General features: G+C 44.0%; 1 protein-coding gene across 1 annotated transcript; it reads left to right on the top strand.

The window, feature by feature from the left end:
• The first annotated feature begins 26199 nt into the window (after positions 1-26199).
• Positions 26200-26784, top strand: LOC121868948. The gene has a single exon (XM_042369980.1). The coding sequence runs from the start codon at positions 26200-26202 to the stop codon at positions 26782-26784; it is 585 nt and encodes a 194-aa protein (XP_042225914.1).
• The last annotated feature ends 45305 nt before the right edge of the window (positions 26785-72089 follow it).

Below are 72089 nucleotides of genomic sequence, written 5' to 3'. Positions count from 1 at the left end.
GCCTGATCCGGGGCTCCGCAGCAGATTCTTCGTTTGGGGTATACTCCCAAGGTTAATCCGCAAGGCAGCGGGGCAATGGTTGGTAAGCGCCAGGACGTGTCCACATGCCAGTGGGTCTATGCGCTGTTCCTCTGGGGCTCACTGCTAATCCGAGATCCCCTGCTGGTCTAGACTGGGCCCATGCGGCGCACACACACACACACACACACACACATCTATTGTTAAAATAATAAACAACTCCTGATTTATGTACTGTACAGCCCTGTAAATGTATTCAATGTATATTATATCATTATGTCTAAATCAAATGTAAGTCCGTATATTTTCAACCACCGGCTGCAACTCTATTAATAAACCGTTTATTATTATTATTATTATTATTATTATTATTATTATTATTATTATTATTATTATTATTATTATTATTATTATTACACACACACACAGTTGTTCAGAAGAATGTCACCTGGGGATAAACAAGTATTCACTACGAAAAAATATAGGTCAGGGTGCAGTAGGTAGTCGTGACCACAAGCATGGTAAATAAAGGTGAGGGTGAGAACTAGACCACTAACGATAACAAGTTGGGGGTTGGTGCCTCACTATCCTTCCTGGTATGTTATGGGTCACTGTCCTTCCTGGTGTGTTGTGTTCTCGGTCACTATACTTCCTGGTGTGTTATGGGCCAATAACCTTATTTGTGTGTTATGGGTCACTATCCTTCCTGGTGTGTTATGGTTCAATAATCTTCCTGGTGTGTTATGGGTAACTATTCATCCTGGTGTGATATGGGTCAATAACCGTCCTGGTGTGGTAAGGGTCACTCTACTACCTGGTGTGTTATGGGTCTCTATCCGTCTTGGTGTGTTATAGGTCACTATCCTTCCAAGTGGGTTATGGGTCACTATCCTTCCCGGTGTGTTGTGTTATGGGTCACTATCCTTCCTTGTCTGTTATGGGTCACTATCCTTCCTGGTGTGTTGTTTTATGGGTCACTATCCTTCCCGGTATGCTCTGGGTCACTAACCTTCCTGGTGCGTTTTGTTATGGGTCATTCTCCATCTTCGTGTGTTATGGGTCAATAACCTTCCAGGAGTGTTATGGGTCAATAACCTACCTGGTGTGTTATGGGTCACTATCACTCTTGTTGTGTTATGTTGTGGGCCACTATCCTTACTGATCTTTTATGGGTCACTATCCTCTCTGGTGTGTTATGGGTCACTATCCTCCCCGGTGTGTTGTGTTATGGGTCACTATCCAACCTGGCGTGTTATGCGTCAATAACCTTTAAGGTGTGTTATGGGTCACTATCCCTTCCTGGTGTGTTATGGGTCACTTTACTTCCTGGTGTGTTATGGGTCACTATCCTTCCTGGTGTGTTATGGGTCACTGTCCTTCCTGGTGTGTTATGGGTCACTTTACTTCCTGGTGTGTTATGGGTCACTATCCTTCCAGGTGTGTTATGGGTCACTATCCTCCCTGGTGTGTTATGGGTCACTGTCCTTCCTGGTGTGTTATGGGTCACTATCCTTCCTGGTGTGTTGTGGGTCACTGTCCTTCCTGGTGTGTTATGGGTCACTATCCTTCCAGGTGTGTTATGGGTCACTATAATTTCTGTTGTTTTGTGTTATGGGTCACTATCCTTCCTGGTGTGTTATGGGTCAAAACTTTCCTGGTGTGTTATGGGTTAATAACCTTCCTGGTGTGTTATGGGTCAGTATACTACCTGGTGTGTTTTGTTTCACTATACTTCATGGTGTGTTAAGTTGTGGTTCACTATCCTTCCTGGTGTTTTATGCGTCGCTAAGCTTTCTGGTGTTTTATGGGAAACTACCCTTCCTGGTATGCTATGGGTCACTGTCCTTACTGGTGTGCTAATGGTTACTATCCTATGGTGTGTAAAAGGTCACTGTCCTTCCTGGTGCGGTACGGGTCACTATCCTTCCTTGTGTGTTACAGATCACTATTCTTAGTGGTGTGTAATGTTGGGGGCCACCATCCGCCCTGGTGTATTGTGGATCACTATCCTTCCTGGTGTGTTATGGGCTATTATCCTTATTGATGTGTTTTGGGTCATTATCCTTCCTGGTGTGGTTGAAGTCATCCTCGTTGCTGGTGTGTTATGGATCACTATCATTGTCCTTTCTGGTTTGTTAAGTGTCACTATCCTTCCTGGTGTGCTATGGTTCACAATCCTTCCTGGTGTGCTATGGGCCACTATCCCTTCTGGTGTGTTAAGTGTCACTATCCTTTCTGGTGTATTATGGGTCACTATCCTTCCTGGTATGCTATGGGTCACTATCCTTCCTGGTGTGCTATGGGTCACTCTAATAGCCGGTGCGTTGTGGGTGATTCTACTACCTGGTGTGTTGTAGGACACTATCCTTTCAGGTGTGCTGTGGGTCACTATCCTCCCTGGTGTGTAATGGGTCACTCTACTACCTGGTGTGTTGTGGGTCAATAACATTCATTATGTGTTATGGGTCAATAAGCGTCCTGGTGTGTTATGGGTCACTATCCTTCCTGGTGTGTTATGGGTCACTATCCTTCCTGGTGTGTTATGGGTCACTCTACTACCTGGTGTGTTGTGGGTAACTATCCTTTCTGGTGTGTTGTGGGTCACTATCCTTCCTGGTGTGTTATGGGTCACTATCCTTCCTTGTCTGTTATGGGTCACTATCCTTTCTGGTGTTTTATGGGACACTATTCTTCCGGGTGTGTTGTTTTATGGGTCACTATCATTTCAGGTGTGTTATGGGTTACTATCCTTCCTGGTGCGTTAATGCTGTGGGTCACTATCCTTTCGGGTGTGTTGTGGGTCACTATCCTTCCTGGTGTGTTATGGGTCACTCAACTACCTAGTGTGTAGTGGGTAACTATCCTTTCTGGTGTGTTGTGGGTCACTATCCTTCCTTGTCTGTTATGGGTCACTATCCTTTCTGGTATTTTATGGGACACTTTCATTTCCTGTTTGTTATGGGCCACTATCTTTCCTGGTGCGTTATTTTGTGGGTCACTATCCTTCTTGGTGTGTTATGTTGTGGGCCAATAACCTTTCTGATGTGTTATGGGTCACTATCGTTTATGGTGTGTGATGAGTCATAATCCTTCCTGATGTGTTATGGGTCACTATCCTTCCTGGTTTGTCATGGGTCACTATCATTCCTGGGGTTTTATAGGTAAATATCCCTCCTGCTGTGGCCAATAATGGGTCACTATCCTTCCTGGTGTGCTATGGGTCATTATCCTTCCTGGTGAGTTATGGGTCACTATCGTTCCTGGTGTGTCGTGGGTGTCTATCATTCCTGGTGTGTTATAGGTGACCATCCTTCCTGCTGTGTTGCGTTATGGGTCACTATCCTTCTTGGTGTGTTCTAGGTCACTATATTTCCTGGTGTAGTATGGATCATTATCCTTCCGGGTGTGTTTTGTGGATCACTATCTATCCTGGTGCGTTATAGGTCACTCTCCATCCTTGTGTGTTATGGGTCACTATCCTAACTGGTGTGTGATTTTGTAGGTCACTATCAATCCTGGTGTGTTCTTTTATGGGTTCCTCTCCTCCCTGGTGTGTTATTTTGTTGTTCACTATACCACCTGGTGTGTTATGGGTCACTATCCTCCCTGGTGTATTGTGTTATGGGTCACTATCCATCCTGGAATGTTATGGGTTAATAACCTTGCAGGTGTGTTATGGGTCAATAACCTACCTGGTATGCTATGGGGCACTATCCCTCTTCCTGTTATTTTTATGGGTCACTATCCTCGCTGGTGTGTTTTGTTATGGGTCACTATCCATCCTGGTGTGTTATAGGTCAATAACCTTCCACATGTGTTATAGGTCAATAACCTTCCACGTGTGTTATGTGTCAATAACCTACCTGGCGTGTTGTGGGTTACTATCCCTCATGGAGTGTTATGTTGTGGGTCACTCTCCTTCCTGTTGTGTTTGGGTCAGATCCTTCCGGGTGTGTTATGTTGTGGGTCACTATACATCCTGGTGTGTTATTTTGTTGTTCACTATACCACCTGGTGTGTTATGGGTCACTATCCTCCCTGGTGTATTGTGTTATGGGTTAATAACCTTGCTGGTGTGTTATGGGTCACTATCCTTCTTGGTGTGTTATAGGTCACAATCCCTTCTAGTGTGATATGGGTCACTATCCTTCCTGGTGTGTTGTGTTATGGATCACTATCCTTCACGGTGTGTTATGTGTCACTATCCATCTTGGTGCGTTATGTTGTGGGTCACTATCCTTTCATGTACAGTATGTTATGTGTCACTATCCTATCCTGCCTGGTGTATTATTGGTCACTATCCTTTCTGGTGTGTTATATGTCCTATCCTTCCTGGTGTGTAATGGGTCACAATCCTTCCTGGTGCATTATGGGGCACTTTCCTTCCAGGTGCATTATGGGTCACTATTCTTCCTGGTGAGTTATGGGTCACTGTCCTTCCTTGTGTGTTATTTTATGGAAAAACTATCCATCCTGGTGTGTTATGGCTCACTATCCTCCTGGTGTGTTATGGCTCACTATCCTTCCTGGTGTGTTATGGGTAAATAACTTTCCTCGTGTGTTATTTTGTGGGTCACTATCCATCTTGGTATGTTATGGGAGACTATCCTATATATTGTGTTATGGGTCACTATCCTTCATGGTCTGTTATGAGTCACTATCCTTCCTGGTGTGTTATGAGTCAATAACCTTCAAGGTGTGTTATGGGTAAATAACTTTCCTGGTGTGTTATGGGTCACTATTATTCCTGGTGTTTGATGGGTCACTATCCTTGCTGGTGTGTTATGGGTTACTATCCTATATGTTGTGTTATGGGTCACTATCCTTCCTGGTCTATTATGAGTCACTTTTATTCTTGATGTGTTATGGGTCACTATCTATTCTGGTGTGTTAAGGGTCACTATTCATCCCGGTGTGGTGTGGTATGGGTCACTCTCCTTATTGGTGTGTTATGGGTCACTGTCCTTTGTGTTGTGTTGTGTTATGGATCACTATCCTCCCTGGTGTTTATGTGTCAGTATCCTTCCTGATGTATTTTGTGTCACTATCCTTCATAGTGTGATTTGGGTCACTATTCTTCCTGGTGTGTTATGTGTTACTATCCTTCCAAGTGTGTTTTGGTCACTATCCTTCCTAGTGTGTTTTGTGTCACTATCCTTCCTGGTGTGTTATGGGTCACTATCCTTCCTGGTGTGTTATGTGTCACTATCCTTCCTAGTGTGATTTGGGTCACTATTCTTCCCTTAGTGTTATGAGTCACTATCCTTCCTGGTGTGTTATGGGTCACTATCCTTTCTGGTGTGTTATGGGTCACTATCCTTCACGGTGTGATATGGGTCAAAAGCATTCCTAGGGTGTTATGGGTCACTATCCTTCCTAGTGTGTTATGGGTCACTATCCTTCCCGGTGTGATAAGTGTCATTATCCTTCCTGGTGTGTTAGAGGTCACTATCCTTCCTGGTGTGTTATGGGTCACTATCCTCTCACGGTGTGATATAACAAAAGCATTCCTAGGGTGTTATGGGTCATCCTTCCTAGTGTGTGTTATGGGTCACTATCCTTCCCGGTGTGATAAGTGTCATTATCTTCCGGTGTTAGAGGTCACATCCTTCCTGGTGTGTTAGAGCTCACTAGCCTTCCTGGTGTGATATATGGTTCACTGTCCTCCTGCTGTGTTATGGGTCATCATCCTTTCTTGGTGTGTTGGGGGTCACTATCCTCTTGCATGTTAGAGGTCACTATCATTCATGTTGTGTTGTGGGTCACAATCCTTCATTGTGTGCTGTGGGACACTATTTTTCCTTGTGTGTGGTGGATCACCAGCCTTCCTGGTGTGGAATGGGTCACTATCCTGCCTGGTGTGTTGTGGGTTACTATCCTTTTTGTTCCGGTGTGGGTCACTATCCTTCCTGGTGTGTTAGAGGTCACTATCCTTCTTGGTGTGTTGTGGGCCACTGTTCTTCCTTGTGTTATGGGTTACTATCCTTCTTGGTGTGATTTGTTATGGGTCACTATACTTCCTGGTGTGTTGTGGGTCACTATCTTTCCAGAGTTGTTATGGGTCACCATCCTTCCTTGTGTGTTACGGGTCACTATCCTTGAGTTTTATGTTGTAGGTCACTATCATTCCTGGTGTGTTATGGGTCAACTGTACTACCTGGTGTGCTATCGGTAACTATCCTTCCTTGTGTGTTATGGAGTCAATAACATTCCTGGTGTGTTATGGGTCAAAAATCTTCCTGGTGCGTTATGGGTGACAATCCTTCCTAGTGTGTCATGGGTCATAATACTACCTGGTGAGTTTTGTTTCACTATACGTCATGGTGTGTTATGCTGTGGTTCACTATCCTTCCTGGTGTTTTATGGGTCACTATTCTTCCTGTTGTCTTATGGGACACTAAGCTTCCTGGTGTGTTTTGGGTCACTATGCTTTCTGGTGTGTTGTCGTTTATTATCCTTCCAGGTGTGTTATTGGCCAATCTCCTTCCTGGTGTGTTGAGTCATGGATTACTATCCTTCCTGGTGTGTATTGCGTTAGTATCGTTCCTGGTCTGTTATGGGTCACTATACTTTCTGGTGTGTTGTGTAAAGGGTCCTTATCTTTCGGGTGTGTTATGGGTCACTATCCTTCTTGGTGTGATATGTTGTGCTCACTATCCTTTCAGGTGCGTTACGTGTCACTATTCTTCCTGTTGTGTTAGAGGTCACTATCCTTTCTGGTGTGTTATGGGTCACTATCCGTCCCGGTATGATATGGGTCAAAAGCATTCCTGGTGTGTTATGGGTCACTATCTTTCCTAGTGTGTTATGGGTCACTATCCTTCCCGGTGTGATATGGGTCCTTATCCTTCCCGGTGTGATAAGGGTAATTATCCTTCCTGGTGTGTTAGGGGTCACTATTCTTCCTCGAGTGTTACGGGTCACTGTTCTTCCTGAAGTGTTATGGGTAACTATCCTTCTTGGTGTGTTAGAGGTCACTATCCTTCCAGGTGTGTTAGAGGTCACAAGCCTTCCTGGTGTGTTATGGGTAACTATCCTTCTTGGTGAGTTAGAGGTCCCTATCCTTCCTGGTGTGTTAGAGGTCACTAGCCTTCCTGGTGTGATATGGTTCACTATCCTTCCTGGTGTGTTATGGGTCACTATCCTTCTTGGTGTGTTAGAGGTCACTATCCTTCCTGGTCTGTTAGAGGTCACTATCCTTCTTGGTGTGTTAGAGGTCTCTAGCCTTCATGTTGCTTAATGGATCAATATCATTCCTGGTGTGTTGTGGGTAACTATCCTTCTTGGTGAGTTAGAGGTCACTATTCTTCCTGGTGTGTTAGAGGTCACTAGCCTTCCTGGTGTGATATGGTTCACTATCCTTCCTGGTGTGATATGGGTCACTATCATTCTTGGTGTGTTAGAGGTCACTATCCTTCCTGGTGTGTTTGAGGTCACGAGCCGTCATTTTGTGGAATGGATCACTATCCTTCCTGGTGTGTTATGGGTCACTTTCCTTCTTGGTGTGTTAGAGATCACTATCCTTCTTGGTGTGTTAGAGGTCACTATCCTTCTTGGTGTGTTAGAGGTCACTATCCTTCTTGGTGTGTTAGAGGTCACTATCCTTCTTGGTGTGTTAGAGGTCACTAGCCTTCCTGGTGTGATATGGTTCACTATCCTTCCTGGTGTGTTATGGGTCACTATCATTCTTGGTGTGTTAGAGGTCACTATCCTTCCTGGTGTGTTTGAGGTCACTATGCTTCTTGGTGTTTTTATGTTACTATCCTCCCTGGTTTGTTATGGGTTACTATCCTTTTTGTTGTGTTGTGTTATGGGTCACTATCCTTCCTGATGTGTTATGTGTCAGTATCCTCCCTAGTGTATTATGGGTCACTATCCTTTTTGTTTTGTTGTGTTGTGTTATGGGTCACTATCCTTCCTGATGTGTTATGTGTCAGTATCCTCCCTAGTGTATTATGGGTCACTAACCTTTTTGTTTTGTTGTGTTGTGTTATGGGTCACTATCCTTCCTAGTGTATTAAGGTTAACTATCCTCCCTGGTGTGTTATGGATCAGTATCCTTAATAGTGTGTTTTTGGTCACTATCCTTCCTGTTGTGTTATAAGTCACTATCATTCCTGGTGTGGTATGGGATCATTAACCTTCCTGGTGTGTCGTATGTCACTATCATTCATGTTGTGTTGTGGGTCACAATCCTTCCGTGTGTGCTGTGGGTCACAATTTTTCCTTGTGTGTTGTGGGTCACCAGCCTTCCTGGTGTGGGATGGGTCACTATCCTTCCTGGTGTGTTGTGGGTTGCTATCCTTTTTGTTCCGGTGTGGGTCACTATCCTTCCTGGTGTGTTGTGGGCCACTGTTCTTCCTGGTGTGGTATGGGTCACTATCCTTCCTGGTGTGTTGTGGGTCACTATCATTCTTGGTGTGTTGTGGGCCACTGTTCTTCCTTGTGTTATGGGTCACTATCCTTCTTGGTGTGATTTGTTATGGGTCACTATACTTCCTGGTGTGTTGTGGGTCACTATCTTTCCTGAGTTGTTATGGGTCACCATCATTCCTTGTGTTTTATGTTGTAGGTCACTATCCTTCCTGGTGTGTTATGGGTCAACTGTACTACCTCTTGTGCTATGGGTAACTATCCTTCCTTGTGTGTTATGGAGTCAATAACATTCCTGGTGTGTTATGGGTCAATAATCTTCCTGGTGCGTTATGGGTAACTATCCTTCCTGGTGTGTTATGGGTAAGTATCCTTCCTGGTGTGTTTTGTTTCACTATACGTCATGGTGTGTCATGCTGTGGTTCACTATCCTTCCTGCTGTTTTATGGGTCACTGTACTTCCTGTTGTCTTATGGGACACTAAGCTTCCTGGTGTGTTATGGGTCACTATGCTTCCTGGTGTGTTGTCGTTTATTATCCTTCCAGGTGTGTTATTGGTCAATCTCCTTCCTGGTGTGATGAATCATGGATTACTATCCTTCCTGGTGTGTTATGCGTTAGTATCGTTCCTGGTCTGTTATGGGTCACTATTCTTTCTGGTGTGTTGTGTAAAGGGTCCTTATCTTTCAGGTGTGTTATGGGTCACTATCCTTCTTGGTGTGATATGTTGTGCTCACTATCCTTTCAGGTGCGTTACGTGTCACTTTTCTTCCTGTTGTGTTAGAGGTCACTATCCTTCCTGGTGTGCTATGGGTCACTATCCTTCCCGGTGTGATATGGGTCAAAAGCATTCCTGGTGTGTTATGGGTCATTATCCTTCCTGGTGTGTTATGGGTCACTATCCTTCCCGGTGTGATATGGGTCCTTATCCTTCCCGGTGTGATATGGGTCCTTATCTTTCCTGGTGTGTCATGGGTCACTATTCTTCCTCGTGTTTTATGGGTCACTATTCTTCCTGGTGTGTTATTGGTAATTATGCTTCTTGGTGTGTTAGAGGTCACTATCCTTCCTGGTGTGTTAGAGGTCACTGACCTTCCTGGTGTGTTATGGGTAACTCTCCTTCTTGGTTTAGTTAGAGGTCACTATCCTTCCTGGTGTTTTAGAGGTCACTAGCCTTCTTGGTGAGTTAGAGGTCACCATCCTTCCTGGTGTGTTAGAGGTCACTAGCCTTCCTGGTGTGATATGGTTCACTATCCTTTATGGTGTGTTATGGGTCACTATCCTTCTCGGTGTGTTAGAGGTCACTGTCCTTCATGGTGTGTTAGAGGTCACTAGCCTTCTTGTTGTGTAATGGATCACTATCATTCCTGTTGTATTGTGGGTCACTATCCTTCTTGGTGTTTTTGTGTTACTATCCTCCCTGGTGTGTTATGGGTCACTATCCTTCCTGGTGTGTTGTGGGTCACTATCTTTCCTGGTGTGTTGTGGGCCACTGTTCTTCCTTGTGTTATGGGTCACTATCCTTCTTGGTGTGATTTGTTATGGGTCACTATCCTTCCTTGTGTGTTATGGGTCACTATCCTTCCTGGTGTGTTGTGTTATGGGTCACTATCCTTCTTGGTGTATTGTGTTATTGGTCACTATCCTTCCTGGTGTGTTGTGTTATCGGTCACTATCCTCCAAGGTGTGTTTTTATGGGTCAATTTCCATCCTGGTGTGTTATGGGTTATTATCCTTCTGGTGTGTTGTGTTATGGGTCACCATCGTTCCTGGTGTGTTAGGGGTCACTGTCCTTCCTGGTGTGTTGTGGGTCACCCTCCTTTCTGGTGTGTTAGGGGTCATTATCCTTCCTGGCGTGTTAGGGGTCACTATCCTTCCTGGTGTTTTAGGAATCATTATCCTTCCAGGTGTGTTAGGGGTCACTATCCTTCCTGGTGTGTTAGGGGTCACTATCCTTCCTGGTGTGTTAGGGGTCATTATCCTTCCTGGTGTGTTAGGGGTCATTATCCTTCCTGGTGTGTTTGGGGTCACTATCCTTCCTGGTGTGTTGTTATGGGTCACTATCCTTCCTGGTGTGTTAGGGGTCATTATCCTTCCTGATGTGTTAGGAGTCATTTTCCTTCCTGGTGAGTTAGGGGTCATTATCCTTCCTGGTGTGTTAGGGGTCACTATGCTTCCTGGTGTGTTAGGGGTCATTATCCTTCCTGGTGTGTTAGGGGTCACTATGCTTCCTGGTGTGTTGTGTTATGGGTCACTATCCTTCCTGGTGTGTTAGGGGTCATTATCCTTCCTGGCGTGTTAGGGGTCATTATCTTTCCTGGTGTGTTCGGGGTCACTATACTTCCTGGTGTGTTGTGTTATGGGTCACTATCCTTCCTGGTGTGTTAGGGGTCATTATCTTTCCTGGTGTGTTCGGGGTCATTATCTGAATATAATCATTATATTCATGTATGATTATAAAGCTTCTGAACTAATATAACTGTACACTCTATTTTGCCACACAAGGAAGTGCTAAAACATATTTGATCGATTACAATATATTAAGACAAAACCCTTTACAAGACAGTAAAACTGATGACTTGGCCATCGCCCAACCCGACATAATACTTCAGTGTGACCAGCATCCACAGCACGTGAACACGTGCCTACATTGCGTCAAAATTCATCAACTCGTTTTTCAGATATCTCTCTCTCTCACACACACACACATATATATATATATATATATCTTCAGGGGTGAGTACAGACTGTACAGTCTGTACTCACCCCTGAAGATGTGAATTACACGAAAGCGCTTGGGAACTTCGTGTTTTCTTCTTTCCTTGTGGTTATCAGCATATATATATATATATATATATATATATATATATATATATATATATATATATATATATATATATATATATATATATATATATATATATATATATATATATATATATATATATATATATATATATATATATATATATATATATATATATATATATATATATATATATATATTTCATGTAGATCCACAATGAAAACGTGGATAAGATAAATCTTGATAAAATCACACGGGAAAAGGAAACAACGGAGCACCTTAGCTTTCGTCTTTATTCAAGACATCTTCAGAGGCAACTGGATTACATGGACAGAGAGAGGCTTAAATATACGGGGTGACCTTAAAAACATGAGGTCAGGTCATAATGATGTCATCCACTAATCCCCACACCAACACACACGTAGAGGAGCTTAAGAAAAGGGGGGTGACGTGACTAGTCAGGTCAGGTAAAAAATAAGGGACCCACAAAATAACTATCATACAACTATATCAAAGGTTTTCAAAACCTGAAATAAGGAACTGAATATCGCCAAACACCGTAGTTCATTAATTATTAATATTAATATCCTGCTTGAACTGTGGCAAGTGACAGCCCTCTAAGGTGTTGTCACCATTTGTCGTACATGAATGCATACTTTGTTATGTTAGAGTAGTTTAATACTAACATAATATGCACAACTATACTGTTACCAGATAGTCAGACACTATTAAAAGGCCACACATCTTCCCTAGCATGAGGAAGTAAAATGGACTACAACAGCTGCAGACATGGAAAAAAAATCATTCGGATACCGACGTTGAGATAATCGACTTCCTTAGCTTGGACATCCTGCCAGGTGTTGGGTGGGAGGGCTAGAAAAACAACTTACAAATCCTTAATGCATAACTTATGACAGCACTTCTTCATTGTCGTCAGGTAATTGCACTTGTTAGTCCAGTTAGCCATGATCCTCACCTCCAACCTTTTTAGGTCAGCCCACACCCACTCGTTCCCACATCTAAACTCGCTCAACAAACACAACCATTAATTCATTCCATATATCTAAGTGAATATAATTGGTTAACTATACAGGTGCTTGTTGTGAACGCATTCCTAACTCCACAGTTGTTTAGAGAGTGGACGAGGAGTGTTGACAGATGGTTGTTGTGACCGTGGTGATGCCCTTGGCAGCCTCCCTCCCTGTTTGCCTGTCTGCTCAGCCCCTGACCACACCCTCCTTGATCTCACTCCCCCTCTCTTTATCTGTCTCACACACATTCATTCGCATGCAAATGAACATTCGGCTGTACACGTATATTAAATTTTAATTTAAACAGTTTATTCCACATTACAGGAAACGGGATCCTAGTGCTGTCACTAGGTACCTCACAAAAGCACACACACACACACATTCCAAATACACATCTAGTTCATCCGTTTATGTCATTATATTTTAAGTTTATTTATCTATATATCTACAATTTATTATTATTATTATTATTATTATCATCTATTATTATCATCATATATGCATTGCATATTTTGATCCTGGGGTGCCATGAAGGAACCTGGGGTGACCCGAAGGTTCCTGGAGTGACCTGAAGGATCCTGGGAAGTTAGAGCAGCCTTGCTGTAGAAAAGATGGATTGTGAACGAAATATAAATCGCATCAGGGGCAGCACAGCCCTGGCCAAGGCCAAGAAGGCGGCGTCTGACCTTGTCGAGCCAAACAGTAACAAGCTCAAAGGTCATCAAAGGTCAAACGACATCGTCTACGCACCCAGCATCCCAAGGAGATCGTAATGTGGAGAAAAATGTCAGGATAATGTCATAATCACTAGGTATGTTTACTGGAGTACAGTTAAGAGAAACTTTCACTAAGAGGCTGGTATATATTACACAAGAATGAGAGCACTACCTGCACTATGTCCATACACCCTTCTGTTGAAACCAGTTCTAGGAGAGTTGTAAATGAGCCCCCAGCAAGCGAGGTCCCACTGACCTACACCCACCAGCAAAAGCCATTAGTTTTTTCCGAAAATAATGATCAAAGATATATCCAGGTAAGGGCAATTCTCAGTTAAATTTTTATGTAAATTTAACAAATACTTTTTGTGGGGCCGTGAGAGAATCTGGTAGTTAAGTTTTAACATTACCTTTTAGAGGGACGTCAACGTAGGCTTGGGAGGCTGGAGGTAAGCTCTCAGTCACACACAGATAACACGGTCACAATTTGCCAACTGTCTTGAGAGTAATTGACGAAGGTTTTTATTTCCCTTCGTATGTTTTTATTTGTCAACATGAGCAGGATATAATTTTTCTCTGGTCATTCCTGAAAAAAAATATATATATATTCAGCTGCAAATTATTATAGATGTGATATTATAACAAGAGCTTATAGTATGCAAATGTCGTGTGTGTGTGTGTGCAAGATTGATGGAAACGCTGTCTTTTTTATTACTCGTTTACATTTCAGTATAAGAATACGCAAATATGCACAATTATATACAAGTACTGTATACACATTTGTATGGAGAATAACCCATGCACACATACACACACACACACACACACACACACACACAACGAGCACACACAATGCACCGCAAACACACACAAACTAATGGTTGCCCCTCGTGTAACGAGGATGGCCGGCCCAGGGGCCACCTAAGTTTGAATTTGTTTAAAGTGTAGAAGCTGTCGCCGACACAATAACCACACCCTAAGTTAACAAGTTGCATGACCCACTGTCAAGGAAAAGTCCGAGAGGACCGGACAACTCACCAACTGCACTGGCTAACCATTACCCGGAACACGATCCGCAGATCAATTAACATCCAAGTTCTCAATTACTGCTGGGTAGACAGAGGCAAATGGCGTAAAGAAACTTGCCCATAATTCCACCCTGCCCGGGGATTGAACCTAGGTCCGCTCGCTTACTAGGCGAGCATGCTAACCATTACACCATAGGTCGCCAAACATACATACTACTATTACTACTACTTTGCAGTCACTCGGAATCGAGTATGACGATCATCCAGCGATGATACAATGATATGAGTTATTATGGATGTCACCTAGGTTGGTGAGTTTTAAAGTGACTAAAGAGGCCGATATGGGACCTGCAAAGTCGTTCACAGATGTTGAACATGTGGATGGCTCCATGTAGTACGGGAGGGGCGGCGGCAGCGTCTTTTCGGCGCTGGCGCTTGTCTGCCTCGGTTTGCAGTCGGGCTAATTCGAAAGTATTGACACCTTCTCGTGTGGTGCTCCTCCAAGTGTTAGGATGTGGAGTATTCGTCTCCCAGGTGAGGGGGTTGTTTTGGCACTTTTTCAGGTTTGTCTCAAGACAAACCTTATACCTTTTCAGTTGCCCACCAGCGTTACGTTTACTATTCATTAGGTGACTATAAAGTAGCTGCTTTGGCAGTCTACTGTCGTCCATGCGGTTAACATGGCCATATCAGTGCAGCTGTTCATGGATAATGGTAGCCTCGATGTTTCTACAGTTGGTGTCAGCAAGAATACTGGTATTTGTTCTCTTGTCTTCCCAGCGAACTCGGAGGATAGAACGTAGACTACGTTGGTGAAAGTTTTCAAGTGCCTTGAGGTGCCTCCTGTATATGACCCATGTCTTGATGCCATATAGCAGGGTGGGGAGGACCACTGCTCGATTTACGTGTAACTTTGTAGATAATTTCAGCTCCCTACAGCTGAAGACACGGTTTCGGAGTCTGCCAAAGGCTTGAGATGCAAATCTGATCCAATGCTGAATCTCTTTATCGATGTCCATGGTGGTGGACAAGTGGGAGCCGAGATACCGAAAGTGGGTAACATTAGAGAGGGTAGTACCGTTAAGCTGGATGGATTGTGGAGGTGTGGCTGAACCAGGGGCAGGGTGAAAGAGAATCTGAGTTTTACGTACCTTCACCTCAAGGCCAAAGTGTGCATATGCATCTGCGTAGGTGTTCAGGATCTCTTGCAGGTCGCATTCAGCAACATGGGTGAGGTCGTCTGCATACTGAAGCTTAGTAATGGAAGCTGCCGACACCTTTGTTCCTGCCTGGAGTCGTCTTGTGTTGAAAAGACCCTTCATCAGGTACTCAATGTCCACCCCGCCGGCTAAATTGGCACTGGCATGACGAAGGAAGACAGCCAAGAAAATGGGAAAGAGAGTTGGTGCTATTACACACCCTTATTTAACCAACATTTGGATGGGGAAGAACTCAGACTGGGTGCTATTGTGTAGGACACTAGCGTTCATGCCATCGTGGAGTTTCCTCACAATGGCGATGAATTTTGGTGGGTTGCCAAAACGGCTGAGGGTCCACCAGAGGGCTTCCCTGTAGACCGAGTCGAAGGCCATGGTTAGGTCCATGAAAGCCATGTACAGGTCACGACTCTGTTCTCTGCACTTTTTCTGTATCATGTCAGTGGTGACACGTGGTGGTCTAAAGTCACATGGAGATTCTGGGAGGAAGTCTTCCACCTCAGAAAAAAGTCTGTTTAGGAGGACTCGAGCGATAATCTTGCCAATTACGGACAGCAGCGAGATCCCAAGGTAGTTGCCACAGTTTGACCGGTCTCCCTTGTTCTTATAAATATTGACGATGGAGGCGTCTTTAAGAGCTTGGGGGATTTCCTCCTGTTCCCATATATTCTCCAGGAGAGAGTGGAGATGGCTGGTAAGCAGAGGTCCTTCTTTATACACCTCGGCTGGGATTCCATCAGGCAGTGAGGCTTTGTTATTTTTCATCTGTTTGATGGCAGTAACTACCTCATCCAGGGATGGAGGATAGGTGCGGTGGGTCAGCTCTGAATGCTGAGGGACCTGCTGGGTAGTCAGGACATCCATCATTTATCATCAGTGAGTAATTTGATTGCCGGGTCATTGTGATCAAACCAGTCCTGGTGTATTGTTTTGAACTGGCCGAGGGTTTCTCTGTAGGTTTTTGTCTTAACAGTGTTGAGAGTATCCCATTCGGCACTGGGATTCGCGTGTTTTGCTGTTGGGTTGTTATAAGCCCATGTTCGAGCTGCTCTCTGAAAGCATTAGCTACTGCTGGGTCCTCCAGACGCTTAGCATTAAAACATTTTCTGGAGGCTTGCTGCCTTCGCTGTTTTGGGACGTGAAGTGAGAGCTTGGTTCTGACAAGTCAATGATCAGTGTCACAGTGGTCTGAGCCACGTATGGCACAGGTGATGAGGACATCTCGGCGATCTCTTTCTCTGATGATGACGTAGTCAATGAGATGCCAGTATTTAGAACATGGGTGTTGCCACGAACCCTTGAACTTGTCGGCCTGCCAAAACAAAGTATTGGTGATAGTGAGGCTGTGAGCAGCACACTTGCTAAGGACGAGGAGGCCGTTGGCATTACACTTGCCTAGTCCATTTCTCCCTATGGTCCAATGCCAAATGCTAGCATCTCTGCCAACTCTGGCATTGAAGTTGCAAAGGAGCACAACTGGAGATAGAGGTTTGCACTCTGTCAAGGTCGGCATAAAAGGCCTCCTGGATGTCATCCTCTGCATCCAATTTTGGGGCGTATGCACTGATGAAAAAGGCATGACGTGAGTGATTCAGTGGGACTCGAAGCGTCATGAGGCGCTCGTTGATCCCAATAGGCATTTCAGTTAGCATATGTAGGATGCTTTGGCGGATGGCAAAGCCAACTCCATAAATGCTGTTTCTCTCGGCAACAGGCTTACCCTTCCAGAAGAAGGTACAGCCAGACCCCTGTTCTGTGATCTGGCCCTCATCTGGGAGCCGGGACTCACCGATGTTATACCTAGCCAGATTTTTAGCCACAAGGGCAGCTCTTCTTTCAGGATGCTCATTTGTGCCAGTATCCAGGAGGGTCCTGACATTCCATGCAGCGACCATAAGAGGTTGTATGGTTTGTTTTTGTTTGGATCTGTGATTTTGACTGTGTTTTCGACCACGTAAGGATGACCTTACTGGGTGCGGTTGCCCAGCCAGGTTTGGTTTTTAGGCAGGCTATGTTTAGGGCACATTTTCTAGCCCCCTCCCCGTGTGGGGTGAGCAGAGTGGCCCCTCGAAAGGGCAGCTCAGTCGCACAGATAGAACCGGATTGCACTGCTGCCTAGATCCCCGTGCATAAACGACGGTCTTATCTGTGCCGCCCATGTGCAGAGTTGTGACTAGAGACTCCCGGCAGTCATCTCTGCCTGTCCCCTTCGCCACTCATCCGTCGCCATGGGACTTTTGGAGGTATAGGGCTTTTGATAATGATGAGAAGTATAATGAACTGGATGACGGCTGCACGTGAGTTTTTTATGTGGTGAGGCAGAAGCGAAGGCTGCAACCACAATCATGGCTCTCCCTTTTCCTGATCTAGTGGTGCAAGTGTTGCAACGACTGGGGAGAGGGAGAGTTGTAATGGACTGCCGATAGCCCAGTTTGTTGGGGGTTCGCCTTAGTAGCCTGTCCATCAGGCATGGCCTTCGTCCGCCGGTGTAGTCATTGGGTTTCAACGGTGGTCACCTCTTCCACCTGTACAACAGTTGGAGCTTGTATACCTGTTGCAGGGCTCCACCGCTGACTTTTCGTTCGGGGTTTATTCCCGTAGCCTTATACGTACCAAGGTTAATCTGCAAGGCAACGGGGCAATGGTTGATAGGCGCCAGAACGTGTCCACATGCCAGTGGGCCTATGCGCCGTCCGTTTGGGGCCCACTGCTACTCCGAGAGCCCCTGCTGGTCTAGCCTGGGCCCACGAGACAACCAGTTACCGTGTGTTGCCACGAGGAGGCACAGCAGGAGTCTTGATGGTGAAGAGGCTGTGTACTGGCAGGGGAAGACTTATGCAAGTTGCTTCCCTGTTCGCCACTAGGGCCAGCCAACGGCGGCAGCTGAAAGCGAGAGGGAGCAAGCAGTGCTTGCATTTTAACATTTACATAGTGCTGCCACACTAGACGCATATCATCACCCTGTGCACACACACACACACACACACACACACACACACACACACACACACACACACACACACACTTTTTCAATAAACCGTTAATTATTATTATTATTATTATTATTATTATTATTATTACAGGATTGACGGTAAAGATGAGTCATGTGACACACTAACCTCACACTCAGTGCTTAATGTTATGGTTTGATGCTCTCACTATTGTTCCCACTCTCTCCATTGTTCCCACACCCACACTGTCTCCAATGTTCTCACACACACACTGTCTCCATTGTTCCCACACCCACACTCTCTCCAATGTTCCCACACCCACACTGTCTCCAATGTTCCCACACCCACACTGTCTACAATGTTCTCACACCCACACTCTCTCCAATGTTCTCACACCCAAAACTGTCTCCAATGTTCACACAGTCTGTTCCCACACCCACACTGTCTCCAATGTTCTCACACACACACTGTCTCCATTGTTCCCACACCCACACTGTCTCCAATGTTCCCACACCTACACTGTCTCCACTGTTCCTACACCTGCACTGTTTACAATGTTCCCACACCCACACTGTCTCCAATGTTCCCACACCTACACTGTCTAGAGTGTTCCCACACCCACACTGTCTCCAATGTTCCCACACCCACCTGTCACCATTGTTCCTACACCCACACTCCCTCCAATGTGGTTGTAGGTAGTGTGGGTGTTGGTAGTGTGGGTGTTAGTAGTGTGGGTGTTGGTAGGTAATCAGATGTTATTATAGGTGTTAGGAGTGTGGGGTAGTGTGGGTGTTAATAATGTGGGTGTTGGTAGTGTGGGTGTTCGTAGATGGGTGTAAGTAGTGTGGGGGTTGGTAGTGTTGGGTGTTAGTAGTGTGGGTGTTGGTAGTGGTGGGTGTTGGTGTTAGTGAATGTCAATGGGTGTTGAGGTAGAGATGTGGGTGTTGGTAGTGTGTGGGTGTTGGTAGTGGTGTTGGTATGGGTGTTGGTGTGGGTGTTGTGTAGTGTGTGATATAGATGTTGGTATTATGGGTGTTAGCGTATTGGTAATATAGATTGTTAGTAGTGTGGAATTAATGAGTGTAGGTGTTAGTAGGTGTAGATTATTTGGTATTATGGGTGTTAGTAGTGTGGGTGTGGGTGATGGCCGTTGTTATTAGTGTAGGTATGGTGTGGGTGTGAAGTGTGGGTCTTTGGTAGTGTGGGTAGTAGTGTAGATTGTTGGTATTATGGGTGTAGTGTGGGTGTTAGTTGTAGTGTGGGTGTTTGGTAGTGTGGGTGTTCGTGGTGTGGGTGTAAGTAGTGTGGGGGGGTTGGTGGTGTGGGTGTTGTAGTGTGGGTGTTGGTGAGTGTGGGTGTGGTAGTGGGTGATAGTAGTAGTGTGGGTGTTGGTAGTGTAAGGGTGTAGGTAGTGTGGTTGTTAGTAGTGGGTGTTAGTGTTGGTGTGTTGGTAGTGTGGGTGTTCATTATGGGTGTAGTGTGGGTGTTGGTAGTGTGTAGTAGTAGTAATTATTGGGTGTTGGTAGTGTGTGCGTGTAGGTAGTGTGGGTGTTAGTAGTATGGGTGTTGGTAGTGTGGGTGTTGGTGGTGTGGGTGTTGGTAGTGTGGGTGTTGGTAGTGTGGGTGTTGGTAGTGGGTGGTGGTGTGGGTGTTGGTGGTGTGGGTGTTGTTAGTGGGTGCAGGAGTGGGTGTTGGTAGTGTGGGTGTTGGTAGTGTGGGTGTTTGGTAGAGTGGGTGTTGGTAGTGTGGATGTTAGTACTGTGAATGTTGGTAGTGTGGGTGTTAGTAGTTTGGGTGTTGGTGAGTGTGGGTGTTGTTGTTGGTGGTGTGGGTGTTGGTAATTAATGGGTGTTAGAGTGTGGTGTTGGTATTGTATAGGTGTTGGTAGTGTGGGTGTTGGTGAGTGGGTAGGGTGTTGGTAGTGTGGGTGTTGGTATTATGGGTGTTGTGTGGGTGTTGGTGTGGGTGTTGGTTTGTGTGGGTAATGGTAGTGGTGTTGGTAGTGTTGTGTTGGTAGTGTTATAGGTGTTGGTAGTGTGGGTGTTGGGGTGTTGGTAGATTATTTGGTATTATGGGTGTTAGTAGTGTGGGTGTTGGTAGTGGGTGTTGATTGTGTGGGTATTGGTGCGGGTGTAGTGTAGATTGTTGGATTGTCGGTGTGTAGTGTGGGTTTTGGTAGTGTGGTGTTGGTTAGTGGTGGTGTGGGTGTGGGTGTTAGTGGTGTAATGGTGTTGGTAGTGTGGGTGTTGGTAGTGTGGGTGTTGGTAGTGTGGGTGTTGGTAGTGTGGGTGTGGTGTGGGTGTTGGTAGAGTGGGTGTTAGTAGTGTGGGTGCTGGTAGTGTGGGTGTTGGTAGTGGATGTTAGTAGCGTGAGTGTTGGTAGTGTGGGTGTTAGTAGTGTGGGTGTTGGTAGTGTGGGTGTTGGTATTATGGGTGTTAGTAGTGTGGGTGTTAGTAGTGTGGGTGTTGGTAGTGTTGGTGTTGGTATTATGGGTGTTAGTAGTGTGGGTGATGGAAGTGTGGGTGTTGGTATGGGGAGTTAGTAGTGGGTGTTGGTAGTGTGGGTGTTGGTAGTGTGGGTGTTGGTAGTGTGGATGTTAGTAGTGTGGGTATTGGTAGTGTGGGTGTTGGTAGTGTGGGTGTTAGTAGTGTGGGTGTTAGTAGTGTGGGTTGTTGGTAGTGTGGGTGTTGGTTGTGTGGGTGTGTGGTGGTGTGGGTGTTGGTAGCGTGGGTGTTGGTAGTGTGGTGTAGGTAGTGTGGGTGTTAGTAGTGTGTGGGTGTAGGTAGTGTAGATTGTTAGTAGTGTACGTGTTGGTGGTGTAGGTGTTGGTGGTGTGGGTGTTGGTGGTGTGTGGGTGTTGGTAGTGTGGGTGTTGGTAGTGTGGGTGTTTAGTGCAGAGTGGGTGTTGGTAGTGTGGGTGCTAGTAGTGTGGGTGTTGGTGGGTGTGGATGTTAGTAGTGTGAGTGTTGGTAATGTGTGGGTGTTAGTAGTGTGGGTGTTAGTAGTGTGGATGTTGGTAGTGTGGGTGTGTGGTATTATGGGTGTTAATAGTGTGGGTGTTGGTAGTGTGGATGTTTTGGTAGAGTGGGTGTTAGTGGTGTGGGTGTTAGTAGTGGGTGTTGGTTGTGTAGTTATTGGTAGTGGCGGGTGTTGGTAGTGTGGGTGTTGGTGAGTGTGGGTGTTAGTAGTGTGGGTGTTAGTAGTGTGGGTTTATTTGGTAGTGTGGGTGTTGGTTGTGTGGGTGTAGGTAGTGTGGGTGTTAGTAGTGTGGGTGTTGGTAGTGTAGGTGTTGGTAGTGTGGGTGTTGGTAGTGTGGGTGTTGGTAGTGTGGGTGTTGGTAGTGTGGGTGTTTGAGGTAGAGTGGGTGTTAGTAGTGTGGGTGCTAGTAGTGTGGGTGTTGGTGGTGTGGATGTTAGTAGTGTGAGTGTTGGTAATGTGGGTGTTAGTAGTGTGGGTGTTAGTAGATGTGGATGTTGGTAGAGTGGGTGTTAGTAGTGTGGGTGCTGGTAGTGTGGGTGTTGGTAGTGTGGATGTTTGGTAGAGTGGGTGTTAGTAGTGTGGGTGTTAGTAGTGTGGGTGTTAGTTTGTGTGGTTATTGGTAGTGTGGGTGTTAGTAGTGTAGGTGTTGGTGGTGTGGGTGTTAGTAGTGTGGGTGTTAGTAGTGTGGGTTGTTGTTGGTGAATTGTGGGTGTTGGTTGTGTGGGTGTGGTAGTGTGGGTGTTGGTAGCGTGGGTGTTGGTAGTGTGGGTGTAGGTATTGTAGATTGTTAGTAGTGTGGGTGTTGGTAGTGTGGGTGTTGGTGGTGTGGGTGTTGTTGGAAGTGTTGGTGTTGGTAGCATGGGTGTTTTGGTAGGAGTGGGTGTTAGTGGGTGTATGGGTGCTGGTGGTGTGGGTGTTGGTAGTGTGGGTGTTGGTAGTGTGGGTGTTATGTAGTGTGGGTGTTAGTAGTGTGGGTTGTTGGTAGTGTAGGTGTTGGTTGTGGGGGTATTGGTAGTTGGGTGTTGGTAGCGTGGGTGTTGGTGGTGTGGGTGTAGGTAGTGTGGGTGTTAGTGGTGTGGGTGTTGGTAGTGTGGGTGTTGATAGTGTGGGTGTTGGTAGTGTGGGTGTTGGTGAGTGTGGGTGTTGGTGTGTAGATTTTAGCAGTGTGGGTGTTGGTAGTGTGGGTGTTAGTAGTGTAGGTGTTGGTAGTGTGGGTGTTAGTAGTGTGGGGTTGGTAGTGTGGGTGTTGGTATTATAGGTGTTAGTAGTGTGGGTGTTTGTAGTGTGGGTGTTGTGAGTGTGGGTGTTGGTATTATAGGTGTTAGTAGTGTGGTGTAGGTACTGTGGGTGTTAGTATTATGGGTGTTAGTAGTGTGGGTGTTGGTAATGTGGGTATTAGTAGTGTGGGTGTTTTTAGTGTGTGGGTGCTTAGGTAATGTGGGAGTTAGTAGTGTCGGTGTTGGTAGTGTGGGTGTTGGTGGTGTGGGTGTTGGTGAGTGTGGGTGTTTGGTAGAGTGGGTGTTAGTAGTGTAGGTCCTGGTAGTGTGGGTGTTGGTAGTGTGGATGTTAATAGTGTGAGTGTTGGTGAGTGTGGGTGTTAGTAGTGTGGGTGTTAGTAGTGTGGATGTTGGTAGTGTGGGTGTGGTATTATGGGTGTTAGTAGTGTGGGTGTTGGTGGTGTGTGGGTGTTTGGTAGAGTGGGTGTTAGTTGTGTAGGTGCTGGTAGTGTGGGTGTTGGTAGTGTGGATGTTAGTAGTGTGGGTGTTGGTAGTGTGTGGGTGTTAGTAGTGTGGGTGTTGGTAGTGTGTGGGTGTTGGTGGTGTGGGTGTTTGGTAGAGTGGGTGTTAGTAGTGTGGGTGTTGGTATTATAGATTGTTAGTGTGAGTGTAGGTGTTGGTGAGTGTGGGTGTTAATAGTGTGGAGTGTTGGTAGTGTGGGTGTTTGGTGTTAGAGTAGGTGTTAGTAGTGTGGATGTTGGTATTATGGGTGTGTTAGTAGTGTGGGTGTTGTTAGTTTGTGTGTTTGGGAGGTGGGTATTAGTAGTGTGGGTGCTGGTAGAGTGGGTGTTGGCTGGTGTGGATGTTAGCAGTGTGGGTGTTGGTAGTGTAAGATTGTTAGTATTATGGGTGTTAGTAGTGTGTGGGGTTTTGGTAGTGTGGTGTAGGTACTGTGGGTGTTAGTAGTGTGGGTGTTGTTGGTGGGGGTTATGAGTAATTGGTGTGGGTGTGTAGGTAGTGTGGAAGGTTGTGAGTGTGGGTGTTGGTAGTGTATGCTGGGTGTTGGTTGTGTGGGTGTTGGTATTGTGGGTGTTGTTGGTAGTGGGGGTTATGGTGGTGTGGGTGTAGGTAGTGTGGGGGTTATTGGTGTGGGTATTGGTAGTGTGGGTGTTTATAGTGTGGGTGTTGGTGGTGTGGGTGCTGATAGAATGGGTGTTGGTTGTGTGGGTGTTGGTAGTGTGGGTGTTGGTAGTGTGGGTGTTGGTTGTGTGCGTGTAGGTAGTGTGGGTCTTGGTATTATGGGTGTTAGTAGTGTGGGTGTTGGTAGCGTAGGTATTAGTAGTGTGGGTGTTAGTATTATGGGTGTTAGTAGTGTGGGTGTTGGAATTATGGGTGTTAGTAGTGTGGGTGTTGGTACTGTGGGTATTAGTAGTGTGGGTGTTGGTGTTGTGGGTGTTAGTAATGTGAGTGTTAGTAGTGTTGGTGTGTTGGTAGTGTGGGTGTTTGTGGTGTGGGTCTTGGTGGTGTGGGTGTTAGTAATGTTAGTGTGTTGGTAGTGTGGAAGTTGGTGGTGTGGATTTTGGTAATGTGGGTGTAGGTAGTGTGGATGTTGGTAGTGTGGGTGTTAGTATTGTGGGTGTTAGTAGTGTGGGTGTTGGTAGTGTGGGTGTTGGTAGTGTGTGTGTTGGTAGTGTGGGTGTTGGTGGTGTGGGTGTTAGTATTATAGGTGTTAGTAGTGTGCTCGTTGGTAGTGTGGGTGTATGTAGTGTGGGTGTTGGTATTAGGGTGTTAGTAGTGTGGGTGTTGGTAGTGTGGGTATTAGTAGTGTGGGTGTTGTTAGTCTGGGTGTAGGTTGTGTGGGTTGTTGGTAGTGTGGGTGTAGGTAGTGTGGGTGTTGGTAGTGTGGGTGTTGGTAGTGTGGTGTTAGTAGTGTGGGTTTTGTAGTGTGGGTGCTTGTAGTATGGGTGTTGGTAGTGTGGGTGTTGGTAATGTGGGTGTTGGTAGTGTGTGTGTTGGTAGTGTGTGTGTTGGTAGTGTGGGTGTTGGTAGTGTGGGTGTTGGTAGTGTGTATAAAGGTTAGTGTGATGTTGGTAGTGTGGGTGTTTGTGTTGCGGGTGTAGGTAGTGTGGGTGTTGGTAGTGTGGGTGTTGGTAGTGTGGGTGTTGGTAGTGTGGGTGTTGGTAGTTTGGGCAAGGCCACCTTCACAACACAGGCATGGAGAGCGGAGGAGTATCACAAGTTCTCATTAATTACAAAGACTTTGGCGGTATTGTATGATGGTATGAAGACCCTGAGTTTTAACCAAACATGTTAACTCTGGCACCCGTTTTATGACTGACAGTGAATCTAAATTAAATGTAACCTTCCTTTCCTCTCAAATTAGAGGTAAATACTAAGTAGAATAATAGCTAAGTTAAGAATATCTGACCCGGGCAGTGAAATAACTACACTTACAGTTTAGGATAAATTGAGGACAGTTGGAGGAGAAAAATTCTTCTCAAAAGACATTCCACAAAATACTGTACTGTAGGTCACGAAAACGCATCTGCTTTTTGTTTTCGTGGTTTATTGAAAATTAGTCTTGTGTGTAAAATACTCGACATACCCGGGTGTGTGCACAACTTGGTTTTTTTTTTTTTTTGAGAGTTAGATGTACATGAAAACAGTGCTCTTGATCTTCATGTAACGCATAACATATTTCAAGAGAGTGTAGGTAAGGCACTGACAAACATATATTTTTATTTACTCATTTCAATTAATATTAAGTAAATTTGAAAGGATTTAATAATGCTATTGACATATGAAGCGTCAAATCTTCTATATAAAAAAAAATATATATTTCTCAATTTACATATTGATTTGCCTCTGACTAATATGATAGGCACTGCCTTGATCACTGTTACTGTGGCGTGTTTGCAGGCCATCACCTACCTGACCGTCCATAACCTTGTCACAATCTTGAAGTCGTAGAATTAATCGGTCAAATTTGTTGAAAATTTCTCTAAATGATCCTTTGATAGTTTTCTTTTAAACTGTGTTTAATTGCATGTGCCAATAGACATGGCTGCCATCTTTAAAACACAAAAGAATTTTAAGCATCTTTTTGGCTGATACTTCAGACTCAGTTTAGTTGAAACTTGTAGGAATATTTATTGTATAGTCTAAAATCTTCATTTAAAACTGATTTTGATGACAGCGTTGTTTTCATGATGGAAGTTAAAGTTCTATGGTTCATTCTGTTCGAAGACACGGAGTGTGAAGTCTGTACCTCAGTGAGTCGTTATGTTCCTCCTAATATCTGCTTTAGCGCTAGTACCATGATTAAAAATATAGAGTGCTTCATTTTTATCTCTATTTTATGAACAGTACATACAGGGTGATTCAGCAATGAGTACATAAAATTGGAGGATGAAATCCTTGGATAATTCGTAACCACAATGTCAGATTCTGCTATGCCCACGTGTTCGTTACAGGTGCGAGCAAATTAACCATACCTGTAGTCCAGGCATTCTGGAACGCGTCAGACAATCAATGGTACGACGTGTACAGGTCTGCATTGAGGCAGAAGGGGGCAACTTTGAACATTTCCTTTAGGTTGTAACAAAGAGAGGTCACACTGTAGAGACCTGTGAATAAATTATTTCAAAAACTTACGGTGGTTTCACTTCAAATTCACTCTCATTAATACAACATCTTAAATGTATTGTAACATGGAAACTATGCAGAATCTGATATTTTACCATAGAGACATTGTGGTTTAGAATTATCCAAGGATTTCATCCTCCAATTTAATGTACTCATTGCTGAATCACCCTGTATAAAGACACAACAAAACAGAGCCCCAGCTTTCCCCTTCAGCTGTTATGACAGCACTGGTGTGCCTCTGTATGACCCAGCTTTCTCCTGCAGCTGTTATGACAGCACAGGTGTGCCCCTGTATGATCCAGCTGCCTCCTGCAGCTGTTATGACAGCACTGATGTGCCCCTGTATGACCCAGCTATCTCCTGCATCTGTTATGACAGCACTGGTGAGCCCCTGCATGGCCCAGCTGTCTCCTGCAGCTGTTATGACAGCACTGGTGAGCCCCTGCATGGCCCAGCTGTCTCCTGCAGCTGTTATGACAGCACTGATGTGCCCCTGTATGACCCAGCTATCTCCTGCATCTGTTATGACAGCGCTGGTGAGCCCCTGTATGACCCAGCTGTCTCCTGCAGCTGTTATGACAGCACTGGTGAGCCCCTGCATGGCCCAGCTGTCTCCTGAAGCTGTTATGACAGCGCTGGTGAGCCCCTGTATGACCCAGCTGTCTCCTGCAGCTGTTATGACAGCACTGGTGAGCCCCTGTATGACCCAGCTGTCTCCTGCAGCTGTTATGACGGCTGGAAAAATGTATTGTGCAGCTGATGACAGCACTGGTGAGCCCCTGCATGGCCCAGCTGTCTCCTGAAGCTGTTATGACAGCGCTGGTGAGCCCCTGTATGACCCAGCTGTCTCCTGCAGCTGTTATGACAGCACTGGTGAGCCCCTGTATGACCCAGCTGTCTCCTGCAGCTGTTATGACGGCTGGAAAAATGTATTTGGGAAATACTATTTTAACTGAATCTTAGGTAAAATAAATTATTTTTTTTATTCAAATCCAAGAATTTTTTCTAGGGAAGCTGCGGTAAGTTTCACAATAATAACGAATTTTGGAAAATATTAAACCCTAATGAAAAAAGTGGCAATTAAAATGGAACAAACCTTTGCTTATCTACATACGCCGATAAGCATTTGTATTACAATGTAAAAGTTTATCTACGTATATGGTGTCATATTGTGTATCCGGGTCAGTAGAACGAGGTCACAGGTCACGTTGTAATATAAAAAAGATGAGGGTGTGAGGCCAGGCCAGTATATCACTGAATCCGGGGTCACTTATCCCTAACACTTGGTAGGTCAGAAGATCAGAAAGGCACTGTAGCAAGGTCAGGGGTGAGGGGTCACAGACAGGATGAAGGTGTTAGAGGTTAGAAATGAAATAGAATCAGGGATGTGTTGGTGGAGTCGGAGATCATACGTGTCAGGTCAGAGAAGGTCGTAGAGTGTCAGCATCAAACAAACACGAGGAACATGTTGTAGCTGACTGGCTGGTAGCTGTTGTGTGAATGGCCGCCGATAAATTCATCAAATCGTATCTCTCTCTCTTTCTCTCTCTCGTACACTCTCACTCTTTCTACTTTTTTGTGTATGTGAGACACGGGCCATCCATTACACCTGTCCACCATCAATGAGCAGTAGAACAGTGCGCCACTCACCATGATATTTTGGCCGAATTACGACAAAATGAGACTTGTGAGGAGAGGAAAGGTTCCCCTTCCTTTACCGCCCTCCTTCCCCCCTCCTACCGTCATTTCCCACCCCGTATTTCCCATAACCCCCGCCACATTGATTAAAAGGACAAAGCAATAAAACACAGGTACAGTTCACCAGGCTGACATGACAGAGGAGGGATGTAAAGTATACTATTTCAATATATGAGATTAGGCAAAACTGTACCTCAATCCAGTCATAAAGCTGTTAAACTACCTAGGGGATGAATGAGAGGTGGAGAATGGCTGGCAGTAAGGAGAAACAGTGTACAGTAAGGGTTCTTATGTTACAGCATGTTTGTCACTTACAAATTTATGGTTCATTTACAAACATTTTGTATTAATTTAGTATAATTTAGGTTAGATACATATGGCCCCAGGCAGGAGGAGGGTGGAGGTAAGGCACGGCTGGGTGGAGGTGATGACCGCTCAGGAAAGAGAGCGACGTTTTTCATTTGGGTGACAGACTGCTACTTCAATTGGGAGACAAGACACTGGTAAGTGAAAGGTCATCCTTCATTTGGGCGAAAACAGTATACAGTAGGTGGTCACAAATAGTATATTTAAGATGTTCATGAGTGTCTTGGTAAAATTTATGTAAAAACAAAGGTGGTTTTTTTTTTACTAGTGAATGATGAAAAAAAATCAGACTTTGTTGAGGTCATGCTGAAAGATATTTCAGACTACAGACTGCCTTTGCGGACTATATAGTTGAGAATTATGTGACAGACGACCATCTACATTAAAATCAGGGGAATGAATACTGCTGCAGCTGTAAGACGACTTGGGGAAGAACAGATGTAATTTTTACTGGAGCAGTACCGAAAGTATGAAAAGGAGGACATTACTCGGGTGCAGTATATTAGGCCAGTTGGCTGCAAATTTACATAACACTCCATATTTTAGATTTTTTTTTTATATAATTTTATGACATCAATTTATTGTATATGTTTTAAGTTTGCAATTTGTAAAATCGACAAAGACAATTTGCATAACGGTTCTAATTCTAAAATATGTAATAAATTGTTCAGGACCCATATTTTCTGAAAAAATCCCATGAGATATTTACGAATTAAGGAAAAAATGTATTGTATGTCTTGTGTACTCAAGTTCTGACAGCCTTTAACCTAATGTATTGAAGATTATATTATTAATGAGACTGCTACAAAATGTTAATAATGGGTAATGAACATGAAGTGCCTCGGGAAAGAGGGAAGTAACACTTACGATTGTGGACCTGCTCGAAGATTAGACGCGGTTGTGCCAGCCCCGACTCACACACACATACAGAGCCCATACCACCCAACACTACTGAAAGCCACCCCGAGACTGACTTTTCAAATTTCCACGTAAGTAGCTCATCCTGGTCCTGGAAATTGTCCCAGCCAATCATAGAGCACATAAGACGCAGCCTATGACGTTAAGCACTGTAGTTGGCCACCTTAGTGCGAGGGGAGGGGTTTAGGTTTGACGTTATAATGTTATTATTGCACTTCAGCAACTAAGATCTACAAGGGCGTAACAATGTTAGCAATTGCCATGCACTAGACCATCAACAATTAAGAGTTATGAGAGATAGAACTCTCTGTTGGGCAAGGTTAAAACACCGCCTTTACCTTCTACATCTATGTGATGACACTCTTGTTGTCAACAAGGTAGAATTCCCTTCAACCAAGCAGTAGCTGGCCCAGTCATGGATGGCTGTAATCTGCCTCAGACAGGTTCCATGAACTCACAGGTCGATGGATCAGGGGGTACGTGGCGGCATGAGTGGGCGTGCGTGCGCGTATGATTTCAGGTATTGTATGACAAGAGGGTGAAGGAGACGAGCGCTACCGTCTCCTCAGCTGGAAATACCTCCTGGAAATTTGGCCCATGGGAAGTGTGGTGGGCTGTACGATGGTGTTTTTGTAGGAGGAGAGGGAGGATCCTCTTGCCCTTCCCCTCCTCCACCAAGGTAACTCTGGCCTCGTGGTGGTTGGGTGTGAAGGATGACGAAGCCAGCTCATACAAACTCTGGGGTTGAAGGCTGTAGAGCCCCTTACAGAGTTTGTTTAAACTTGGTCAGTGACATCCCTTTGGCCGAACCAGTAGGGCTCAGGAGGAGAAGCAGTTGGGCCCCTGAGCACAAGCCCTTCCCCCCTTGACCCTGAGACGTGAGCAGTCATACTGATTACTGATAGTTTTTTGTTTCACTTTCTGCCTTACTGTATATGTATATATATATATATATATATATATATATATATATATATATATATATATATATATATATATATATATATATATATATATACATATATATATCATTTATTTATTTTTATTTATATATTACACTAAATGGGGATAATTGCCTAATAGCGATATCGTCTATGCATCCATCTTATCACTATACTAGTAGACGACTCCCAGAAAGCATATAAACAAGGTTTATTTATCTATTCCTTTTTTGTGTTGTTTATTGTATATCTATTTAGTCATTAGAGTATGAATTTTAACGTCTACTTTTCCTTCTTTGGATGAACACAATCTCTTACTATTTTTCTTTGCATATTTATTTAACTACAGCATATTTTTATCCAAGTAAATCTACTGTCGACACACCCCAGTTACCTGGGAGTTTTACAGTATAATGTACAGGTCAAGGTGTGGGTATCTCCAACACTCAAATGTTAAGAGTCACAACAAAATATCAACGTTACAATGGAGGCGAGAGAATAATGATATAATTAAGATTGTGTTTGGTAAAGGCTGGACTGTTGTCAGGCGAGCTGTGGGTGGAACACCAACCTCAACTTTACTGAGTGCGACCTTTGACTGTGGTATACGCCCGCTAACACCTCCTCCCTTTATAAGTATGACATTTGATATCTTCGACATCGTGTTTGTGGCGCACAGGAGTACAGCTCAGGAATAACAGCCCAAATCCCGATCACAGTCATTCTCATACTCCTGATATATCAATCTGACCTTGAAGTCTAGGTTTATAATTCTCTTTTATTTCCTGATGCGTGACAATCAACCATTGAAACTTACATTGGCAATACATCTTTAAAAGTGTTTACCGAATAGTCTTTAGTGGTGAATGAGAAATTATTATTAAACTCCATTAACTTATCTCCGGGTTATTTTCATCATGCTCTCTCAAAGGTTCCTAATAAATATGGTACACATGCACACACGCGCTGGGAAAGAGACAAGTGGCCGCTAAGAAAAATATAAGTAACTATAAATAAAAGTAACCTTGTTATTTGAAGATTAACGATATGTCCAGTATGTTTTTACTTTTTGTCCAGGTTTTTCTAATTTTCTATGAAATGAAGATCATGAATCAACTTCTTTTATTTTCTTATCACCCTAAAAGTTATTAATTTATCGGTGGCACTAAGCCGAGTAAAAGATTGTACCGTCCATGAAAAATGTTCCAAGGCGTCGGAAATATTACGCTTCCGTAAGACTACTGTAGGTTGTATCATAAGAGAATGTGATCAGCATGAAATATACCATTGCAAGCAGAACTCGCCCTTCAACCATCAGGTCAGCTCCACCCCACCTGAGTGACCGCCCGACCATCTGCCGTTGACGTCCACTTCTCTCTTATCCTCACATTTCACTACGTCCCTCCTCACCCACTGTAACGACGACCCATCTAAACCTTGTCTGAACCTAAACTTAACCCAACCTATCCAAAATGAACCTAAAGCGGATGCAAACTTAAACCTAACCTAAACTCCTAAATCTACTGTAAATCCAGTGCACACTGAAGGAATCTGAATGTAAACCGTATGGCTGCCTAATAGAAACTAAAGTTAAATTTCTCTCAGGGATCTCCAACTTAGCTTTTAAAGGTGCGCGACGTACAGTATAGTCAGCCAAGTAATATTCGCGTCCTTCTAACTCAAAATGTTCTGTATCTGGGCGAGGAGTTCCACGTCCTTCTACCTACTAGGAGCCAGGGGCATAGGGAGCCCTGGTGAGGTTTGTATCCAGGCAATTCAGGCCGGAGGTCAAAGAGTATTTTAGTGGCTTTTTAGAAGCAACAGAGACAACAGGTCAAGGATTGGCAGACCTTATTCTGGAGAAACTCAAGAACTGGAACATAACATTTGCTGAATGTAGGGGTCAGTCCTATGATAATGGATCAAAAATGAAAGGGAAAACCAAGGGAGTACAAGCACGGCTTTTGGCTATAAATCCTGTACACTCTTTGTGCCTTGTGGTGCACTTACCCTGAACTTGGTGGTGGATGATGCAGCTAAAAGCTCCCAAGATTTTTCAGAAGCTGTTTACTATGTTTTCAGCTGCAACACAATGATGGGCAATACTGAAGAACAGGGTAGACATCTCCCTGAAATCATGGTCAGATACAAGGTGGAAAAGCCGTATCAAAGCTATAGAGGCTGTGCGTTGTCAAACTTAACAAGTAAGGGAGATCCTGCTGGATATGAGGAGCAAAGTCACAGACCCTGTGACAAGGATAGAGGACCAGTCACTGGTGGAGGAAGTTGGGTCTTACCGTTTTTTTTTTTTTATATGCACCGTGGTATGGTATGACATTCTGCAACAAATACAACAAGTGAACAAACTCTTGCAGTCTACTACCATATATATATATATATATATATATATATATATATATATATATATATATATATATATATATATATATATATATATATATATATATATATATATATATATATGTGTGTGATATGTGTGTGTGTGGGGGGGGGAGGTTCACTGTTATGCAGGACAGCAGCTGGGGCCTTTTAGAGGATGATCAGTGTTTCCAGCTTCATCATGAACCTGGTGCTCAGGCACCAAGGTTAAGTTGACCATGAAGAAGTCGAGGACACACACACAGACACACACGCTGCGGGCCGACCTTATCAAGGCCGCTGTTGTTATTAACTTTTTTGCGGTGAGGACATGATGGCTGCGTCGCTCCTACCTGATAAATGTGTTGAACACGTCTGTCCATAATTTTATCGAAGAAAGTAGTAGTTATTATAAAAATATGTGCCAATATTATTAATTAATACTTCAAGCGATAATAATTACTTGAATTAAAGCTGTGTTGTAAGAGTCGCGGTGATGATCTCAATGGTCAGTGATGTTGAACACCCATAGTGGATGAAGTTTTACACCCTCAAGACGCAGCACAGAGTCAGGAGGATCTGAGGACCTGGTCCAATGACACCAGGAGTGACTGGGTTAAATATAGCCAAGTGTCCTGAGGTGAACACAACTCAGAGAAGTAGACACTGCCATAGCTGGAGATCACACACTATAGAAACAGCGCGTTAACCACACAGCCACAATGTCCAGTATTGTAACAACAAATGAAACATAATAAGAGTAACAATAACACAACACCGGGCAACACGCTCCATCATAGTAGATGATGACTGGCAGAAATACTTCATGCGGTGAGCGAGTAACATGCCACTTACACGTTTCCCAAATAGACAAATTTTTCCCACAAACTATAGAACGTAACGTAACGTAGGGTAACGTAACGTAACTTTTTTCTAAGTGGGATGGCAAAAACAGCATAAAACAGACGACAGACCAGATTTGTATCTTCCATAAAAGTAGAAAATCTAACAAATAATGTCAGCAAATTTGATACTTAGCTAAAGCACTTAAATTATCGTATCATGTTATTTAGAAATTATATTACCTCTAACACATAACTAACTATTACCTCTACTAACTCACAACTAACTATTACCTCTACTAACAATCAACTAACTATTACCTCTACTAACACACAACTATTACCTCTACTAACTCACAACTAACTATTACCTCTACTAACACACAACTAACTATTACCTCTACTAACTATCAACTAACTATTACCTCTACTAACAATCAACTAACTATTACCTCTACTAACAATCAACTAACTATTACCTCTACTAACAATCAACTAACTATTACCTCTACTAACAATCAACTAACTATTACCTCTACAAACTCACAACTAACTATTACCTCTACTAACACACAACTATTACCTCTACTAACACACAACTAACTATTACCTCTACTAACACACAACTAACTATTACCTCTACTAACTCACAACTAACTATTACCTCTACTAACACACAACTATTACCTCTACTAACACACAACTAACTATTACCTCTACTAACTCACAACTAACTATTACCTCTACTAACACACAACTAACTATTACCTCTACTAACTATCAACTAACTATTACCTCTACTAACAATCAACTAACTATTACCTCTACTAACAATCAACTAACTATTACCTCTACTAACTATCAACTAACTATTACCTCTACTAACACACAACTAACTATTACCTCTACTAACACACAACTAACTATTACCTCTACTAACAATCAACTAACTATTACCTCTACTAACACACAACTAACTATTACCTCTACTAACTATCAACTAACTATTACCTCTACTAACACACAACTAACTATTACCTCTACTAACACACAACTAACTATTACCTCTACTAACTCACAACTAACTATTACCTCTACTAACAATCAACTAACTATTACCTCTACTAACACACAACTAACTATTACCTCTACTAACACACAACTAACTATTACCTCTACTAACACACAACTAACTATTACCTCTACTAACACACAACTAACTATTACCTCTACTAACACACAACTAACTATTACCTCTACTAACACACAACTAACTATTACCTCTACTAACACACAACTAACTATTACCTCTACTAACACACAACTATTACCTCTACTAACACACAACTAACTATTACCTCTACTAACACACAACTAACTATTACCTCTACTAACTATCAACTAACTATTACCTCTACTAACACACAACTAACTATTACCTCTACTAACTATCAACTAACTATTACCTCTACTAACACACAACTAACTATTACCTCTACTAACACACAACTAACTATTACCTCTACTAACTATTACCTCTACTAACACACAACTATTACCTCTAATAACACACAACAAACTATTGCCTCTACTAACACACAACTAACTATTACCTCTACTAACACACAACTATTACCTCTAATAACACACAACTAACTATTACCTCTACTAAAACACAACTAACTATTACCTCTGCTAACAAACAACTAGCTCCGGGTTTTTCGTACAGAAATGGGGTCTTAATAGGGACAACCAGCCAGAACTACCGGAATTATTACTTGAGAATGTGTAGTGTGTCAAGTGATCACAGTCCCATCCACCTGTGGCCTTCTTTAGTGGATACTGGTGATAGTTATTGGAGAGCCAGGGACTGTATAGCAGGTGGTGCTGGTGTTTGTATGTGCCACGTAGGCCATGGCTTGTAACCCGAGCAGATCAAGGGTGGTAACGGTCCCGCTCGTCCCGTGCCCAACCCCGCTCGGCCCCGCCTCGCCCCGACGGCCAGCACACCAAACTTACCCTCCCCTCCCCACAATCATCGACCTCTCCCACTGCTCTCCCCTTCCCAGGTCGACATCATGGCTGGAAAATGGTTTTGTCAGTGTTCAGGCCGAAATAAAAAATGCACAACCTGTAATTGTGTGAGAAGTAACACACGATGTGTGGGTTGTAGGAAAGGGACCATCTGTCAAAATCCCTATGGCAGAGAACCATCACCTGATGGCGACATGTCAGACGATAGTAGTGAACCCACTCAGTCGGAAAATACTGTTCATGAGGTGAATGACATACGGTCAACAAATTGGAAAGGCTTATCGGGGGAAGATGCGGAAAAGTGGGTCAAAGAAACCTACTCAGAAGTGGTCAGGTGGTCGCCAGCTAACCTCTTTCAACCACCCAAGTGTGCGGCCACCAAAGAAATGATCTGATATTACTTGCCTCATAATCAATTACACTCACGACACCTCCTGGCCCCATTAGCTCTTCAAATACTGGCCATAATACCCCATCTATTCTGTCAGAGGACATCACGCAAGGTCTAAGTGCAAAGAAAATGTGGCAGCAATGAATAGAAGACTGACAATGTAGCAGAAAGTGGCCCTTGATGATCTCCTACGCCGCTACGCGAAGCAAGAACACTGCAGGAGAGTCTAAAATTCATAGGAGACGGAAAGCAAAACACTGAGGATGTTGCCAGAAAATTTGGTAACAAGATGCGTGTGGGAAAAGTGTCCTCGGCCAATAAACAGAGAGACATTACAACAACTGAAGGAAAAACATCCCCCTGCAAGTGTAGAGGGGGGCCAAAGACATCTAGGTGCGGAAATTGGCACAAATGACTTCAAGATCGAGTCGAGTATGTAACGGGAAAAGTAAATGAGTGGGTGAAGGAAATCCAAGCTCTGTCTGATATTGCTAAAACAGAGCCACATGCGGCTTTTGCGGCATTCACCCATGGAGTCAAGCATCGCTGGAATTACCTGATACGCACTATCCCTGATATTGGACCCCTCCTCCGCCCTCTGGAAGAAGCCATCAAGGTCGCTTTTATCCCAACAATAGTGAAAAACCCTTATTTAACCCCAGCAGAAAGGTCACTCCTTGCACTACCACCGAGACTGGGAGGACTGGGATTGACTAATTCAGTAGAGCTTGTCGCCACAGAACATTAGAACTCTGTCTAGCTCACGGCAGCCCTCACTGAGCATTTACTAGCTCAGAATGCAGCATGTCAGGTGGATACCAACGAATTAAACATTATGATACAACGGCAGCACACCCAAAGTGATAAACTGCAACAGCTGCAACTGCAAGTGCCAGAGAACTTGAAAAAAAAAAGTGTAGCTATTGCCCAGGAGTTGGGCGTCTCGAACTGGCTAACAACGTTACCGATAAGGGTAAAAGGTTTCATCCTTAACAAACAAGAATTCACTGATGCCATTGCTCTTAGGTACGGTCTGCCAGTAGGCGGTTTGCCCTCCAAATGCGTGTGTGGCTCATCTTATGACATTGACCACGCCATGGTGTGTAAGAAAGGGGGTTTCGTATACATGGTGCATGACGAAATAAGGGACCTCACAGCAAATTTACCGAAGGAAATCTGCCACGGCGTCATGGTGGAACCGCCCCTCCTTCCATTGGATGGTGAGAACCTCTGTCACCGGACTTCAAACACATCCAACGAAGCCCGTGTGGACATCAATGTTCGAGGATTCTGGACGCTAGTATCATGATCGTGATAACGGCTAACCTGAAAACCTTAAGGATTCATATTACGCTCAAATGTCCACAAAACCTTCTGAGTCCCCTAGTGGAAACGTCCCCCGTTTTCTCCGTTTCCCCGCCTTTGTTTAGAGGGAACTTTGAATATAATCCACGGATTTTGTAGCAGACGCTCTATGTTGGGACCTGTTGCCATCCAACCCTTTGTAATCAATTTGATTTTGCTTTTGATAGCTGAGTCAGAGCATTGTTAGTGAAGATAATAGTAGGGAATGAAACTGAGTTCATAGTCTCAGTTTCAACGTCAGAGTGTACAGTGAATTAATTCATCGGAATAGAAGTAGGTGGACTCCCTGGCCTATTTTGAGTGAGGGCCCCGCGGGCATTTCTACCGTTAGTGAGTGCCCGTCCCTTCATCCATACAGGTATGCCATTCCACTCTGTGTTGTAATTCGCCCTTCTTTAAGTGATTTGACCCAATTAATAGTTGATTGTGCAAGTGTTACAGTAACGTAGTTGATATGCTCTGAGTGAAGTCATATTTACGTCTTTAACGTCCCCTGAAACGTGATGTTGTTGTCACAGTTAGTGAGTGCCCGTCCCTTCATCCATACAGGTCCCTAACGCAGCCTAGGCCGTGTCTGTAGCGTGGATGTTGTATCCACTGTGTCTGGGGAGATGTCCGAGGTTCAGTAGGATCAGTTACCTTCGTGAGACCCGACCGTCAGACACTTCAGACTACCTATAGCCCCCATAGCTGGCTCGTCTGGCCCTAACGCTCGGCCTGCGAGGTGACCCCGGATCACCAAGCCACACATCACTACCAGCCCCCATCATTGGTGGATGAGTGTCTAACTCAGTAGGGCTATTTGTGTGGTGGAATTAATCCACTGGGATCTTCAGAGTTCGTCGGAAAGTACTCCATGGTGGCTGGACCCCATGGCTGTTGCTTGAGTATCACCCCTGACGACTGAGTGTTGTAGTGGCAGTTGCCCTGGTCTTTATGGTGCTAAGTGACTATAAGAGTTGTGTGTTATTGAGTATGTCCACCCAGTAGGGTTGGAAGTGTTATTGAGTATGTCCACCCAGTAGTGGTGTGAGTATGTTGAGCCTGAGGGCCTAGTACTAGATTTCGTCTGTTGGTACAAATAAATTCTTTCTCATAATTTCATATTCATGTTTAAATAAATTTTGTATTTGTATAATTGTGTCTATTATTTACCTACAGTATTTACCGTTATTTCTTCCATATTGCTTGATACTATCATTACATCTACCCACGAGCCTCCTCTCGTCACGCTACCAATGGTAATAAGTATGAGAGTAAAAGGAATTGTTACTGGCACACAGAGGCCCTCATAAAAGGTGGCAGTAGTGGCCCTCATAAATGGTGGAAGCTCAGGCCCTCATACTAGGACAGAGAGCCTTCTTTGACATTAGGATTTTAGATCCCATGGCCGCATGTCACCGTAACCTAGCTCTCGATGCTGCACACAGGAGGAACGAGAATGACAAGATCAGGGAATATGGGGAGAGAATTCTGAATGTTGATCAGGGCAGCTTCACTCCTCTGTATTCACAATTTCTGGTGGTATGAGACCAAGCGCAAGATGTTTCTATGCCAGAGTCACGGAGGTGTTATCCGAATGGAAGCTGCAGCCCAGAAGTTATGTTACAGCCTGGTTGAGATGTCGACTGTCATTCTCTCTGCTTAGGTCTGCATTGCTCTGCCTCAGGGGAACGAGATCTTTGGCCCCAAAGCCGACAACGGTCTCAGATATTGACTATGAGGCAACAGTCACTGAATGCCGCATAGATCTATGGCTCAACTAACTCTGAGGGAGCTGCCCTCCAGCCAGTACACCTGACACCTGGCCAGACACATCTAGGGTAATAATTAAGAAGCAATGCCAACCGGTGTACCATGATAAGCAACATGACCGTGTTAACTAAAAAACTGCCCTCCAGGCAGCACCACACACCTGATCAAACACAGCTGTCTCGACAGACCCTAATTAGTGTCAATTAAGAAAGGACATCTGGCGGCCTGGCACAGCCAATATAAGGGGCCTACAGCTCCTTCCCAGAGACAGACGAAGTCACACTCGCTACAAGTCAAAGTTGGGAGAGGGACGTCCCATCCCAGCACCGAGTCCCTAGCTTGCAGAGACTCCCACAGTAGTACCAGGCCTTGCAGACAGAGTCCCCAGCTGCTGGGCCTGCCTCAGGTCACATGCGCATCATTGTCAGAGCGATCCTTAGGGTGAGTAATTACTGTGGGAAATGTAACCATTTCATGTTTGTGTCCGGCAGTCATTGTCTAGTAACGTCAATATAATGATTTATTAATGTGTCCATGCCATCCAGTTAACTATTAAATAGTTGTACTTATAAGTGTTCTTTAGATTTCCCCTAAGAACATAATACCAAGTCAAATAACTAATTGGCCAAGCTAACAACTTTCTTTACTTTACAATCCTACAACTATGACTCTTACTTTACCTTCTACATGAGATTTACCCTCAATATAGTGGCGGTAGCACCTTTAAAGTAAACTCACAACTTCCCCCCTTAGCCTTATTACACTGGTGGCAGCAAACTTAATGTAAACCCATGGCCTTCCTTGGTCAGTCATTACACCTTGCTTAACCGTGTGGTAAGGAACCCTAAGTAGTACAGCGTGAAAAGAGCCCTAGTGTGTCATCTTAACAACTCAAGTAAATGTTTCTCATAGATGTATGTGCGAATTGTTATGAGCATAGCACTCTCCCTAGAATATGTTCAAGTGTACTTAATAATTTTCTCAGTGTCCCCAATGTATGGTAGACGTAGGTCAGTGCTACATGTACCCATTGTATTCTTAGTGATGGAAGCTGTGTCTATACTAACTGTATGTGTATTATGTATGCTGTATGTATATTATGTATGTGCTCCATTTATATACACTATTTATTCAGCCTAGCTAGCAGCGTGTGGCAATGTATTTACCATGTCCCACATGCTTAATTAATGTGCCTGGCGACATATGGAAGCTGCTAATGTATCACTTACCACATGTCGCCCGAAAGGCTATTTGACCCCCCAGACAGAGTAAGGAGCGCCACCTCGCTTGTGTATCTCTGTTTATCCAGGAAATAGAACCTACGAAAACTCTACAGGTGCTTGTGTTCGCTCTTGTAGATAGAACTCTATACCCAGAACACATGCATGGCGCAGTGAGTCATTTACCTGGATCATTATACAAGTGAAGTGTAAAGTTTGTGGCAAGACAGGCTTATGGACCCCTGCTCTGTGTCAACCACCGCTAATGGCCGTCTCTTCAAAGAATTTATAGCAACTTTGAGCAGTGTCAGTGACAGTGATTTCCTGTGAAGTGTATAGTGCCATAACTGTGAGACATTGTTCTAAAGGATTCCCAAGGTGTAAGGCATGTTCTGGGCATTTGTGAGGAGTAGACTTGAGTACACCTCCCCTCGCCATGCCTGGAGGGTAACTGACGACAGATGTGAGTCGCTGCCTCCACCCCCTCACAGCGAGACTACCCGAGACGAGCACACACACACGTACGAACACACTGACTGCGGCCATTCCTTTATATATATTTTATATATATAATCTACTTATCTGTGCATTTAATTAATTTTTTTGTCTCAGATCTTGTTGAAACGACGGGCTGACCGGTCAACACTGATTTAAGACACAGTACACAGATGAAGTAATTATGTCTCGTGCCTTACTCAGTCGTGGAGCCAATGCCTGGATGAGTCAGTTGGATGACAGCTCGGCAGAGATGGATGACCAGGCTGAACCAGACGCTCCAGCTCCCACCACATCACGCAGCCCTTCACCTCGATCTCCAGCGTTGTCTTCAGAGATAATTGCTTTAATGAAGTTCATGAGGGATGAAAGGCGCGAGGACGAAGCTAACAGACGTGTGGAAAATGAAGAAAGAAGGCAAGCAGAGGCAGAGAGAGACCACCAACGGAGATTGGAAGACAGTGCACGGTTTGAAGCTTTGATATCTCGCCTCACTGTTAACCAAGCCCCTGGCTCTAACACTGCCTCGGCATCGACTGGTTCAGATACCTCATCAATGCTTCCTTCACGCCCCCCAGCCCTACCTAAAGCGGCTGCTCAAAAACCGCCCATCTTGAAGCCTGATGTGAATTTCCAGACTTTTCGTGAATGGCGGCGACGGTGGACTGATTATGCTACAATGGTGGATCTCCAGAGTTTGTCACAGCCTAAACAACTCATTCAGATGTGTACGTGCCTGTCTTTGGAAACTCAGCGTGTCTTGGAACATACGTTGCAGGTACCTCCGACCTCTTCGTTATCTGTAGAGGAGGTACTGGATATTCTACAACGGCACATCAAAGGGCAGCGGAATGAAGCTCAATGCAGGAGGGAATTGTTTAGCTGCAGACAGATGGAGGGCGAGACTTTTGATGCCTTTTATGTACGACTCAAGAGAGCCTCAGAAGAGATAGATATATGCCCAGTAACCACCAGCAGTGCGAGGAGACCCAGTTGAAGCAGGTGATCCTGATGGGTGTTAAGGACGAGGAGCTTGTCCATCGCCTCACCTCCCTCGACTCTTCCTCTTCTCTTAAGGATGTGTTGACGATATGTCGCTCCTATGAGGCTGCCAGGTGTGCCACCTCTGCCATCCGAGCTCCCCCTACAGCTGTACGTGCTGTGTCCCGGTACAAGAAGGACAAGCAGTCTACTCCAACGCCTTCGCCCACCATGCCCACGCCCGGCTCCTTTTGTAACAACTGTGGTAAGCAGCACGGAACACAGGTGTGTCCAGCTGCTGAGTCTACCTGCAACAGTTGTGACCGTAAGGGCCACTGGTCACTCACAGTACGGTGCCCAGCCAAACGCGTCCAGTGCAATGTGTGCGGTCGTCTGGGCCACTACGACAAGTGTTGCCCTACCAACAAACCCAAGGGAAGGCGTCGGCGGAACTTCAGAGCCCTTCCACCAGTGAGGGTCGCCCACAGTCTTCCAATCAGAAGCATGACGACCCTGGACAACGCTCGAGCCATATTAGGAATGTGTGCTCCCCTTCGCGTCCCAGGATCAAAGTTCCCCAGCACATCAGCGTCACCGTGACCTACGGCAGTGTGTCATCCCGTCTTCAGATATTGCCCGACACCGGCGCTGATGCTACAGTCATCGGTCCCCAGCATTTGCAATGCTTGGGGCTCTCTCCAAGTGATCTTGGACCGCCACCCAAGGATCTCCGCTTAACGGCAGATGGTTCACAGATGGCCCCAGCCCTAGGTTCACTCCAACCACAAGTCACCTTTGGCAACAGGTCGTGTCAAGCCTGGATTGATGTGCATAACGGTGTCCCGACTCCTTTGCAGTCCTCCAGACATTGTCAAGAGTAGGCCATCATCTCCCAGGGCTTCCCCAAACCTATTCTCGAGGTAAAACACGCCAACAGGGTGCACGAAGGGAACAGCAACTACCCTGATGTCGCCCTACCCCTACCTCTTGCCAGTGACACCTCTCCTTCGGATGCTCGGAAGTACTTCCTGAAGGAATTCAGCGACGTTCTGGTGACCAAGTCCGCTCTGGAATCCAAGCCTCTCAAGAAGATGGTAGGCCCCCCCATGAGGATCCACCTGAGGGACGACGCGAAGACCTTCGCTATCTACACCCCTCGACTGGTTCCCCTGGCCTTCCGCGAGGCGGTCAAAAACGAGCTGGACTCCATGGTCGCCAACAAATTACTGCACCAGCCGGCAATGACCCGTCTCTATGGTGTCACCCTATGGTAGTCGTCGCAAAACCCATCAGAACCTAACATGTCTTATAACCTACATCCTCTTTCCTGTCCTTTTCCCCCCCAACCACCTCCCCATAAACTTTCCTTATCGTGAAAGTCAGGTCAGTCTGTAAAGACAACGGGCTCTCCTCCTCCACCCCACCTTCCTCTCACTTTCACTTTCATTTTCACTGTGTCAATTACTAAAGAATTAGTTACGACATTATTCTGAGACTGGGTAAACATGTCATAGTTGCATTACAAGTGCAGCGAGAAGAGTAAAATATTTTATGTAATGACGGACTTATTGGATTATTGGCTTGAATTTATGGACAGTGAAGTAACATATACAGTAGTACCGAGAGTATTGAGAGTGCTAAGCAAATAATGATCAGGAAAAAGTTAAATGTAATGTTAGCTTGTTCATTCAATAAGTGTTTAAATAATGACAAATTACAGGTACAGTAACTCCTCAACCCACTCCACCCACCTCACCTTTCCATCCCTGCTCCTCCCCACCTAATGCGTTTGCCCAGGCCTCCCCGGCCCACTAGTATTCAGCTATAGTGAGCAGAGCTTCACTCCCCAAACCAGCCTAATGAGAACATGTCACGGCGGAACCCACAGCTGCCAAACAGTGACGTAATGTATAAAGTAAATATATTTTTTACGGATGCACTTCCGACTAATCCTTCATCCCTGTAGGATTGTCTTTCTCCGTCAAATGTCACACACAGTACCGGCCCCACATGGCCAGCCGGACGTTGGAAATAGCCAGCTCACTTGGGTATGACCTGACGTCGCTTGTCCAAGCTGTACAGCCCTGTATGCAGTGATCGGGCAGGGATGACAGCTCCTTACGTCACAAGATACAAACCCTTGGACAACAGCAGTAATCAATAGGTGACGATAGACCAAGCATCAACTCCAACGACAAGGAACTGGAACAGCATATACGAGCAGAGGAGAAGCAGCGTGATATATGCAGCTCTTCACCTACATCCACCACACACCACAACACTTCTCTCAAGTCCTCCCTTGGTCTAGGATTAAGGAGATTTTATATTTTTATACTTTAGGTAATTTAGACGCGTGGAACAAGGCCGTGACGAGGCGGGCCCTGCAACACCACATATTAAACCCTGGCCGGCCGAACCAGAGAGGGGATTTCCGCTGTGGGTGCGTGGGGCAGGGCGAACCGGTGCTTGTGCAGCTCTAGTACCGAGATAGGGTATCGGGATGGTGATCCTGCCCCATATGCCGTCCAGATTGATGGCACCTACCCCAGTGTAACTGGCTACCCCGGCCGGATTGGCGGAAAATGATGCTCTACACATAGAGGAAACTCAGCTGGGACTGAAACCCATCTGGAATATGTCGGAAAATTATGTTGCACAGAGGAAACTCCGATGGAACTGAAAAACGAATCTGGAATATGATAGTAACTGATGCAAGAGGAAAGTTGCATTATAAACCAGGAGGAAGTGAGAAGAAGTCAGAAGGTGTAGAGACAAGACATACAAGGTGCAGTATTGAAGAAAACATACAAGGTGAAGAGAGAAGACATAAGACGTGATGTGCTGACATCAGAAGAAAGCCAACGATGATGAGGTGGATCATTTGAAGGACCAACCTACCACCGCTACTGTACTGCCTGTATCCCTGTTGTATATGAATAATGCTTGAAAGAAAAGACAAAGAAAAAAATACCCTTACATATGAAAGAGGGCGCATTTTTTTGTGTATAATGAAGTATTTCATTGTGTGACATCTGATAACATTTACCACAAAGAATGTCTTTTTTTTTATTATTCAAGAAATATTAGTCACCTTTTCTATGAGTTCATTTGATCAATGTTTTGTACTACCTAATGCAACGTTGCAGCCATACTGCCGATTGGGCTCATCATTATTTTGACATTGGATGGCAAGGCCATGTAACACCTGTTATTAATTGTAAATTGTGAAATTGCAATTTTTTTTCAGATGCTATTCGAGATATGTTGAGCTCATACTATAGTCACTCATGGTGTATGTGTGTTTTCTCCTGGCATGGACGCTTTGATCTTGGCGGGAGGTGTAGTGAGTTTTTTCAGACCAAACCAAGCCAGTAGAAACGCAGACATATCAGTAACTGAGGTTATTGTTTGTAAAATGTAAGGCTGCATTTTTGCCTCAGGGGCTATTCTAGATACTGCACATGATATTACCATTATCTATTATACTATAGGACTAGGCGTGTGTCTGTCTGTCTGTCTGTCTGTCTGTTTGTTTGTGTGTGTGTGTCTGTTCTGGGCAGCCGAAACGGCACAATCGTTTTTCATCAAACTTGGTGGAAAAATCGCAAAAAATTCGTAGAGTGGAACAAACCTGGTCCCATATCGATGGTTTCTTTAGGAAGCCATTACATAACCATTTTATTTACGCTGGAAAACGATGCAAGTCTACGGACTTCGCGCACCCTCATTCGCTGTACGCTGTCAGCCCACGATTGCACTTATCCTATGGCTCCGTCCTCCTCCCCCCACTTTTTTTCTTAGCCGACTTTTTTTTAATGTTGTTTGGAATAGTAAAGGAAGGAAGATGAGTAAATAGAAGAATAAAGAAGGGGAAACAGAAAATAGTTAGAGATACCAGGTGGGGGGGAGCTGAGTTTCATCATGCGTCTGGATGCGCAGTTTCAACGTTACCAGACAACCTTACAGCTACAGTGTATACTTATTCCTGTGGATGACTGTACATGGGAAAGGAGAAGAGATAAAAAGATTATAACAGGAATGCATGGAGAAGATGACTACAATAGACACAGGGTGAATATAGACAGTGAAACAGACAGGAGGTTGACAAAAATAGACAGATTCATACATGCACAAATAGACAATATGGCAACTAACATGATAGACAGACAGACAGACAGCTGACTGACTGGTTCACATTAGACAAACAGGCAGACACACGCCAACAACGGATAAGACAGACAGATTTGACGACACAAAGATTACAGACGGGCTTACATTCAAACACCACGCAGACGAACAGACAGTAGGGATGGCAATAGACAGGACGGATAGACTTGAGACAGATTAGAAGGCATTTATAAACAAAAATAACACCAAATTGACCATAGCTGCGTCAGTGAGGGTAGGTTGTCTTACATCCACCAGCGTAAATAATAAGACACATTGAAAACTAACACCCTCGCGCGGAAAGAACATCGATGGTCGGTCAGTCATGTGAGATGGGCCTAAAACTGACTAACGTAGATGATGACTATGATGACTTAACACAAATGATGACTTAAGCAGATGGTGACTAATCAAACCAGAATCAAGGTCACTTCTCTTCATAATGTAATTTATCTCGGAATGATCATAGGTGATTCATAATAATTCATTTTTATGATTTTAACCACTCCTTATGGCGAATATTTCTTTAACTAATTATTCTAACCTTTATTCAATTCCTTCTTATAGTATATTAGATACTGTAAGTATCACGACCACGACCATGATTATAACAACCACGGCCATGATTATAACAACCAGGACCATGATTATAACAACCAGGACCATGATTATAACAACCAGGACCATGATTATAACAACCAGAACCATGATCATAACAACTAAGACCATGAATATAACAACCACACAACCACGACCATGATTATAACAGCCACGACCATGATTATAGCTATAACAACCACGACCATCATCATAACCATGATCATGATTATAACAACCACGACCATGATTATAAGAACCACGACCATGATCATAACCACGACCATGATCATAACAACCACAACCATGAATATAACAACCACGCCCATGATTATAACTACCACGGCCATGAATATAACAACCACGACCATGATTATAACAGCCACGACCATGATTATGACAACCACGACCATGATTATAACAACCACGATCATGATTATAACAACCACGACTATGATCATAACCATGATCATGATTATAACAACCAAAACCATGAATATAACAACCACGACCATGATTATAACAGCCACGACCATGATTATAACAACCACGCCCATGATTATAACAACCACGTGTAATGGTACGGATCTTGCATGAAGATGATTTATATATATATAGGAAGAATATTTAGTAAGAGAGTAAAAGAGAGGAAGATTTTGGTAGCGTGGCCGTGATAGTTATTTACACTTATCGTACACTTATCGTATCTTACACGTCAATACACATATATTACGTTCTTAAGAGGCGACTTCTCAAACACTGCTTCGTTCCAGCCACCACCATGTACCTGATCAAACACAGCTGTCTCAACACACCCAGATTAGTGTTAATAAGAAAGGACACCTGCCAGCCTGACACCGCCAATATAAGGGGCTTACAGCGCCTTCCTAGAGACAGACAGAGAGAGACAGGACTCAAGAGGCAGACAGAGTCACACTCGTCACAAGTCGAGATAGGGAGGGGGACTTTCCTTCCCAGCACCGAGTCCCCAGCTAGCAGAGTCTCCCACAGCAGTACCAGGCCCTGTGGCTGGGGACTCTGTTTGCAGGCCCTTTTACTGCTGTGGGAGACTAACACAACAAACACCTCTATTAGCCGTATCATCATTGGGTATGACTTTGCTTGGGAGATTGGTATCCCCGTATCCCCTGAGCAACGCTCTTGTGCATTATGCAGAAGACCCGACAGCCGCACCCTTATCCACTACCTCCTAAGATTTCCCCACACACAACGCTTCCGTGACGCCTGCTGGACCACCACTCCACGACCCCCTGACGGAGACACGATGATCCTCCCCATACTAGCCAGATATTATGTAAATAACATTGATTATGTGTTAAAGGAATATCCTTCCTTCCTTAGGCTTTATTAAGCCCCTTTATAATATTTATTCTGCATATACTTGTCACACTTGTCAGATGCTTCTGGTGTTATTGTACAGGGGTACCTAGTGACAGCACTAGGATCCCGCTTCCTCTATCAAGGAATAAACAATTGAAATTGAAAAATTGAACACCTCTAATAACACCATTAGCACAACAAACACCTCTATTAACAGAACAAACACCTTTACTAACTCAACAAACTTCTCTACTAACACAACATATACAACAAACACCTCTACTAATACAAATAACACCTCTGCTAACACAACAAACACCTCTACTAACAAAATAGACACATCTACTAACACAACTAACACCATTACTAACACAACAAATACCTCTACTAACTCATAAACAAACACAACCAACACCTGTACTAATAAAACAAACACCTGTACTAAAACAACAAATACCTCTACTAACAGAGCTAACACCTCTACTAACACAACAAACACCTCAACTAATACAAAAAACACCTCTACTAACATAACAAACACCTCTACTCATACAACAAACACCTCTACTAATAAGAACATAAGAGAACAAGGTTTCTGCAATAGGCCGGTTGGCCTGTGCATGGCAGCTCCTGTCGAGAGTTACTACCACTCTCTATCATCCATGAATCTATCTAGCCTCCTTTTAAAACTTTCCAGCGTTCCAGCATTTAATACAAAGTTGCTAAGCTTGTTCCACTCGTCCACCACCATATTTGTGATCCAGTTCCTTCCTATCTCCCTCCTAAACCTAAACTTATCCAACTTAAATCCGTTGCTACGAGTCCTATCCTGCTCGGATATTATAAGAACATTATCTATATCTCCTTTACTGATTCCTTTCACCCACTTAAATACTTCTATCATATCTAGGCGCACTCTACGTCTTTCTAGGGAATGCAAGTTTAGTTTCCTTAACCTATCTTGATTTAGAAGATTTCTAAGTCCCGGAATCATTTTCGTCATTCTTCGCTGCACCGACTCCAGTGAATTGATATCCATTCTATAATAAGGGTACCAGAACTGAACCGCATAATCGAGGTGCGGCCTGACTAGCGTAAGATATAGTTGCAATAAGACCTCTGCGCTCTGATTACTTACACTTGTAGTATAAAACCTAATACTCTGTTTGCCTTATTTCGAACATTAATGCACTGTTTTCTAGGCCGTAGGTCCGGGCTTACAAGTACCCCCAAGTCTCTTTCACAAGTCGACCTCTCTAGGTTGATGTTGTTAAGGCTATTACATTGACAGTATTTGTTCTTCTAATATTAAGTACGCTGCACTTGCTGGTGTTGAATTTCATTTGCCATTTTTCTGACCACTCCTGCAGTTTATTTAAATCCTCCTGTAGTGCATTTGCATCCTGCCCTGAATTAATCTGCCTTAGGTGAGCCTTAGCTTTTCTCAGAAGCCTCTCATGCGGTACTCTGTCAAATGCTTTGCTAAAGTCTAAGTAAATAACATCGTAATTTTCGTCAGTATCTACTACCTCGAAGACTTTCCTAATAAAGTCAGCAGATTTGTTAGACAATATTTTCCCTTTGTAAACCCATGTTGAGAGTCGTAGATTAATTTGCTTTTCTCTAAATGCAATCGGATGCTATTTGCTATAATTCATTCAAGAAATTTCCCCACTACTGACGTCAAACTGATCGGCCGGAAATTTGACGCTGATGCTCTGTCTCCCTTTTTGAATATGGGTACTACATTTGCCTGCTTCCACAAGTCTGGCACAACTCCTATGTCAAATGATTTTGTAAATAAATTTATGAGGGGGTCCGCTAATCTGTTACCTACACTCTTTCAAGATTCGAGAGAAAATTTCATCCGGCCCTGGGGATTTTGTCTTCTTTAATTTATTTATCCTCTTAAGAACATCCTCTTTTCTGATAGTGATATTTTTTAATTTTTCTTCTTCCTTCCCCCTAAATATCAGTTCCACCTCTGGAATTTCCTCGTGAATTTCTTCTGTGAAAACTGATAAAAAGTAGCTGTTCAATGCTTTGCTTATTTCTCACTGTCATCGATCACTTCCCCCCCCCCTCCCCCCCCGAATTTAAAGGCCCAACTTTGTCCTTGACCTTTGTTCTATATACCTGGAAAAATCCCTTGGGATTCGCCTTGGATTCTCTTGTTATTCTGATTTCAAAGTCTGTCTTTGCTTTCCTTACATTTTTCTTAACATTCCTAGATAGTTCACTATACCTATTTCTGAGCTGCTCCACCCCTCCCTTTAATTTCTTATAAATTCCTTTCTTTATTCCTATGTCATGTTTAAGTTTTCTGATCATCCACCTTGGCTCATTCTTATTTGACCTAATTTTTCTGTATTCTTTTTTTTTTTTTACGGGTATTAGCCCACCCGAACACAGGTCACCGACCCACATCAGGGCTCGGGGGGCAAAAACGTAATAACAACAACAACAACAACAATAATAATAATAATAATAATAATAATAATAATAATAATAATAATAATAATAAATATTCAGATAAGTAAAATTTATAATAAAAAATACAAAAATAAAAATAAAATAATAATGATAACAATAATAATAATAAAAACACTGCAATAATAATAATAATAATAATAATAATAATAATAATAATAATAAGGAACCATAAAGAAATTAAAAAAAAGATCATTAGTGAGAAACGATATACTGTATGTATGTTGTGTTGTCAACAGCAAGAGAAACAATTGAGACCCCGCAATTGTGTGTAAATGAGGCAGAAAGTCAGATTAGCAACCTGGGACTTGGTCACAATTTTTGCAATGCCATATAGCAACAGGGTCTACCATTAGACAACACATAATGCTTCCAATATCTTCCCAGGCGGTAGTACCTCCCTGTTCTTGTGCTTTACGTAGTACACGAGTGAATATATTATAGTCATGATCAGTTGTTGTGTCACATGTGACCTCACCCGTTCCTCCCTGGGAATGACCTGAATGTTCCCAGGTGACCTCACCTAGGTACCTTCTTAACCCCTGATAATCCGCCAATCGAAAGTTTGGAACTCTGACCATATTGTCATTGTTTTTCGTTTCCCAATTTAGGGTGAACCTGATTTATCTGTGATCACTGTTAGCTAGTTCTTCCCCTACTGTGATATCTCTGATAATATTTTCTTTATTTGTTAATACTAGGTCTAATATATTGTCACCTCTAGTAGGTTCTGTAATTAGTTGTTTCAAAAAATTGTCCTGTACTGCGTCTAGGAAGTCTTCAGATTCATAGTCACCTACAATGTTGTCCCAATCAATATTTCTGAAGTTGAAATTCCCCATAATGCACAGGTTGTTATATTTTGCTGCCCTACTCATTTCCTGCCATATGGGCTGAGCTGCTTCTTTCCCAAGAATTGGGGGCCTGTAAATCACCCACATAATTAGTTTTTCTCTTCCTTCCATAATTTCTACCCATACAGACTCGGTTCCTATTTCACCCTTTATTGAATTATTAATACAACATTTTAATGTGTCCCTGACGAAGAGTGTGACCACACTCCCTTTCCTACCTTCCCTGTCCTTGTGAAAAAAGGTGTACCCTTCTATGTGGTACTCTGATAAAAAAAAATTTGCTCGCCAGATTCATCCAAGTTTCGGTGATTGCTATGAAGTCTACATTCTCGGTACATACAACCGCTCTCAGCAAGTCTATTTTATTTCTAAAGCTCCTACTGTTTGTATAATATACATTTAAACCTACCCTTCCCTGGTCCTGTTTTGCCCTTTGTTCTAAGTAACCAATTTTACTTCCCAGGACCTGCTTGTTTTTTGACTCCCACTTAACCCGACCTCTCTCTACTGGCGAACCCCCCCCCTCCCCCTTTGGAGTGACAATTTCACGCTCCAGGGATGCAGACAACGTCATTACCCCCGCACGAGACAAGTGTACTCCGGCTTGACTGTACCGGTAGTCGTTGCCATAGAATGGTTGCCAGTTATCAATGAATGCCCAACCATTGTTTGCACAATGTTTTTCCAGTCGGCAATTTAGAGCAATTGCCCTGGACAGCCATTCACGACCAACCCCTCTTCTAGGCAAGACACCACATACTATCGGGATTCCTCCCATATCTATTACCTTCCCCAGCGCCTCCCTATCCCTCTTAAAAAGTTCCTCACTCCTAACCTTTCCTATGTCGTTTCCTCCCACACTAAGACACACTGCTGGATTGGTACCCTCCCCTGACAAAACCCTATCTATCCTCTCACCTACATGCCCTATCCCAGCCCCAGGAAAACACACCCGAGTCCTACGTTTCCTATCTCTTGCACAAAAGTCCTATCTAATACAACAAACACCTCTACTAACACAACAAACACCTCTACTAACACAACAAGCACCTCCACTAATACAGCAAACACCTCTACTAACACAACAAACACCTCTACTAACACAACAAACACCTCCACTAATACAACAAACACCTCCACTAATACAACAAACACCTCTACTAATACAACAAACACCTCTACTAACACAACAAACACCTCCACTAATACAACAAACACCTCTACTAATACAACAAACACCTCTACTAACACAACAAACACCTCCACTAATACAACAAACACCTCCACTAATACAAAAAACACCTTCACTAATACAAAAAACACCTCTACTAATACAACAAACACCTCTACTAATACAACAAACACCTCTACTAATACAACAAACACCTCTACTAATACAACAAACACCTCTACTAACACAACAAACACCTCCACTAATACAACAAACACCTCCACTAATACAACAAACACCTCTACTAATACAACAAACACCTCTACTAACACAACAAACACCTCCACTAATACAACAAACACCTCCACTAATACAAAAAACACCTCCACTAATACAACAAACATCTCTACTAACGCAACAAACACCTCCACTAATACAACAAACACCTCCACTAATACAACAAACACCTCCACTAATACAACAAACACCTCTACTAACACAACAAACACCTCCACTAATACAACAAACACCTCCACTAATACAACAAACACCTCCACTAATACAACAAACACCTCCACTAATACAACAAACACCTCCACTAATACAACAAACACCTCCACTAATACAACAAACACCTCTACTAACACGACAAATACCTCAACTAACACAACAAACACCTCTACTAATACATCAAACACCTCTACTAACACAACTAACACCTCTACTAACACAGCAAACACCTTTACTAACATAACTAACAACAACTAACACCTTTACTAACATAACTAACACAAAAAACACCTCTACTAACACAACAAACACCTCTACTAACACAACTAACACCGTTACTAACACAAGTAGCACCGGTACTAACATAACTAAGACAATTAACACAAAAAACACCTCTACTAACACAACAAACACCTCTACTAACACAACTAACACCGTTACTAACACAAGTAGCACCGGTACTAACATAACTAAGACAATTAACACAACAAACACCTCTACTAACACGACAAATACCTCAACTAACACAACAAACACCTCTAGTAATACATCAAACACCTCTACTAACACAACTAACACCTCTACTAACACAGCAAACACCTTTACTAACATAACTAACAACAACTAACACCTTTACTAACATAACTAACACAAAAAACACCTCTACTAACACAACAAACACCTCTACTAACACAACTAACACCGTTACTAACACAAGTAGCACCGGTACTAACATAACTAAGACAATTAACACAAAAAACACCTCTACTAACAAAACAAACAACTAACACCTCTACTAACACAACTACCACAGCAAACACCTCTACTAACAGAAGTAGCACCGTTACTAACACATGTCGCACCGTTACTAACATAACTAACACAACTAACACCATTACTAACACAACAAACACCTTTACTAACACAAGTAGCACCGTTACTAACATAACTAACACCTCTACTAACACAACTACCACAACAAACACCTCTACTTACACAAGTAGCACCGTTACTAACATAAGTAGCACCGTTACTAACATAACTAACACAACTAACACCTCTACTAACACAACAAACACCTCTACTAACATAAGTAGCACCGTTACTAACATAACTAACACCTCTACTACCACAAGTAGCACCGTTACTAACATAAGTAGCACCGTTACTAACATAACTAACACACTAACACCTCTACTAACACAATTTAGTGACCTCACTGAGTGAGAACGTGTCTACTGGCGCTCCGTATCAGCCTAGGTCATCATAAGAACATAAAAACATAAGAATGGAGGAAACTGCAGAGGGCCTATTGGCCCATACTGGGCAGTCCCGTTTACACCCAACCCCTATTGCTCATATAAGCATCCAACCTATGTTTGAAGCTATCCAGCGTATTCGAGTTAATGATGATATTTGGTAACTTGTTCCATTCATCACTGTTTGCCTATTTCGGGCCTAAATCTAAATTTCTCTCTTTTAAAACCATTGTTACGAGTTCGCTCCTGCTTGGATAGTTTGAGTACCTTTGTAATGTCCCCTTTGTTTAGCCCTGACTTCCATTTATACACCTCTATCAGGTCGCCCCTCGCTCTACGTCTCTCGAGAGAGTGCAAATTAAGATGCTTTAACCTGTCTCTATACTCAAGGTTCCTAATGCCCGGGATTAGTCTTGTCATTCTCCTCTGAATTCTTTTCAAGGATTCTATATCCATTCTGCAATACGGTGACCAGAGCTGAACTGCGTAATCCAAGTGAGGTCTCACAAGTGCAAGATATAATCGTAAAATGACCTCGCTAGTCTTGTAACTAACACTCCTTTGTATGAACCCAAGTACTTTATTAGCCTTGTTACGAGCAAAAACACATTGTTTACTTGGCTTAAGGTTCCTACTTATCATTACTCCTAAATCTCTCTCGCAGTCGGATTTCTCAATGGCATCGTTGTTCATCTGGTAACTGGTTTCCCTGTTTACGTCTCCTATACTGAGTACTTTACATTTGTCCACATTGAATATCATCTACCATTTTTCAGACCATTCGAAAAATTTGTTTAGATCTTCCTGCACTTTTGCGGAGTCCTCGTCAAATTAAATAACACGTCCTATTTTAGTGTCATCAGCAAATTTACTTATGTTGCTGTCTATGCCGATATCTACGTCGTTTATGTATATAATAAATAATAATGGTCCAAGTACTAAACCTTAGGGAACTCCACTAGTGATGTTGCTCCAATAGGATTGAGTGCCGTTAATGCTCACTCACTGTTTCCTGTCCTGTAACCACGCCTTAATCAATTATAGGATATTACCTTTGATGCCATGTGCTTCTACCTTTCTAATTAGTCTTTCGCGGGGGACTCTGTCGAAGGCTTTGCTAAAGTCGAGATATACCACATCATAATTGTGCCCCTCGTCCACTGACTCAAAAACTGATGAAAAGAATGTTAATAGATTAGTTAGACATGAACGCCCGCTTGTGAAGCCATGCTGGGAATCATTGATCAATTGGTGCTATTCCAGGTGATTTCGAATAGAGTTTGAAATGATTGCTTCCAGTAATTTGCCTACTACTGATGTTAGACTGATTGGGCGGTAGTTAGAGGATAGTGATCTATCCCCCTTCTTGAAAATCGGTATTACATTTACTATCCTCCAGGATTCTGGTACTACACCTGTTTTTAAGGACATGTTAAACAACTTTGCTAAGGGCATACTAAGCTCTTCCTCACATCCTTTTAATACTCTGGCAAATATCTCATTGGGACCAGGTGACTATTAGGCTTTAGTTTATCCATTTGCTTACTTACATCATTACTAGTCACTACTATCTCGCATAATTTGTTTTCTTCACTATCTCTGAATAGAGTCGGTGCCTCGGGTATCATGTTTAAATTTTCGGTGGTGAAAACTGTTGAAAAATATTTATTCAGATTATTGCTGAGTTCTCTGTCATTATCAGTTAGCTCGCCGGTATCTGACTGTATTGGTTCAATCTTTTCTCGAGTTTTAGTTTGATACATTTGGTAGAATCCTTTGGGATTTGTCTTTGCCTCCCTTGCTATCTTCACTTCATTATTCCTCTTAGCTTTCCTTATCTTGGACTAACCCTACTGGCCAATACCTTATAATAATCCCGGAGGTAAAATTCGCCACGATATATCCTTCTACCTATAGCTTTCCTTTGGCCAATAATGTTCTTTACATAATTATTTATCCTTTTAGGGTCATTATTGTCTGATCTGAGTTTTTTGTATGGTATGTTCTGCCTTTGTGCATTAAGTAACTCATTATTTAAATTGTCGTGGAACTCAGCAATCTCAGCTCTCGTTATCAGGTCGGTTTCAACTGTCAGTTTCCCCCCCCAAGAGCGACATCCTTTCCCTCAACTGCCTCTTCAAACTATCAAAGTTTGCCCTTCTGAAATCTGGGATTTTTGAGGAATTTTCCTTACGTCTGCCCTGAAAATTTAGCTGGAATTTAATTTCTTTGTGGTCGCTGTTTGCAAGTTCATTCCCTACCTCGACATTGCTAATGAGGTTTTCTCTGTTCGACAAAACTAAATCGAGTATATTATTACCCCGGGTGGGTTCGGTTATATGTTGACTTAGGAAACAGTCCTGGATCGTTTCGAGAAAATCCTCTGATTCTGAGTTACCCGTAAGATCAGTCCAATCTATTTGGCCAAGGTTAAAGTCGCCTACTATACAGACTTTGTTGTGTATGGAAGCCCTGTGCATTTCATCCCAGATAAGTCGCTCATTAACTCTATCAAGATTGGGAGGTCTATATATTACTCCTGTGATTAATCTTTCCCTACCGTCGATTAATTCTATCCAAATTGTTTCTGTACTCTGTACCTGTAGTTATTTAAGGCAGCTCAGTACTTTTACGGGTAGACATTGCGTATTTTCAAGGTGTCAGTGACTGTAAGTGCCAGACTTGTGAATATCTATGTTCCAGTGCCTGGACACCGACCTGTTTCGGCTGAAGTCTTGTGCTGGCTATCCTCCACTCCACACCATCACTCTACTAAAGGCGCTGAGTATTTTTCACAACGGCGGCTGCAGACGGGGTCGCCGCATTCCCAGATGAATCCCTATCATCACACTGATCAAGCATAAGAAAATTAAGCCAGTGCCTGAAAGACAGTGTACTCGCTATGAAGTGCCGCGACTATGGTATAGCCCACCATCCCTATTGCTGTCCAATATCATATCTTTATGCAACAAGGTGGAGGTCAGTGTCACAGTGAAGTCAGTTGGTGCAGGTATTGTGGCGATACCGAGGCGTGGCAAATTGTTCCTGAGATCTGTGCCATAGAAAACTATGAGTTATTTCACCACCTTAGAAAGGACAGGAGAGGGGGGGGTGTAGTGCTGTACTGTCGCAGTGACCTCAAACCATCACCCCTAGGTGTTAATGTACCTGAAGATGTAGAAGCCTTGTGGGTTCAGGTCACTCCCACCTTCCACCCTCGCCAGCTTGCCTCCCTCATTGTTTGTGTTTGCTATCACCACCCCCTGCGCACCAACCGCCAATGTACTGATTAATCATGTAATAGACACTGCTGACTCCCTGAGATCCAGATTTCCATGTGCTAAACTAGTGATATGCGGTGACTTTAATGAGTTAGACATTAGTGACATCACCCAACACCTCCACCTTGCACAAATAGTTGACTTTCCCACACATGGGAATGCCACCCTGGACCTCATCATGACTGATCTCGGCAACCACTACCTTCCCCCCCCAGCCGCTGCCTCCCATGGGGCGCAGCCCCCACCTGTCTCTACTGTGGTCACCTACACCTACCATCTCATGACCGCCAGTTGCCACCAGGACTTACCGACCTACCCCTGACTCTGCCATGTGGCGTTTCGGACAATGGATAACCCGGTATCCCTGGACTGAAGTGATCACGTTAGACGATGTGCAGAACAAGTGGGATAATTACCTGGACACTATCACCAAAGCCTACCACCACTTTTTTCCAGCCAAGACACTGAGGATCCACCCCAATTATGTCCCATGGCTTACACCCCGTATCAAAAGACTAATTGAGCAGCGCAACAAGGCATACTACACCAACAACCGCCTGTACAAAAGTCTACGTGACCAGTTCATCAGGGAAATCAAATCAGCCAAGAATTCTTATTATCCCAGGAAAGTGCACGGCCTCAAGGAAGTCGGCATTGGTCGGTGGTACTCCAAGGTAAAAGATCTCTGTGGTCTTAACCGTCAGTCTCCCACACTTCCTTTCATCTCACGTTTACCTAGTGAGGAGGCAGCTGAGATAATTAATAACCACTTTACTACCATATGTCATACCCTACCCAGTTTGACCTCACTCTCCTCCCGGCTTACTCCCAGTGGTGAACCATTGAAATCGCCAACAAACTCCTGAAATTTAAATCCAAACGCTCCACGACCCCAATTGACCTCCCAATCAAAATATACAAGGAGTTTGCAGTCGAACTTGCCATCCCCCTCTGTTCTATTATTAATGCATCCCTCAGACAAAGCAAATGCCCTAATGAATGGAAAACCGCATTTGTCACCCCTATCCCCAAGGTCACCACCCCACAGTCCCCTAACGACTTCAGGCCAGTTACCATTACCCCCATACCCAGTCTACTCTGTGAAGACTTTGTTTTTGAGTGGGCATTTGCTAGAATGTATCAGTCAATTGATCCACAGCAATTTGGCAATATGAGGACTCCTCTACATCACACTGCTTAATTAGTTTTCTGGATTTCCTGCACAAAAGCTGCAGAAACGTAAGACATCACTGGCCATTGCCCTTGTTGACTTCAGGAAGGCTTTTGACCTTCTTGATCACTGCACTGTTATCAACAAGGCCATTGCACTAGGGCTGCCCACCAACCTGGTCTCATGGCTCACTGATTTCTTGAGCGGACTTCGTAAGGCAGTGAGGTATCAGGGTTCTGTCTCCACATTCCAACACCTCACCTGCGGTGTTCCCCAGGGGACCAAGATGGGACCACTGTGCTTCCACATCCTGATCAACGACGCTCTATCGGACACTCCTCACAGGTGGAAGTACGTAGATGACTGCACTGTGGGGGTTATAGTAGACAACACCGCACCAAACTACTCATCTCTACAAGGCACCCTGGAAAGGCTACAGGCATGGACTACGGAGAACAAGGTCGCCATCAACCACACCAAAATCGTAGTCATGCACATCAATACCGCCACCACTCTAGTGCAAGCTCCAGCAGTCACAGTGGGTGCCCATCCTCTCCAGTTAGTGCAGTCTGCCAAACTCTTGGGTGTTACAATAGACCACATACTGGACTGGAAGGCCCATGTAAACAACACAATCAAGGCAGCCTCGTACCGATTCTACATGCTACGACGACTTAGATCACTTGCGACACCCACGCCAGAGCTGAGGACTATCTACAACGCCTTAATTCTCCCCAAACTAACGTATGCATCACCAGCCTGGTCGTCTTCTCTCAACTCCACCCAACAACGTCGGCTACAGAAGGTACAGAAAAGGGCCTGCAGAATCATGCTCGGCGCAGGCTACTCTGGCTACATCAAAGCTCTCTCCACCCTGGAAATACCATCCCTCAGTGACCTCCACCACCAAGTACTAGCAAGGTTTGGCAGTGGACTACTCCACCATCCTTGTCATCTCCACCTCCTACCACCGGCAGTCCCCCACCCACCTCGCGCAGTCCGCCACTACAACAAAATTCAGCCCATAAGAGCCCGCACCGATAGATATATGAATAACACCATCCCATCTATTGTTAAAATAATAAACAACTCCTGATTTATGTACTGTACAGCCCTGTAAATGTATTCAACGCATATCATTATGACTAAATCAAATGTAAGTTTGTATATTTTCAGCCACAGTCTGCAACTCTATTAATAAACTGTTTATTATTATTTATTATTAACTACCACAACAAACACCTCTACTAACACAAGTACCACCGTTACTAACATAACTAACACAATTAGCACCGTTACTAACATAACTAACACAACTAACACCTCTACTAACACAAGTAGCACCGTTACTAACATAACTAACACAACTAACACCTCTACTAACACAAGTAGCACCGTTACTCACATAACTAACACAACAAACACCTCTTCTAACACAACTACCACAACTAACACCTCTACTAACAAATAAACACCTCTAAAAACACAACATACACTTGTAGTAACATAAGTAACACAACAAACACCTCTACTAACATATCTAATGCCTCTACTAACACAACTAACATGACTAACACCAAATTTTATTAGCCCTGTCTATTAGACAGTATCACTTATATAAATATGGGTTATTACATTTCTATTGTGTAATTCTGTCACCTCCTGTAATTTTTCATGAGCTGTGAGGTATCATGTTTAGATCACGTGATTGGTATTTTCCACTCTCAGGGTCCTGGGAAGTAAAATTGGTTACTCAGGACAAGGGGTAAAACAGGACCAGGGAAGGGTAGGTTTAAATGTATACTATACAAACAGTAAGAGCGTTAGAAATAAAATAGACTTGCTGAGAGCGGTTGTATGTACCGAGAATGTAGACGTCATGGCAATCACCGAAACGTGGATGAATCTGGTGAGCAAATTTTTTTTATCAGAGTATCACAGAGTACAACCTTTTTCACAAGGACAGGGAAGGTAGGAAAGGGGGAGGGGTCGCACTCTTCGTCAAGGATACATTAAAATGTTGTATTAATAATTCAATAAGGGGTGAAATAGGAACCGAGTCTGTATGGGTAGAAATCACGGAAGGAAGAGAAAAACTAATTATGAGAGTGATTTACAAGCCCCCCCAAGTCTTGGGAAAGAAGCAGCTCAGCCCATATGGCAGGAAATGAGTAGGGCAGCAAAAGATAACAACCTATGCATTATGGGGGATTTCAACTTCAGAAATATTGACTCGGACAACATGTAGGAGACTATGAATCTGAAGACTTCCTAAACGCAGTGGAGGACAATTTTTTGAAACAACTAATTAGAGACCCTACCAGAGGTGATAATATATTAGACCAAGTATTAACAAATAAAGAAAATATTATCAGAGATATCACAGTAGGGGAAGAACTAGGTAACAGCGATCACAGAGAAATCAGGCTCACCCTAAATTGGGAAACGAAAAACAATGACAATATGGTCAGAATCCCAAACTTTCGGTTGGCGGATTATCAGGGGTTAAGAAGGTACCTAGGTGAGGTCACCTGGGAACAGTCAGGTCAGTCCCCAGTAGGAAAGGGTGAGGTGACAGATGACACAACAATTGATCATGACTATAATATATTCACTAGTATACTACATAAAGCACATGAACAAAATATACCTTACAGAAAAATTAGGTTAAATAAAAATGAGCCAAGGTGGATGACCAGAAAACTTAAACATGACATAGGAATAAAGAAAGGAATTTATAAGAAATTAAAGGGAGGGGTGGAGCAGCTCAGAAATAGGTATAGTGAACCATCTAGGAATGTTAAGAAAAATGTAAGGAAAGCAAAGACAGACTATGAAATCAGAATAGCAAGAGAATCCAAGGCGAATCCCAAGGGATTTTTCCAGGTGTATAGAACAAAGGTCAAGGACAAAGTTGGGCCTTTACGGTCAGGGAGGGGGGGAAGTGATCAATGGCAGTGAAGAAATAAGCAAAGCATTGAACAGCTACTTTTTATCAGTTTTCACAGAAGAAATTCACGAGGAAATTCCAGAGGTGGAACTGATATTTAGGGGAAAAGAAGAAGAGAAATTAAAGAATATCACTATCAGAAAAGAGGATGTTCTCAAGAGGATAAATAAATTAAAGAAGACAAAATCCCCAGGGCCAGATGAAATTTTCCCTCAAGTCTTGAAAGAGTGTAGGGAACAGATTAAAGGACCCCTCGTAAATTTATTTACAAAAGCATTAGACACGGGATTTGTACCAGACTTGTGGAAACAGGCAACTGTAGTACCCATATTCAAAAAGGGAGACAGATCATCAGCGTCAAATTACCGGCCGATCAGTTTGACGTCAGTAGTGGGGAAATTTCTTGAATGAATTATAGCAAATAGCATCCGATTGCATTTAGAGAAAAGCAAATTAATCTACTACTCTCAACATGGGTTTACAAAGGGAAAATCTTGTCTAACAAATCTGCTGACGTTTTTTAGGAAAGTCTTCGAGGTAGTAGATAATGACGAAAATTACGATGTTATTTACTTAGACTTTAGCAAAGCATTTGACAGAGTACCGCATCAGAGGCTTCGGAGAAAAGTTAAGGCTCATGGTATCTAGGGGAAAGTTTTAAATTGGATAGAATCATGGCTCACCGATAGAACGCAGAGGGTCAGCGTAGATGGTGTTAAATCTGAGCGGGGCTGTGTAACCTGTGGGGTTCCCCAGGGGTCAGTAATAGGCCCACTCTTGTTCATAATCTACATAAGCAATCTAGATACTGGGATCAGCAGTGATAAAAGCAAGTTTGCGGAAGACACCAAAATAGGGCGGCAGATTAATTCAGGGCAGGATGCAAATGCACTACAGGAGGATTTAAATAAACTGCTGGGGTAGTCAGAAAAATGGCAAATGAAATTCAACACCAGCAAGTGCAGCGGATTTAATATTGGAAGAACAAATACTGCCAATGTATACAGCCTTAACAACATCAACCTAGAGAGGTCGACTTGTGAAAGAGACTTAGGGGTACTTGTAAGCCCGGACCTACGGCCTAGAAAACAGTGCATTAATGTTCGAAATAAGGCAAACAGAGTATTAGGTTTTATATCTAGAAGTGTAAGTAATAAGAGTGCAGAGGCCTTATTGCAACAATATCTTGCGCTCGTCAGGCCGCACCTCGATTATGCGGTTCAGTTCTGGTGCCCTTATTATAGAATGGATACCAATTCACTGGAGTCAGTGCAGCGAAGAATGACGAAAATGATTCCGGGACTTAGAAATCTACCATATCAAGATAGTTTAAAGAAACTTAACTTGCATTCCCTAGAAAGACGAAGAGTGCGGGGAGATATGATAGAAGTATTTAAGTGGGTGAAAGAAATCAATAAAGGGGATATAGATAAGTTCTTATTATATCCGAGCAGGATAGGACTCGTAGCAACGGATTTAAGTTGGATAAGTTTAGGTTTAGGAGGGAGATAGGAAGGAACTGGTTTACAAATAGGGTGGTGGACGAGTGGAACAAGCTTAGCAACTTTGTATTAAGTGCTGGAACGCTGTAAAGTTTTAAAAGGAGGCTAGATAGATTCATGGATGATAGAGAGTGGTAGTAACTCTCGAAAGGAGCTGCCATGCACAGGCTAACCGGCCTATTGCAGACTCATTTTTTTCTTATGTTCTTATGTTGCGTCTCCTGATTATCTACTTCAGCTTTCTTGGAGCCGGCTCACTAGCCAGTATCTACTCAACCCTCACGATAATAGGACGTCAAAGCAAGGCTTATCCCAGTAAGTTCCGTCCTCCCCAAGACTCACAGTTCGTAGTGTTAATTACGGTATTCTCCTTATTGAAGTGTACACACTATATTTTTATAAATAAATGGAGAAAAGACCATTTGGGTTTTGACAGCTTAACCCACAAACCTTTTATGTATCCAAGTTCAGCTACTTACCCAAGGGTACATAAGGTAGTGGCGGATACATAAACTAACACAACAAATCCCTCTACTAACATATCTAATGCCTCTGCTAACACAACTAACGACACAAGTAATAACAGTGTGTGCAAACAAATCTTCATAATAAACAGGGGACATAGCAGTGATGATGATGATGATGATGATGATGATGGTGGTGGTGGCGACGATGATGATGATGACAAATGGTGACGGCGACGATGATGACGACAAATGGTGACGGCGACGATGATGATGATGATGATGATGATGATGATGATGACAAATGGTGACGGCGACGATGATGATGATGACAACAATGACGGTGACGAAGACAATAATGACAATGATAATGACATCTTGTTCGTCATTCAAAATGAAATATAACATGTAGTGCCATGAACTAAATATGACTTAAGAATATAAAAATAAAACATTATCACCAAAGCACTTAATCACTAATGTATACAAGTATACAAGTTTTAACCCCAAAAGTACTTGAGATATCGCCGAGACAAAAAAGCAAGCAAGAAACACAACTCACAGATAAACTGAGTCCCTCCTTTCGGAAATCATATCCGCGGGACACACACTTCGGGCGGCACCTGGACAGAGAACGGCGGAGGACTGGATGGGGTGGACAGAAATTATGGAACAGAAGTAAAATATCGATTGACGGGAATCTTATAAGTGATTGTGAGAGACGGCAATTATTAAGTGATATATCAAAGAAGGAAAAAATAAAAATAAAAGTGAAGGAGAGAAAAGATGACGAATAGATAATGATATCAAGAAATTTTAAAACTAGAAAGAAAAAAAACAACAACATTAACAATTTACGAAAAAATCCAATGCAAACAGAAGTAAAAAAAAATCATAATCTACGGTATCATTACATCTTAATAACAAGGAAACGGGACAGACAACCTTGAAAGTGAAAGAAGATGTATGAAAAAATGAGGCAAAACCCGGAGGAGGCGGTAGTAGGAAGCACAACACAAGTAGGAACTGGAGTGAGGGAACCGTGTCTGTGTTTACCTGCGTGATGGTAACCTTGTTGTGTTTATATTCACCTCCACCTTGACCTGCTCAAGAGGATGTCCAGTACACAAACACCAAATCCATTCTCTTCTGCACTTCGTCTATTCTCTCTTCTCACTTTACACCTGGGATTCTAAGTCATACATTTATTGAATTCACTGTTGTTCCTGGTTCCTTACATTTAACACTGGTCATCTGTTACAGCTGTTCACCCCATCCTGCTTCATTAATACTTACTGTAACTCATCACAAGTACGAATATTAAAGTCCCCGCTGAAGTCTATTACTTCCTCTTCCCTAGACCCTGACTGCGCACCCTCCCTCTCCTCCCTCTAATAGGTTTGACCAGTGCCATGTAGGGGCTAAATAATGGGCACTTTAACCTATTGGTTCTCTGGTCTTGACCTTTAACCCTAACATTTTTAATACATGTTCCCTTCTCCGCCACCCTCACTAGTCATCTTTCTTCCTTGAGGTCAAGGAGAGGCAGGGTGGACTTTATTGGTTATTAGATTAATGTTTTTTGTACATCATGTACACGTGTATGTACAAACATATACAGTACATTTACGAGTATATCAGACACATGCATGTATATTTAACATCAACAAATATCTGCAGATATACAGTACATCCCCAAAGAGCAAGTACGAACCTACCTGGAAGTTATTAATATGGTAAGATGTTCCAAGCGGCGGGAGGGCAGCCTCCTGCCATCTCCCCTTACCTAGCCTTAAATGTCACTTAACACCCTCGTAGTGGTAGCTTTCCTGCTACACTACAGAGTGGCACCACATACCTTGTTAAATTCACAACCACAAAACCTAGACCCATTTCAACTCTTCAATTCCACGCCTATCCACTTGAATACTACTCTTTATAGTTTCCTATTTCTTTGACATCTCACATCTCTGAAATGGTCATCTTGCGACGAGAAAAACGACTTAAATATCTTTTCAACGTCATCTCTAGTTTTTCTTCCCTTGTGCTCATCTTTTATAACTGCCATGTGCGTCTTCACTCTTAAGTGCAGTTTGGGGAGGTACTTAATCATCTTTCTTCGGCTTGTAGTCGAGTCAGTTAATTATGTAGTCTTTCTCAGACGATATTATTATATAATTGAAAGCCTTTTATCTGCCCTCAAAGCTCCACTCAGTACTTTAGTGGCTGTCGTTTATAATCCTTACAAACCCTTGTTTGTAGAACATGACCTTCCAACTCTCTCATTGCCATCACCTCCGTTAATAAGCATCCCTTTCTCCTTCCTTGCTTTTGTATTCTGCTTACAATCTCCATCTTCCTGAATGTAGATCACCTGTGAAGGTCCAGTCGTGTACCAAGATTGGTAGTTTTATCTTCTACAGTGTACAAGGTTAGCCAAGCTTGTGTATAGGTCAGAGGGTCAGCTGCTGTTACGTGTCGGTTCTCGTACAGTGTGTTGATAATTGTCTTAAACCAAAGAATCTATGTAAACCACGTAATTATTGCCCTAAATTCAGGACAAGATGAAATACAAAACTTTTTAGTGGGTAATTAAATAAGTAAAGCATCAATATATATCTCCCAAGCTGTGTGTGAGGCGGACCGACCACAGTCCTCCTACATACGCACACCACCCAACCTTATACACCACTAAGCTTGTATTAAGTGACTTGATAATCTGTGAACAAACTGGTTGAGTTGCTTCTGCAAACTTATCACACACACACACACACACATTACTTTAGGCCTCAACACACTCTAGGTTGTAGACTCCACTAAGCTCCTCGGCGCCACTATTGATAACAAACTAAATTGGTAAACTCACGTCAGTGAAGTTGTCAAATCCTCCAGCTTCCGTCTCCACCCTCGCTGACTCAAATCCCTCCTCGGTGCTTACTCAACACTCATACTTCCCAAGCTCACCTATGCCTCCCTTGCCTGGTCTTCCTCCCTAAATGACACACAACGTAATCACCTAGAAAAAGTGCAAAAGAGGGCATGCAAGATAATTCTCTCCCCCTCCTACTCCACATATCAAGAAGCGCTCAACAAACTGACCCACTCGGCTTTCTCTGACCATCACCATGACCTCATCTTCTTAATTACAAAATTGTCCAGCTTGTAACCAGGTGAGAAGGCCGGGTCACCTGACCATCTGACCTGACCACCAACCGTTGTGTGCTATTTAAAGATTAGTAGGGTCATTACCTAATACCTGACCATTGTGGACCTGGTCTCACCCCCCTCTGTATATATACACCTTGATTTGTATTTCTCTCTCTAGTCTGTACTCACCCCTGAAGATGTGAATTTCACGAAAGCGCTTGGGAACTTCGTGTTTTCTTCTTTCCATCGGAGGATGGAATGTAGACTACGTTGGTGAAAGTTTTTCAAGTGCCTTGAGGTGCCTCCTGTATGTGACCCATGTTTTGCTGCCATATACCAGGGTGGGGAGTACCAGTGCTCGATATATGTGTAACTTTGTAGTTAAATTCAGCTCCCTACAGCTGAAGACACGGTTTCAGAGCTTGCCAAGGGCTTGAGATGCACATCTGGTCCGAAGTTGAATCTCTTCATCGATGTCCGCGGTGGTGGACAGGTGGGAGCCGAGATACCGAAAGTGGGTAACATTAATCAGAGGGTAGGTGGATGGATGGTGGAGGTGTGTCTGAACAAGGGGCAGATTGAAAGAGAATCTGAGACTTACGTACATTCACCTCAAGGCTGAAGTGTGCATACGCATCTGCGAAGGTGTTCAGGATCTCCTGTAGGTCGTGTTCAGTGTGAGCGACAGGGGTAAGGTCGTGTGCATACTGAACTTCAGTAATGGAAGCTGCTGATATCTTTGTTCCTGCCTAGAGTTGTCTTATGTTGAAAAGACCCTTCATCCGGTACTCAATGTCCACCCTTCAAGCCAAATTGGCCCTGGCACGAGTAAGGAAGACAGCCAAGAAAATGGAAAAGAGCGTTGGTGCCCGTACACACCCTTGTTTAACCCCCGTTTGGATGGGGAAGAACTCACACTGGGTGCCATTGTGCAGGAGACTGCCGTTAATGCCATCGTGGAGTTGCCTCACAATGGCGACGAATATTGGTGGACAGCCAAAATGGCTGAGGGTCCACTAGAGGGCTTCCCTGTTGACCGAGTCGAAGGCCTTGGTTAGATCGATGAAAGCCATGTACAGGTCACGACACTGTTCTTTGCACTTTTCCTGTATCTGACGGACAGTAAAGATCATGTCAGTGGTGCCACGTGATGGTCTAAAGCCACATTGAGATTCTGGGAGGAAGTTTTCCGCCTCAGGAAAAGTTTGTTTAAGAGGACTCGGGCGATATTCTTGCCACTTACGGACAGCAGCGAGATCCCGCGGTAGTTGCTACAGTCTGACGGGTCTCTCTTGTTCTTATAAATATTGATGATGTAGGAGTCTTTAAGAGTTTGAGGTATTTCCGGCTTTTCCCATATAATCTCCAGGAGAGAGTGGAGACGGCTGGTAAGCAGATGTCCTCCTGCTTTATACACCTCAGCTGGGATTCCATCTGGCCCCTAAGGCTTTGTTATTTTTCATCTGTTTGATGGCAATAGCTACCTTATCCAGGGGTGGAGGATAGATGAGGTGGATCAGTTCTGGATGCTGAGGGACTTGCTGGGTAGTCAGGACATCCACATCGGTGTTTCGGTTGAACAGTGAATGGTAGTGCTGTTTCCAGTGCTGAAGGATGCCATCATTGTCTTTAATTAGGGAGTTACCGACGGATGAGCCCCCCCTTCCTCCCGAGTGATTGGCCCATAAAATGCTTTAGTGGTATTGAAAAATTCGCGCATCTTGTGTTGATCTGCAAATTGTTGTGTTTAACATGCTTTATTATAATCCAGGTGTTCTTTAGGTTCCCAAGTTCTCGCTGGAATGCCGCTTTCTTCTTGTGGAAGGTATCATTTTGGTCCGAGCCTGAGGATTGTTCTGCCAGTTAGTTAAAGCAGCACGTTTATCATTGACGAGTACATTGATTGCCGGGTCATTTTCATCAAACCAGTCCTGGTGTATTCTCTTAATCTGGTCGAGGGTCACTCTGCAGGGTTTTGTCATAACAGTGTCTAGAATATCCCATTCGGCACTGGGTTTTGGGTTGTTTCTTGTCGGGTTGTTTATCAGCCCATGTTCGAGCTGCTCTCTGAAAGCATGTGCTACCGCTGGATCCCCCAGACGCTTAGTGTTAAATCCTCTTCTGAAGGCTTGCTGCCTTCGCCGTTTTGGGGCGACGTGAAGTGATAGCTTGGCTCTGACGAGCCATTTTTCAGTGTCGCAGTGGTCTGTGCCACTGAGGACATCTCAACGAACTGTTTCTCTGACAATGATGTAGTCAATGAGATGCCAGTGTTTGGATCGTGGGTGTTGCCACAAACCCTTGAACTTGTAGGCCTGCCTAAACAAGGTATTGGTGATAGTGAGGTTGTGCAACACACTTGCTGAGGAGTAGGTATAGTACATCACACACACACACACACACACACACACACACACACACACACACACACACACACACACACACACACTTTTCTCACCAGTAAGGCAAAAAAAAAATAATAATAATGCGCCAAGTAGACAATAAGAGTCCATATTTGTGGGACTGAAATTTTCAGATAAGAAAATATACATTATTAATGTCATAGTACAGGGACCTAATTCTACACTGGGATCAGAATGGATAATGATAGATGTTGACACCTTCCAGAATAAATAAGTTTAAATTAGTCACTATCTTGTTTAGATGAATTCGGGCAGACAGTGCTGTATATAATCGCATTAAATGGCTCGTAGATGGTATTTTATTGCTGAAGGACACATTAGTACAACGCTAAAATAGGAAATAGTGTTAAAAAAGTTTCATTTTAAAATGACAATATTATAATGTGCTTTAACACATAACTGTTGCCACAGTAAACAACATTAATGATATCTAATACTACGTTATAGCCCTCATAACATGCGACATGATTAGAGAAAATTCACATCATTGTAAACAGATGTCCGAACACTACTCTCTGACACCCTAACCATTTCCTCATGCCTGCCTTTAGTACGCAACAACAGTATAAAAACAATGTACTCACCAGTAACATAAGTGTAGAAAACATTATAAAAAGAAAGACTGATAAGCAACACAAGAGAAAAACCTGACGAATGACTATAACTCCAGAAATGGTAGAGGTGACCTCCAGCACCTGCGCCTGCACCACATGAGGACAGGGCCAGCCGGCTATTCCAGGAGACACGGCAAGCTGGCTACTCCGGGAAACACGGCCAGCTGGTTACTCTAGGAGACACGACCAGCTGGTTACTCTAGGAGACACATTCAGCTGGTTACTCAAGGAGAAACTGCCAGTTGGCTACGCCAGGAGACACTGCCAGCTGGTTACTCCAGAATACATGGCCAAGTGGTTACATCAGTAGACATGGCCAAGTGATTACATCAGTAGACATGGCCAATAGGCTCTCTTCGCTCCATCCCATCGGATCGGATCGTCCAGCTGGTTACTCGGGGAGACACGGCCCAGCTGGCTACTCCAGGAGACACGGCCAGTTGGTTACTCCAGGAGACACGCCCCAGCTGGCTACTCCAGGAGACACGCCCCAGCTGGCTACTCCAGGAGACACAGCCAGTTGGTTACTCCAGGACACACGGCCAGTTGGTTACTCCAGGAGACACGGCCAGTTAGTTACGCCAGAAGATACGAACACACCTGGACACGGTCAGGTAGTTCTTCAAGGAGTAACCGTCTGGCCGTCTCTTGGTGTAACCACATGGCCGTGTCTCCTTGTGTAACCACATGGCCGTGTCTCCTTGTGTAACCACATGGCCGTGTCTCCTGGTGTAACCACATGGTCGTGTCTCCTAGTGTAACCATATGGCCGTGTCTCCTAGTGTAACCACATTGCCGTGTCTCCTGGTGTAACCACATGGCCGTGTCTCATGGAATAACCAACTAACAATGTTTCCTGAAGTATTCAACTGGGGGGTCTCCTGAAGTAACTAACTGGCCAGGTCTCCTAGAGTAGCAACCTGGCCGTGTCTCCTGGTGTAACCACATGGCCGTGTCTCCTAGTGTAACCACATGGCCGTGTCTCCTAGTGGAACCACATGGCCGTGTCTCCTAGTGTAACCACATGGCCGTGTCTCCTGGAGTATCCACCTGGCCGTGTCTCCTAGAGTATTCACCAGATAGTGTTTCCTGGAGTAACCACCTGGCCGTGTTTCTTGGAGTATCCACATGGCCGTGTCTCCTGGAATATCCATTTGGCCGTGTCTCCTGGAGTATCCACCAGGCTGGGTCTCCTGGAGTAACCATATGGCCGTATCTCCTGGAATATCCACCTGGTCGTGTCTCCTGGAGTATCCACCTGGCCGGGTCTCCTGGAGTAACCATCTGGCCGTGTCTTCTAGAATATCCACCTGGCCGTGTGTCCTGGGTTACCACATGGCCGTGTCTCCTAGAATATCCGCCAAGCCGTGTCTCCTGGAGTACCCACCTGGCCGTGTCTCCTAGAGAATATCCACCAGGCCGGGTCTCCTGTAATATCACCTGGCCGTGTCTCCTGGAGAATCTTCTGGCCGTGTCTCTTGGAGTATCCACCTGGCCGTGTCTCCTGGAATATCCGTGTGGCCTTGTCTCCTGGAATATCCATCTGGCCGTGTCTCCTGGAGTAACCACCTGGCCGTGTCTCCTGGAGTAACCACCTGGCCGTGTCTCCTGGAGTATACACCTGGCCGGGTCTCCTGGAGTAACCATCTGGCCGGGCCTCCTGGAGTAACCATCTCGCCGTGTCTCCTGGAGTAACCACATGGCAGTATCTCCTAGAATATCCACCTGGCCGTGTCTCCTGGAGTAACCACCTGGCTGTGTCTCCTGGAGCAACCCTCTGGCCGTGCCTCCTGGAGTAACCATCTGGCCGTGTCTCCTGGAGTAACCACATTGCAGTATCTCCTAGAATATCCACCTGGCCGTGTCTCCTGGAGTAACCACATGGCCGTGTCTCCTGGAGTATCCACCTGGCCGGGTCTCCTGGAGTAACCACCTGGCCGTGTATCCTGGGTATCCACCTGGCCGTGTCTCCTGGGTAACCACCTGGCCGTGTCTCCTGGAGTAACCACATGGCCGTGTCTCCTGGAATATCCACCTGGCCGTGTCTCCTGGAGTATCCACCTGGCCGGGTCTCCTGGAGTAACCACCTGGCCGTGTTTCCGGAAGTATCCACATGGCCGTGTCTCCTGGGTATCCACCGGGCTGTGTCTCCTGGGTAACCACATGGCCGTGTCTCCTGGAATATCCACTGGTCGTGTCTCCTGGAGTAACCACCTGGCCGGGTCTCCTGGAATAACCACATGGCGGTGTCTCTAGAATATCCACCTGGCCGTGTCTCCTGGGTAACCACATGGCCTGGGTATCCACCTGGCCGTGTCTACTGGAGTATCCACCTGGCCGTGTCTCCTGGAGTAACCATCTGGGCGTGTCTCCTGGAGTATCCACCTGGCCGTGTTTCCTCAGTAACCACCTGGCCGTGTCTCCTGGGTAACCATCTGGCCTTGTCTCCTAAGTATTCACCTGGCCGGGTCTCCTGGAGTAACACCTGGCCGTGTCTCCTGGAGTATCCACCTGGCCGTGTCTCCTAGAGTATCCACCGGATAGTGTTTCCTGGAGTAACCACATGGCCGTGTCTCATGGTGTAACCACATGGCCGTGTCTCCTGGATTATCCACCTGGCCGTGTTTCCTCGAGTAACCACCTGGCCGTGTCTCCTGGAGTAACCATCTGGCCTTGTCTCCTGAAGTATGCACCTGGCTGTGTCTCCTGGAGTAACCACCTGGCCGTGTCTCCTGGAGTATCCACCTGGCCGTGTCTCCTAGAGTATCCACCAGATCGTGTT

The sequence above is a fragment of the Homarus americanus genome, unplaced genomic scaffold (assembly GCF_018991925.1).
Source record: "Homarus americanus isolate GMGI-L3 unplaced genomic scaffold, GMGI_Hamer_2.0 scaffold24694, whole genome shotgun sequence".
Lineage (NCBI taxonomy): Eukaryota > Metazoa > Arthropoda > Malacostraca > Decapoda > Nephropidae > Homarus > Homarus americanus.
This window is presented reverse-complemented; position numbering and strand designations above follow the sequence as displayed.

Excerpts from the sequence above, each read along its gene's own strand:
- LOC121868948 (XM_042369980.1), top strand. The coding sequence starts at position 26,200 with ATGACAGCACTGGTGTGCCTCTGTATGACCCAGCTTTCTCCTGCAGCT.